Below are 72,089 nucleotides of genomic sequence, written 5' to 3'. Positions count from 1 at the left end.
CCTGCAGGGGATCTTCAGGTTCCTCTTTCAGAGCTTTCTCCATTACTGCGCGGATTTTAACAAAGACAAACAGAGGTAAAGGCTGTAAGAACTAGATGGATACCCATTGCTATGGATGTGTGAAAATGGAGATACAAAGACCAGCTTGGTGGTTCTGGGGAGTCTTGTATTTGTAGATGGGATTTTACCTTGGCCTGGACATACAGCAAGAACATCTATCGATGGGCACCTAAAGGAGCGTTTTTAGGGTGGAAAAGAACAGGTTCATATACACATAGGATCACACACATGACAGATACTCAAGAAACATAAATTCCAATGAGGAATCTGTTGGTCATGGGAGAGAAGACTCTACACTTTGTATAGAACAAAGGTCATAGGTAGAGAGATAAGTGTGTTCTGTTTCAAACAGATTGGGTGCTATTACAGGTTAAATTATATTCCCCCAAAAGAGGTCAAAGTCCTAACCCCTAGTATGTGTAAATGTAACTTTACATGGAAATAGAGTGTCTTTGCAGATGATCAAGTTAAAATGAAGCCATTCTGATGGGCCTTAAATCAACAGGACTGTGTCCTCACAAAATGAGTCCATTTAGATGTACAGATGGATATGCGTACATGGAGAAGGCCAAGTGAAGACAAAAGCTGAGATCAGGGTGGTGCATCTACAAACTAGGGAACACCAAAGATTGCCAGCAAGCTCCAGAAACTAGCAGAGACAGGGACCAGATCTTCCATCACCACCCACAGAAGGACGAACCCGACCAACACCTTTGATATTGTAATTTTAGACTCCAGAATTGGGAGAAAATAAATTTCACTTAAGCCAACCATTCGTGATGTTTTTTTTTTTATGGCAGCCCTAGAAAACTAACATAAATGCTTATGTTTCCTCTATTCATTTATTCTTTATTCTATCATTGAAGAAGTGTGACACCACTGAAACTCTCTCCACCTAAACCAGACAGACTGACACAGAGACAAAATGTAGGCTCCCCTTGGAGATGGTACAAATGTAGGAGTTTCCAGTAGGGTAAGGGCCAACTAGATCCCAAGTTTCCTTATCTCACTCTATCCTGATGGTCTGCACAGAGGTCTGCACAGTTTAGACGAGAAAAATGAAAGTGTCTCCACAATAAGGAGAGAAAGTCTGTGAGGAGTTTAGATAACATCCTTGATACTTCCTCTGTTCCCTGGGTCAGGAGCTGCCAGCGGGAAAGCAGGGCCTGTTCTTGGCATCCAGAGACCTGGGGAACTCAGAAGTGTTGCAATTCCTCTGCATTTCTCTACATTCAGTGCTCCCTCTTCTACCACCCCTTGGAGTCCAGGGTTTAATCTGCCCCACATGAATGGCCCTGTCCCCCGAGAGCTCAAGGTCTGAGGTCAACTTTTTTCAAAGCAGTCATTTTGTCATAGAAGTCCATGTCCCTAAGGCTATGGCAGGCTCATCCCTGTCTGTCTTTTCAAATTAGATCCCATCCAACTGAGTCTTTTACCTGGATTTCTGGAACAGTCTCCCCACCAGTCTCCCTGATACTGTCATTCATCTCATACAATCTGCTTTCATCACTGTTCACACCACCAGCAAGAATGATTTTTTTTTTGAAGCTCCCATTAATCTTGCCATTCCTCTGCTCAAATCCATGTCATTCAGTTTGAGTCAGTCTTTATCACGGTAGAGTTAGGTTCACCTTACACCTCCTTTCCTACTGCCTCATCCCCTCAGTCTAGCTCCTAGCCCTCCCCAACCCATACTGCTTGCCTTACGTGTTCCTTGATCACTCTGGTCAAAAATTCATCTTAAATCCATCCATTCCTTGAAAACTCAGCTCAAAATCACCTTCCCACACTGAGACCTAACCTGAAATCTATTTCAAATTGCAAAGCCCTTTACCAGGGCACACCATAGACACAGAGCCTTGTGGTGGGCTTTTTGTCTCTTAGTGCTATTGTTTCTTTGTTTTCATCTTTTCTCATACTGCATTTTTCTTTTGCTATTTGTTTATTTTCTCTCACTCACCCAGAATATAATCTTTTATAGATGCTTAATATTTATTGAATGTTCAGTAGGTGTTAATATAATTCTTTCCTCATAGCTATATGCTTTTATTCTTGTGAATTTAATCAAAATATTTTTTAAATTTCAAAACCCACTTTCTCCCATCCATTGGACCCTGTACTAGCCCCCTGAGTAAACAATATAAACCGGATATGAACCTTGTCTAGATGTAAGACACAGACCAGTGACTTCTGAAAAGTGAGAGGAAAGGAAAGTACACATCAAAATATGTAACATACAGATCAGGGACAAGGTGTTCCTGAGGCGAGATTAAGGTGGAGTTATTTCTGAGAAATTACCAACTCCTTTCCTTAGCTCTGTGCAGGGGAAATGCAGTAAGGAGTTGAGCTTAAAAAGCAATGGAAAGCTGTGTCTAAGATGATGGAGGACAAGTTCTGAATCAAGAGTAGACACCAGAGTGTCATGGGGTGCTGCTGAGGTGAGAGTAAGCCATGGGCACACTGAAAAGAGAACAAATTCCCTGTGGCTGGAGCTCCAGAGAGACAAGTGACCATGGGGGAGCTGCAGAGATGGACAAGCAGTCTGATCATCCAGCCTCTTTCATCAGGCTGGCCAAAAGTCTGGTGATTTATCAGGAAGATTCTGGACAGCTTCCCAGTAGTTACCAGGACAAAAAGAGTAAAAGGGTAAGTTTGAAGAGTGTCTTCTGCCCGGCACAGCCCCTAAGATCCCTTTCCCTCCCACAAGTCCAGATAAGGACTCTTTATCTCTACTGGCTCTGTCCAGGAGTTCGGACTTTTATGAAGAGGGAAAACAGAGCTCCATCTCATAGGCTTTGTTGGAGTAAAAGAGGAAGAGATTTTCTGTATGTGAAAAAAAAACACTTATTCTGGCTCTCGTTGGCAAGGTAGAAAAGTAGAAACTACAGAAGAGAAAGCAGATGAGAGTAATTCAGCCTGGAGAAATAATGATCCCTCCAAGAAACCAACAAGGCTCTCAGTGTTCTTAAGTCTCCCTTTTTCAGCGGTCATGCCACCCCCAGACTCAATGCACCTCTCTTCTGCATTAAACATACAAGCTGGCTCTTGGGTGAATTCAGAGCAGCTTCAGAAGCACAAATTAAACTCATCCAAACACATTCAATCTCTTCCTCCCAAACTTCCTGCCCTTTTCCTTCACAAACTGCCCCACAAACCTTTAGGCTGAAGTACAGAAGTCTTCATTCAGTGGAGATCAGATGCAGGTATGGGCAAGATTCACTCACCAAGCCAGAAAACTAGTCTTCACAAGGGAGTTTCCCTAGAGGAACTGGGTAGAAATGAAACTGAAAATCTGAGGAGGGGAAATGAAAGAAAGGAAATAGAATGGAAACTTACAAAGCAATAACAGTGGGAGGGCACCAAGTAAGGTGCCAGGAAAGGGTATGTTCTAGGACTTGCATCAGCTAGGCACCCAGTCACTACATTTTTATTCCTGCCCTGCCTTACTCTGGCAAGAATGTTTGTGTAAGAAAAAATGTGAAGTACAATGATACAGCCGGAATCCTCAGCATTTCAATTCAATCCTAGAATTATTTGTTGAGCTTATGCTATATTCAAGCCCCAGGCAAGCCACAAAGGATAAAATAATGATCTGGAAAGTCTTGGCACCTGAACCCTTGCAGACTGTGATGGGAAAGATAATCAGTTATAAAACTCTGTAAGTATGAGCAGACATAGTGACTATCAGCAGCCATCATTGTGAAAATAAAATTTAAATATTTCTTCAGTGTGAGCCTATGGAGAAAATTTTTCCCAAATGTCATTGAATCTTAGAAGTATACCACTTAATTACCAGTTTCTATTTCTTATGCAGGCAGGTAAGGAAGAAATTAACTATAGTAGAACAAAATCAGTGCCTTGTTACCCAACAGCTAGGAGGCAGGTGAGAAAATGGAGGTTAATACATGGTAGTATTCAAGCATAATCTTGTACTGAGTAACAAACACATCTCCATAATTTTTCGGGTTTTTTTTATTATTTATTTCAGAGAGAGAGAGAATGAGAGATAGAAAGCACGAGAGGGAAGAAGTTCAGAGGGAGAAGCAGACTCCCCGCTGAGCCGGAAGCCCGATGTGGGACTCGATCCCGGGACTCCAGGAACATGACCTGAGCCGAAGGCGGTCGTTCAACCAACTGAGCCACCCAGGCGCCCTCTCCATAATTTTTCTAACTTTCCCCACTTCCTTTGGGAAAAATTTGTCCTTTTTAATCTCAAAGGCAAGACTGAAACATCTTGTATTTCCTATACAGACTTTTGCGCTGTGTGTCTATCTTGTTCTGATGACATGTTCTAGATGGGGCAATTGCACGATGATGGAAGCTCCACCTTGGACCCCTGACTGGCAGAATTGCAGAGCATGGCAAACTTCACACATGAACTGATGGCAGACCCTGTCGGGTGACTGAGAAGCCAATGTTTGGTGAATTAAAGCACAGATATTTTGGTATTGTTTGTAACCCACAGAAATGTAATGTAATCATGGCTTAGAAACTCCTTTTGAATCACTTACATCTATGAGGCAGGAGCTGAAAATCATGCAGGCAACATCACTGAGCTATGGTGAAGTAAGTTTTTCATAACAATGAATAAACTTGTGATGCTTTTCAAGTGCAATCATAATCATCCAAATTTTGTACAAATTCCATTCTGAGATAGCAATTTTTTATCACCTTTTTATCATATAATACTATCATCGAGTATCCTTCCTCAAGCAGCTCTGCACCAAACAACGGTAAGTTTTATGAAGGCAGGAAGGGAACTTTTCTGTGTTGTTCCTTTTTGTCTCAGATCTATTACAAGGTGCTGCACATAGGGAACGATACTAGAATAGAAAGACACGCAGTTATACAACTCTCATATTTTAATTGCATTGAACATGCTAATGATAATCATGGTTCTGTTCCACTGTTGCAATTGCAGTCACCGTAATTGCTGTGGTGCATGTAAATTCTGGTATGAACATTGACACCACCTCCTTTGAAGAATGTTAAAGAACAATTTTTCCTGTCTTCTCTTGTTTTGTTTTTAAGGTTTACTCAGATACTTATCTCAATGCCTGTTTTTTTGTTCTGTACCAGCACAATCGAACCACATTACTTCCTGTGATCTGTGGTTTTTTTCAGACTGAAAACAGTTAAAATTCATGGGCCCAAAGTGGGAGATCTCTCATTTAGATTCCTCCCCAGCAGGACATACAGGAAATGGAGGGGGCACAAAGCCCTAAGGAGGACTTTTTATTCCCTGATTCCCGAGTGCATAGTAAGCTGGAATATGGATCACCGCGATATGCTGAGCTCCAGAGACAGACTTTGGTAGGAGAAGGAGCTAGGTTCATTCAGGTTTCCGACCAAAAGCCCATGTTCCCTTCTATTGACGAACTCTGATTTCTTCACTGATTTCTCCCACCTTAAATCTATGTCTCAGAGGTGGCTCCTGCGACATCAGCCAGCGCCCTCCTCCGACCCTACTACCCTCCCACACTCTCATCTCTCTTGGGCCTCTGATTCCCTCCCACATTTTCCAGATGAATTTTTTGTTATCTCTCCTCAGACAACCTCAAAAACATCAGGTCCTCTATGTAAGTGTAATTTTCAAATTATAGATTGATCCAAGGTTTTACAGCCCAAAAGTGCCCTATCTCAACTTACTCAGAAATGCATAAGGGGTACTGGGTGTTTGAGTTTGGGAAGTAAGGGAGTTCTTGAGGGCTAAATAGAAGGAATCCTGATTAAAAAGTCAGCTTTTACACCCTGTGCCGCCAAACATCTCTTTCTTCACATTCCAGAAGCTCTTGCCCTCGTACAAACTGCTCACATGAAGTCTGGAGGGAAACTTTAGGTGTCTGGGGCCCAGGATGTGAGGTCAAATCAGAGATTCAAAAGAGTACAAGGATGGGTATGGGATTTGTAGGAGGCATGAGAAAGGAGGAAGTATTAGGAACTCATCTCTTTTGGTCCTCATAATCAACTCCCCTCTCCTGCCCCTGTTCACACCCCATAAATACACACACACCTGGAGCCCTGCACTCCCCTCCAACTGTCAGCAAGATTTACAGAGCAAAAAAAGACTATCCAAAGTCACATCTACTGTACATCTCTACCTTCACCACCACACACCCTATCATCCCTCTTCTCCTTTCTGACCTGTGATAGTGAAAAAAGAGACAACCACTTTGAAAAACATCTGGTAATTTGTTATAACATAAACTATGCATTAATTCTAAAAACCAGTAAGTCAATTTACAGTATTCACTGAAAAGGAATTGATTGGTCTGGATTTTGAGAGGAGTAGACAGGGAGATCTCACCAAGGCCTGCATGAGGAACCACTACAGAAACAATTCTGGAAGAAAAGAGGGGAGAACTGGCTTTTCTTCATTCCTGAGGACTGTCAGAGTCCATCAGCTCACTGGGAAGAATGAGGCAAACCGGGAGAAACCAAAGTTTGGCCTAGCACATTGTTGAGAAATCCCACAAAGTACTCTGGACTCTTCCCATATTACCATGAATAATGATTGAGTAAAGACAGGCAAACAGAAGGAGATTTCCAATGAAATAGGATTCCTGCAGAAACAGGAGAGGATATTAACTTTCCATTAATATATTCAGTTAAAGAGGCCATGATAATTATAAATAAGACCGGGAAGCTATGAAGGTGAAAAGAAAAAACTCATAATGCTAAAATATTTATTTTACAATCAGATAAAATTCTTTTAGAAATCTGTAATTTTTTAAGCAAGTTATTCTGTTAATTAAAACCAAGCAAAGGCAATAATTTTGAAAGCAAACTAATATGTGTTTTTTAAATAATTTATTTCAAAGTCACAGGTGAAGGGAATCAGGAAAAGAACAGACATCATTCTAAATCACTGCTCATCTGTTAGGAAATAGTAGCAATTATTAAAAATATTCTGTTATTTAATTTTCACCGTAACTCATTAAGCAATTTTCATTACCTTTTTTTTTTTATAAATGAGAAAGTCTATCTCATAAAATGTAGTTTATTTGATAAGGGCCAGTATATGGCAACATCAGAATTACAATAAAAGTCCACCTGTGACACAGAAAGAGAAATCCTGCATTTATGTGCGGGCTCTGCAACAGTTACACTAGGAAGTAGAGATTAGAATTGTGGTTGTCAGGAGGTAGGAGTTGGAGGAAATGGGGAGACACATGCACACACATACACACCACACAATGGTAGCCATGTAGAGGTGATGCATGTTTATTAGCCTAATTGTGATCATTTCACAACATATACATATATTCAACCATTAAGTTGTACACCTTAAATATTTACAATTTTTATATGTCAGTGATATCTCAAAGCTGTTAAAAAACTGAAAACAAGTCTGCCTATGAGATCTGTGTGTGTGTGTGTGTGTGTGTGTGTGTGTGTGTGTGTGTGTGTGTGTGTATCAAAAGCAGAACTGGAATAGTCTTGACAGTGGTGGCAAGGATCTGAAAAATGGGGGAAATTGAGGAAAGTGCACAAGGCATTTCTCTTTATTATTTCTTACAAATGTATGTGAAGTTACAGTTATCTTTTATTTTTTAAAAATGTTGACAATTTTGGAAATTCTTCTTTAGGGTACAAGTTTTACTTTGGTTTTGCATCCTTGGCTGAAGTTTGCTTCCAGGTGGCAGACAGGGCCCAGGCCGACGCATGAGTATTCAGACACCTGTTGGTTTTTCCAAAGGACTGGGCAAGGGGCTCAAGAGAGACAGGTGAAGAGAGGAGAGGTTGCAGAACTGTGCAGGGGCTCCATCATCTAGCCTCCTTTACATAGGTAAAGGGAGCACTGGGAAGTTTTTCATAGGATCACAAACATATTTACAAGTAGAAGAAGCAAATGGATCAGCTTTCCTACATTCCTCTGGCTTTAAAATAATGGAGTCTCCTCATTCCCTTTTCTTTCCTGAAGCAGGGCAGACAGAGATATGATCTACTGTCCCCGACTACAGAAGTGACCCAGATGCTGGGCTATCAAAAGGAGCATTGCCTCATATACTTTGGACACCTATAATTTCATAATTTTGTACACTTTCATTATTATGATTCTATCGCATTTTCTGCTACTTCTAGAAGACATTTTTATATTCCTCAAATTTTTCATTGTGACAATGGGGTGACAGGAAGGCAGAGGTCAAAGGGAAAATTTAGAAGATCAATTTCCTCCAGTTTCCAGGGATGAGTGTTGAGTTATAGGTGTGTGTGTGTATGTGTGTGTGTGTGTGTGTGCACCTGTGTACACACATAGATTCCAGAAATATTCACCTTGGAATCCTTTGTGTCATCAAAGGTCATCCAAAGATGAGGCAGATGGGGTTCTGGGGATAAGCAAGAATGAGAGCAGATACTGTTTAACCAGACAGCCCACTTTTTTTCTCCTAGCTCTGAACATAGTTAAAGAAGAGTTGGGAATACAGGGCGCCTGGGTGGCTCAGTCGTTAGGTGTCTGCCTCCGGCTCGGGTCATGATCCCAGGGTCTTGGGATCAGGCCCGACGTCGGACTCCCTCCTCAGAAGGAAGCCTGCTTCTCCCTCTCCCGCTCCCCCTGTTTGTGTTCCCTCTCTCGCTGTCTCTCTGTCTCTGTCTCTGTGTCAAATAAATAAGTAAATAAATAAATCTTAAAAAAAAAAAGAGTTGGGAATAAAAATGCTAAAAGACACAGGGATCCCACCAAGCCCCAAATGAACGTCCATTGCAGAGATAACTCCCCTCCAATCTCACCGGAGAGCAGGATCTCCCTCTTCCTTCCTGAGAAGTTTCAAGTTGTTGCAAAAGGAAAGCCCATCAGACTAGCAAAACACTTACCTACACCATTGTCAAGAAATCCACAACTGTACTTCTCTTACTGTATCACTGTGAATAATAACTTTTTAAAGTGGGGCAAACAGCCCAAATCGAAATTCAATTTCAGTGAAATAGAATCACTGCAGAAAAATGAAAAAAAAAAAAAAAAAAAACTAGGCAGCTATACAGAAACATTTATTAGCTAAGATTTAAAGAAAGTTGTAATTCTTTAATCAAGTTATTTTATTTCTTAACACAAAACAAATGTACTAATGTTGAAAGTAAAACTAATATGTATTCTTAAAATCATTTATTTTAGTCCAAATGAGAGGGTCCAAAACATAAATAGATACCTACTAGATCCCTTCTTATGTGCTGGAAAACATTCTGTTGGTTAATTTTCACAATTCTGTATCAGGTACATTTCTTTTTTTTTGTTTTTACAAATGAGAAAACTGAATCCCATAGAATTTCATGAGACACTGACACAGCTTATATTTTTTAGGAGCAAATATTTATTAATAAATCAAGACACTCAGGGGCACATGGGTGGCTTAGTAGGTTAAGCATCTGCCTTCAGCTCAGGTCATGATCTCAGAGTCCTGGGATGGAGCCCCATGTCCGGCTCCCTGCTCAGTGGGAGTCTGCTTCTCTCTCTCTGTCCGTCATGCTGCTCTCTTTCATTATTTCTAAATTTAAAAAAATAAAAAAATAAATCAAAATACTTAGATGTTTATACTTAATGACATTTATTTTCTTACAGTGATCCTAAGCATGGTGCAGTTTTTACACCAAGATGATTTTAAGAAAATAAACACATCATTTATGTACATTATTCAAGGTTACACAAACCAAGGAGACAGCCCTGAAATCTCTTTGCCCTGAAGATTAGGGGAAGGACTGGGGACTATGGCGAGGTAGTGAAATGGTTAAGGAGAGTGTGCCCCAGACACCTGGCCACTTCCCATTAAATATGACCATATCATCAGCATGTGATGTCCTTTGTCTTCTCTCTCTGTACCTAGAAGTTGTGCCCTTTTCCCCATTTAGCCCCCGCCGTCACAAGACTCCCACAGCCAACCACTTGCTCCAGCACTCCTCACCTCCAAATGCTTCTATTATCACTTTCAGATCAGCAACTGGGGACACTTTCCTTTGTTCCTTGAGAAACATGTTTTGTTTCTTCAGGCTCAAGTTCTTACTCCTAAGGATGACAAAAATTGAACCCCACCCTTCTGAATTTTTGTCCTTTCAAAATGACTGACTTCCTATTCATCCCATTGAAGAGCTTGAGCCCTCCTCCCCAGAGACCCCGAGAAAGAGGAGAGCAGACTCCTGACCTTGGAGCCAGAAGAAATGTGTTCATGTCTACCTTCCCAGTTACCTTCTGTGTGACCTTGGGAAAGTCTTGACCTCTCAGAGGCAGTTTCTTCCTTCCAAAATTAAATCATCTACCTCTCCCTCTCTATCTCCTAGAAATTATATAAAATAATGGATATAACGAAACAAAACTTTGATACCTTGAAAAAAACTTAATGCGTGGAAAAGCCACTGCATGGATGCAGGTTCCCAGGCCAGATGTTCAGAAAATGAAGTTGCAGGACCTGGCTCCTGGATGTTTGGAACATATCAAGTGTGGGAATATTGTCTGGGGAGGACCAAGGTCTTTAAACTCCGCTCCCCAGCAGGGAAGCCCTCAGAATAACATCTGAGCTTTTAGGTTCTCTGGGAAAATTTGCAAACACTTAGAACAGAAGACACAAACACCAAACTAATGATGGCCTGAATTTCATGTGTTAGGAAAAAGCTTGATGCTGTCAGGTAGGTGTGCAAATTTATACACAAGGATGTCACCTTTCCATTCTGGCTTCTAAAGTTTGTGACGAAGATGGATCACTTGTGTGTATATTAGGGCCAAAATATTCCATGAGATTCAAGTTTGTTTTTGGAAATCTAAACAGAGCCATATAGAAGGTCTCTTCTATTCCCAGGGCAGAAGTTTAAATTTAAGGGAACTGTATCCAACTCCAGGTACTTGGCAGGAAAAGAAGACATGAACTTCCCATAGCCAAGCACCTATGAAATATAAGTACCTGAGTTAGTTACGGGCATGCAAGGTGAATAAAATTTATGAAGTCATAGGGGTCTGCCACCCCTTATCCACAGTACTGCTACTGACCCAAACTGTGTGACTTCCTACCACCCACATTCCCTCCCACAGAACCTGGTCCATTGTCAATAGTTACAGAACACTCAAACCACAATTTGTGAACAGAAATTTAACATATAACTACACCCAAATTGTTCTGCCCTGAGAGATGTTTTATTCTAATTGATCACCATAGAACTCTAATGACTTTAAACCTCTTTTTACTGCACAAAAGGACCCCACACATACCTTTCTATGATGTGATTCACATCCTAGGGAGAAAAGGGAAGACATGAGTCAAGAGGTGATAGACCCTTCTCATTTACAAAGCTTCATCACATCCCTACCAACCCCATGGTAGGAGTAAAGATGGTCTCAACGCGAGAGCAAATAAGTAAAAATAAGACCCAGGCCAATCATTCCAGAAGACATGTGAGGTTGTCAGATTTCCTAAAAGGTAGAAACAGCTTTGAGCCTTGTAGAATTATAGCATGAGGCTTCTAGTATCTGGAAATGAGACATATTTATGAGGAAAACAAGAGTCCCATAATTTTTTCCTAACTGCATGAGAAAGTTTGAATAATGCAATGGTTCTTTCATTTATTCAACAGGAACATAAAGCAATATGCTGTTATTTGCCAAACCTCGGGACAGGCTTTGGCGAATCAAAGATGAGTAAATTATCATAATATCCCTCAAGAAGTTTACATGACTTTGCAGGGGACACAGGCAAATATATTAAGTTAGGTATTTTTCAAATCTCTCCTCATTTTACACACTATCTATAATTGACCTTATCCACTCTCTCAAATTCGACACACACATATATGCACTTGATTTCCAACTCTTTGTGTTTACTCAGTTTTGTCTCTTAGATGCACGTTAACATATTCAGTAGTAAAGAAGCCACAGGAACTAATGGGTTAGGATGTTTAATATGTAACTTACCCTTCACCAACCAAATGGTCTCCTCTCTTATACTCCGTTGTTCATAATATTACAAATATCCACTCGGCCACTGTCCTAAAACTACAATTTTTACCTGCACTTCAGGTTCTACTGAGCAATTTAATCCACATTCTTGTTTTTGTTATTGTTTTTATTTTTTTAAGTTTTTATTTAGAATTCCAGTTAGTTAACATACAGTATAATATTAGTTCAGTTTAGTCCACATTCTTAACAGTTTTAGCCATCTGATTTTCTTTATCATCACAGGTATTGGTTTGGTTGTTTGAACAAATATCTACCAATATATTTGGTTTCCTTTACCTCAGCCTTCTTTCACGTCACCAAAAATTAGGCCAACAGGTGGGTCAACAAGGGCCAAAAAAAAAAGGTTTTGCTCTCTTTATTAGGCCTTTTATGTTGTATACGATAAAAAGCAAAACCAGGTTAAGTAGAGAAAAGGAATTGGGGGAGCAGTTATAACTTGAACCAAAGCTGAATTTTGAAGCTCAAACCCTATCATCAGGATCTGGTCTATGTCTTCCAAATTCTATTTATTCCCTCTATCTTGAATTTACTCTCAGTTCATGAAGGAAACATGAATCTCCTGATATAAACTCCAGAAGAAAAGAGAACTTCTCTTCCCAGTTAAAAACAACACCACCACCACCACCAACAACAACACCAACAACAAAACACAACCAGAAAACAAAAACAAAAAATTCTATGCCCGCGTGTCATTGCTCTGCATTGGATCAGGTGCCCATATTAAAGCATCCCTGTGTTGGAGCTGGAAGGAAATGAAGCAATGTTGGAGGCAAGTTTCTGTATCTTACTGGAATTAACTTAGTATTAATCTGAAGTAGACCATGATAGGGTAAGATGCATACTGTAACCACTAGAACAACCATTAGGGGGAAAAAAACTAAAACACAAACTACAACAACAACAACAAAAACCCCACAGAAATAGGAAAACTTAACATTTTATACTAGAAATATTTCTTTAACTCAAACAAAGCTAGTTAAGGAGAAAGGACAATGAAAACTACAGGCGACATATGGAAAAAAAACCCCAGTAATATGATAAATGTAAATACAGCTACATCAACATTAGCATAAAATGTTACTGTCTTAACACCTCCATTAAAAGGCAATGATCATTGGACCAGATAAAAAGCAAGATTCAACTATTGCTATCAACAAGAGACAAAGTTTGGATACAAAGACACAAATATGGCAAAAGTAAAAAGATAGAAAAATATATACCATGCAAGCAGTAATCATAAAATAGCTCATGTCTATACTAATATTAGACAAAATAGACTTTCAGACCATAAATATTATGAGAGAATGAGAGAGAAATTTCAGAATGATAAAAAGTTCAGTACATCAAGAAGGGATATAACAATTACAAATGTAAATGTACCCAACAGCAGAGTTTCAAAATACACAAAGCAAAATTGAAAGGATTAAAAAGAAAAATAGACAATTCAGTAGTTGTAGATTTTGACAGCTCACTCTAAATAATTGATAAAATAACGTGTATGTCATCAAAAATACAGAAGACATAGATGATACTATCAACCAACTTGACCTAACAGATATCTATGGACTATTTCATCTAATAAACGCAGAATGCACATTCTTCTCAAATTCACACAGAAAAATTTTCTGGACATACAATATTTTAGTCCATAAAACAAGTATCAGTACATTTAAATAGTGAAATAATAAAATATGTGTTTTCTGATTACAAAGAAATTATATTTGAAAACCACAGCAGAAAAAAAAGTAAGAAATCAAGTATTGTTAAATTAAGTTGCATACTTTCTAGGTATCTACCCAAAGAATACAAAAATATAATTCAAAGGGATACAAGCACCCCAGTGTTTTCAGCAGCATTATCTACAATGGCCAAATTATGGAAACAGCACAAGTGTCCATCAACTGATTACTGATAAATAAAACATGGTGTATATATATTATAATATATAATAATGTATTTATGTCTTTATATATATAAAGAATGTGTCATATATATATGTGTGTGGGGTGTAGATAGATGATAGATAGATAGATAGATGATAGATACTATGGAATATTACTCAGCCATAAAAAAGAATGAAATCTTGCCATTTGCAACAACGTGGTTGAGCTAGAGAGTATTACACCAAGTGAAATAAGTCAGTCAGAGAAAGACAAATACCATATGATTTCACTCATATGTAGAATTTAAGAAACACAACAAATGAGCAAAGGGAAAAGAGAGAGCGAGACAAACCAAGAAACAGACACTTAACTATAGAGAACAAACTGATAATTACCAGAGGGGTGGTGGGTAGGGGGGATGGGTGAAACAGGTGCTGGGGATTAAGGAGGGCACTTGTGACGAGCACCGAGTGATGTGTGGAAGTGCTGAATCACTGTATTGTACACCTGACACAGATATTACACTGTATGTTAACTGGAATTTAAATAAAAACTTAAATAAATAAATAAATAAATAATAAATAAATAAATAGCACAGTTTCAAATATCCCAAGGGTTAACCAAAAAATTCACAAAAGAAATTAGAAAATAAGTAGAACTAATGAAGATAACAACTAAAGAATCAAAATATGTGGATTAATATGTTGGCTAATTGAACATAATAATTAAATAAATAAATATAATAAATATATGGAATATACCTAAATCATTGCATTTATATGATTAAATACTGTATCAGAAATGATGGTCTCAAATAAGTAATCTAAGTTTTCACTTTAAAAAACTAGAAAAAGGGGCGCCTCGGTGGCTCAGTCGTCAAGCGTCTGCCTTTGGCTCAGGTCATGATCCCAGGGTCTTGGGATCGAGTCCCACATCGGGCTCCCTGCTTGGTGGGAAACCTGCTTCTCCCTCTCCCACTCCCCCTGCTTGTGTTCCTGCTCTCACTATCTCTTTCTCTGTCAAATAAATAAATAAAATCTTGTCAAAAAATTTTAAAAAAGAAACTAGAAAAAGAATGACAAACTAAACTCAGCACACACACATGTGTTCATGTATGCATACATGCACACACTTGTGTTCATGTGTGTACACACGCATGTTCATGCGTGCACACATATCAGTGTTCATGCATGCACACACACTCATGTTCATGCGTGCATATATACATACACACACAAAGGAAACAATAAAGAGGAGACCAGACACAAATGGCATAGAAATGTTAAAAAAAGCGGGGCACCTGGGTGGCTCAGTTGGTTAAGTGGCAGCCTTGGCTCAGGTGGTGATCTCAGGGTTCTGGGATCGAGCCCCTGTTGGTCTCCCTGCTCAGTGGGGAGTCTGTTTCTCCCTCTCCCTCTGCCCCTCACCCCTGCTCATGCTCTCTCTCTCTCCCTCTCAAATAAATAAAATCTTTAAGAAAAAAAAGGTTAAAAAAGTAAATGAAATAATAAAGTTTGTTCTTGAAGAAAATCAATAAAATTGACCAAAGACAACTAAACTGTCCAAGAAAAAAAAAAAAAGAAAAAGCACACCACCAAAATTAGGAATAAAAGAGGAAACATTACTGTGTGTGCTGTAGAAACCAGAGGGATTATAAGGGATTATTATGACTACCCTTTATGTCTACAAATCAGGCAACTTTAAAGTGGACAAATCCCTACAATGACATTTATCATCAAAATATGACTTAAGAATGGTAAAAAAATAAGCAAACCTAATACATATTTTTAAATATTATTTTAAGCCTTTTGAAAAAGAAAAGCCCAGAATGAGATGGCTTCACTCGTGAATTCTATTGAATATTTAAAGAATAAATAATACTAGTCCTTCACAATTTGTTTTTTGTTTATTTGTTTTTCAGGAAATAGAGAAAGAGGGAGAACAATCTTAGTTTATTCTATGAGGGAAAAAAAAGTCTTAGAATGTGATGTTCATTTGTCTGTGACCAAGCTGAATCATGAAGAGGTACCTGAGAAGTCCTTAGCACTAGATCACTGATCACAGAGGCCTCTAGACTATCACTGGATACAGTGCAAATTCTGCCACCATCAGATTTCTGCACTGCACTTGATAAATAAATATGAAATTGTCCCTTGTTATTTATTCCTATAATCTCTGACACACGTACAAGAAAGGGGATACTGCAAGGCCAAAGGAACCCTAGTGTCACTACCAGGAAGAGCAAAGCAACATGGGAGAGAAGGAAACTTGGTCTTCATTTTTGTCAAATCTCAGATGCTGGGGCTTCTTCCTGAGTCTTACCTGCAGCATGTCTGCTGTCGACCCCTGCAGCCGATGCTCCAGTTCCGAGACCAGGTCTCTCATCAGCTGGCCCTGCTGGACCAACTCAACCTCCGTTGCAGCCAGGGTGTCAAGAATAGCTTTCTCCTCGCTCTCCAGCTGCTGCACCATCCTCAGCTCCTCATTCTCCAGGATAGTCTTGAGTTTTTTAAACTGTGCTTGGACACACCTTTTCTCATTTTGTATTTGATTCTTCAGAAATGAGAAAGAGAGGTACTCAGGCTATCGGCAGAGACTAGGAGTCAGAAAGAGAACTATTTTCTTTGGAAAGTTCTCACTGGGAAATGAGAGAGAAGCAAAGGAAAAATTCTTGGGGAAACCAACTTTTCCTATTATTTTTTTGTCCATCACATTCCAAAATGATGGCCTCAAGTTTGCATTATTGAGGCCAACCCTGAGCCCAAATAGGATCCTTGGGTGTGGCCCTACTTTCACGCAGCTGTCCAGGACAACCAAGACTCCTTGCTTTACTGCTGACCCCCATCCCCTCACCCTTGGCTGAAAGTTGAACAATGAAGACAAAACCTTGAGTCATTGCTAACTGTCTTCCCCCAGGAGGGTCAAAGACTCAAAATCACAACAGGAATGTAACACAGAATTCACTAGCCATCTTCTATGTGAATACCTCCCTCTAAACATCTGTGTTCATTTATAACATGTTAACTTTTCAGCCCCAACTTTATCAGGGAAAGGATAAAGAAGAGGACTAACCAAAATACTTTTGGACATATCGACTATCAGGGAACAAAAATGAAGGGAGCTCCTTGTCACTAACACCCAAGATCCTGTCTATATTTTTGTCTAACTCTCTCAGGAAGTTTCTCCTCCTACCTTCAGGGAAGTTCTCTCTTCTTTGAGGGTAGCTTCCAACCTCTTCTCTTCCTGCTGCTCCTCCCTCAGCTTCTGCAGAGCTGTCTGGAGCTTCTCCTATGAGAGAGGAGTCACACCAGAGTCAAGCTGTCAGATTTCTCAGCATCAGCATAGAAGATAAATGGTGAAAATATCAGGTCAATCTCCAAAGGGATTAGAGTTTACAGAATCAGTGAGAATAGCAATTAGAATCTATGACTTGGAAGAAAACTTGACGTGGTGAATGTGTTCTTTAAGACCCAGGTGATGAGCAACAACTAATGAATTGTTGAACACTACATCAAAAACTAATTTTGTATTACATGTTGGCTAACTAAACATAATAATAAAAAAAATCTTTTCAGAATCTACAGAAATAATCACTTTTTTATATATAAATGTATCAATTATATTAACAAAATTGCATTCTATTCAGAAAACTATATTAAGAGATTTCCCAGTACTTAATTATACTTGCATTTAAAAAATAAACCAAAAATTAATCAAGAAAAAAAAGACCCAGGTGATAGACATCACCAGCAAAAAGAGGACTGTTTCTCTTTGTACTATTAGAACAAACCAAACCCTGCAGCAAGGAAAGAACTTACATCTCCATCTACCCTCCTGTTCAGCGGGGTGATGAGGACCTCTCTTGGGCACTAAATCTCCACCCACCTAGCACAAGGCACAAAAGTATCTACTTCTGACTAAATCTGTACTATAGGTTTATCCTTTCATAATTTAATGGAATGCACAAAAATGTCCTTCAGGCAAAAATTTTTTAAATGTTCTTTAGGCCTTGGAAGGTGAGAATAGAAAAAAAAGACATCACAGGCCTCAGGCCTATGATGACAAGGTAATTAAAGTTGGGTGCATACACCACACACAAAAATAGACTCAAAATGGATGAAAGACCTAAATGTGAGACAGGAATCCATCAAAATCCTAGAGGAGAACATAGGCAGCAACCTCTTTGACCTCAGCCACAGCAACTTTTTCCTAGAAACATCGCCAAAGGCAAGGGAAGCAAGGGCAAAAATGAACTATTGGGACTTCATCAAGATAAAAGCTTTTGCACAGCAAAGGAAACAGTCCACAAAACCAAAAGACAACCGACAGAATGGGAGAAGATATTTGCAAATGACATATCAGATAAAGGGCTAGTATCCAAAATCTATAAAGAACTTATCAAACTCAACACCCAAAGAACAAATGATCCAATCAAGAAATGGGCAGAAGACATGAACAGACCTTTTTCCAAAGAAGACATCCAAATGGCCAACAGACACATGAAAAAGTCCTCAACAACACTTGGCATCAGGGAAATCCAAATCAAAACCACATCGAGATACCACCTCACACCAGTGAGAATGGCTAAAATTAGTAAGTCAGGAAATGACAGATGTTGGCGGGGATGTGGAGAAAGGGGAACCCTCCTACACTGTTGGTGGGAATGCAAGCTGGGGCAGCCCCTCTGGAAAACAGTATGGAGGTTCCTCAAACAGTTGAAAATAGAGCTACCATACGATCCAGCAATTGCACTACTGGGTATTTACCCCAAAGATACAAATGTAGGGATCCGAAGGGGTACGTGCACCCCAATGTTTATAGCAGCAATGTCCACAATAGCCAAACTGTGGAAAAAGCCAAGATGTCCATCGACAGATGAATGGATAAAGAAGATGTGGTCCGTATATACAATGGAATATTATACAGCCATCAAAAGGAATGAAATCTTGCCATTTGCAACGATGTGGATGGAATTGGAGGGTATTTTGCTGAGCAAAATAAGTCAATCAGAGAAAGACATGTATCAGATGATCTCACTGATATGAGGAATTGTTAATCTCAGGAAACAAACTGAGGGTTGCTGGAGTGGTGGGGGGGTGGGAGGGATGGGGTGGCTGGGTGATAGACACCGGGGAGGGTATGTGCTATGGTGAGTGCTGTGAATTGTGTAAGACTGCTGAATCACAGACCTGTACCTCTGAAACAAATAATACATTACAGGCAGCACCTGGGTGGCTCAGTCTTTAAGCGTCTGCCTTCGGCTCAGGTCATGATCCCGGAGTCCTGGGATGGAGCCCCATATTGGGCTCCCCGCTCAGCAGGAAGCCTGCTTCTCCCTCCCCCACTCCCCCTGCTCGTGTTCCCTCTCTCACTGTCTCTCTCTCTCTCTCTGTCAAATAAATTAAAAAAAAAAAATCTTAAAAAAAAAGGTGTTGAGTAAATGCCAGGCATTCACTAGTGCTTGGTATGTACTTATTGGGATGCCTGGGTGGCTCAGCTGGTTATGCATCTGCCTTTGGCTTGGGTCATGGTCCCGGGGTCCTGGGATCGAGTTCCACATCAGGCTCCTTGCTCAGTGGTGAGCCTGCTTCTCCCTCTGCCTGCTGCTTTCCCTGCTTGTACTCTCTCTTTCTGACAAATAAATAAATAAAATCTTTTTATTTTTTTATTTTATTTTTACTTTTTATTTTTTAAAATAAAATCTTTTTAAACAAATACTACATTACATGTTAAAAAGAAGATAGTAGGAAGGGAAAAATGAAGGGGGGTAAATTGGAGGGGGAGACGAACCATGAGACTATCGACTCTGAGAAACAAACTGAGGGTTCTAGAGGGGAGGGGGGTGGGGGGATGGGTTAGCCTGGTGATGGCTATTAAAGAGGGCACGTACTGCATGGAGCACTGGGTGTTATATGCAAACAATGAATCATGGAACACTACATCAAAAACTAATGATGAAATGTATGGTGATTAACATAACATAATAAAATTAAATTAAAAAAATAAAAAATAAAGTTGAGTGCAAAGTGGCGATTTCTCAAATTCTATTTTCTGCCCTGTATTCCCTCCATCCTGGTCTCTTACCTGGTGCTCCTGGACAACCTCCTCCATGGGGACCGTTTGGTGACCACGGTGCTCCTGAGACCGCTCACAAACCCAGCAAATGACCTTCCCATCCTTCTTGCAGAAGAGCACAAGCTTCTCTTCATGGCGCTCACAGAGATTTCTCTTCTGCTCCTCTTCAGAGCTCACCTTGACCTCTTGGAGCCTCTCCACTATGTTGGCCACATGCCAGTTAGGCCGCAGTTCCCCAGAGCAGAAAGCGATTTGGCACACAGGGCAACTGCTGCTCTTCCTTCCTTGGCTTGTCACAGACTCCTTGTTCTCCTCAGTGATGCAGGCTTTGCAGAAGCTGTGGCCACAGTCCAGGCTCAAGGGTTCCTTCAGGAGGTCCAGGCAGATGGGGCAGGTCACCTCCTTCTCTATGTTTGTAAGGAGTTTAAAAGCCATAACAGCTGCTCCCTTGCTCCTATCTGTCCTGACCTCAGTGGCTCCTCTTGTTCACCGATCCTGTATGATTGGCAAGGTTAAAAGGGGGCAGAGTTGGAAAGAGTAAAATTATAATTGTGTAGAAATCAAGGACAAGCCCAAATCATAATATTGAAGGACAAGAAAGAAAAAGTGGAGAAGGTAGGAGTAGGGGACACCATTTCAACGGGACCCTTAAATTCAGCTGGATATCTATGAAGCCATTCTGAACACCCACAAAAATCAGCCTGACATGTTAAGAATATATATCGGGATCTCTACAAGCAGAAAAGCACTGCCTGTCTCAAGGTAGGAAGGGCAGTCTTGAATCTGCTGGGTGATATCTGAAGATAAACAGAAGGGGGCAGGAGCCACCATAAGCTGGCTCCTGGAAAGTGCTGTAACACCAGAGTGCCAAAGTGTCCTGTGTTGGGGACCCAGCAAAAACTCGCAGAGCAGTAGCGCCTGCGAAAGGGCTTTAGAGCAGTGCTCAGACATGACCCAGGAGCTGATGGTGTGGCGCGAGCCCAGGGCCGCTCGACGTTTTAGAAGCACAAAGGGCAGGGACAAGCCTGGGCCCCTGGGATGACCTCTGAGAGAGTCACTGTGGGTGTGCACCCTGGGAGGCTGAGGTTTTCAGCATCGCGTACAGAAACAGAGACTGTGTCCTGGCGGGTTTAATGAAGAGAGCAGACTGCAATTTCTCTGCTCTGGGCCAGAGGTTTGGGTGCGGCCATTCGTGCTCTGACCCTCTGAAGAGGTGCAGAAAGCTGCCAAGAGAACAAAAGCTCAAAAAAACGGTTTCCAATGAGCCCATTCCCCTAACAGGGGGCAAGGCAACTCCACCCAAGCAGGGTAGCCTGAGAAACAGCGTGGCAGGCTTCTCCCCTGGAAGACAGGCTGGAAGAACAAAAGGGCGACAACCCACGGACCTCATAAGACTGTACAATCTCAACACCAGGGGAAAATAGTATATTGAGCTCCAGGCATTGCCTCACGGCTTGTTTATTTTTCAGATACCACTCTCTTTTTCTTGTTATTCTTTATCTTATGTTTCTTCTCTGTTTTTTCTTTTTACCTTTTTCTCATTTCAACTAGATGTTTAATATATCAACTTATATTTCATAGTAGCTTTTTAACTTGTACTTTTTCACACCTATGTTTTTTTATAGGTACATTTTTCATTGTAGTCCTTTTTTCCCTATTCAATATTACCTTTTTACATATACAAGTTTTACTTTCCCTGTAATTTTGGGAAGTAGTTCTTCTAACAAACAGACCAAAATACACCCAAGAACAACTGAAACACCCTACTTTGTCCACACTGAGAGATTACAGTCCCCCTTCCCCTCACCCCAATTTTTTAAATTTTTATTTATTTTTATTTTTTCATTTTATAAATTTTATTCTTGTGTTTCATTTTGACTTTGTTTTTTTGAGGGTGGCTTCCAACTGCCCTGGATTTTCCTACGGCATGTCTTTCTTGGTCGTGATTGATATTTTGGACTCTGTACATGCCCTCAACCATCCCGCAACAGAATAACTAAGAGGAGGAACTCCCAGCAAAGAAAAGAACCAGAGACAATGTCCTCTGCCATGTTATCTAATGGAAATAAGCAAGATGTCAAAGACAGACTTCAGGGTAGCAATCATGAAGTCAATAGCTAAGCTTGAAAAAAGCATTAGTGACAATATAGAATCTCTAAATGCAGAAATGAGATCTAATCAGGCCCAACTTAAAAATGCTATGAATGAGATGCAGTCTAAACTCATTCTCTAACAACCAGGGTAAATGAGGCAGAAGAACGAGTTAGTGATCTAGAAGATAAGCTGATAGAAAGGAAAGAAGCTGAGGAGGATAGGGATAGGCAGCTGGAAGCCCATGAGAACAGACTTAGAGAGATCAGTGATGCCATGAAATGTCCCAATGTCAGAATTATTTGGATCCCTGAGGGGGTGAAGACAGAGAGAGAACTAGAAGGTATATTTGAGCAAATCATAGTTGAGAACTTTCCTAATCTGGGGAAGGAAACAAGCATTTGTGTCCAAGAGGCAGAGAGGACCCCTCCCAAGATCAATGAGAAAAGACTGACACCCTGACATATAATAGTACAATTCACAAATCTTAAATCCAAGGAAACAATCTTGAAACTGGCTAGGGGGAAAAGATTCCTTACATACAGAGGGAGGAACATCAGAATAACTTCAGACCTATCCACAGAGACCTGGCAAGCCAGAAAGGGCTGGCAAAACATATTCAGGGTACTAAATGAGAAGAACATGAAGCCAAGAATACTTTATCCAGCAAGACTGTCATTTAGAATGGATGGAGAGATGCAGAGCTTCCAAGACCGGCAGAAACTGAAAGAATATGTGACCACCAAGCTGGCTCTGCAAGAAATAGTCAGGGGGGTTCTATAAAAGAAGAAAGACCCCAAGAGTAATAGACCAGAAATTTATGAGACAATCTATAGAAACAAGGACTTCACAGGCAACGTGATAGCGATAAAATCATATTTTTCAATAATCACTCTCAATGTGAACCACCTAAATGCTCCCATGAAAGGCACAGGGTTGCAGATTGGATAAAAAGACATGACCCATCCATATGCTGTCTACAAGAGTCTCCTTTTGAACCTAAAGATACAACCAGACTGAAAGTGAGGGGATGGAGAAACATTTTTCATGCCAATGGACCTCATAAGAAAGCTGGGGTAGCAATTCTTGATAATAATACTTCAATAGTAGGAGACCTCAACACTCCACTCTCAGCAATAGACAGATCACCTAAGCAGAAGATCAATAAAGAAACATGAGCTTTGAATGACGCACTGGACCAGATGGACTTCATAGGTATATACAGAACATTCCACCCTAAAACAACAGAATACTCATTCTTCTTGAACACACATGGAACTTTCTCCAGAAAAGACCACACACTGGGTTGCAAATCAGGTCTCAACTGATACCAAAAGATTGAGATTATCCCCTGCATGTTATCAGACCACAGTGCTTTGAAACTAGAACTCAATCACAAGAAAAAACTTGGAAGGAATTCAAACACTTGGAAGCTAAAGAGCATCCTGCTAAAGAATGATTGGGTCAACCAGGAAATTAAAGAACTTAAACAATTCATGGAAACCAATGAGAATGAAAACACATCAGTCCAAAACCTATGGGATACTGCAAAGGCGGTCCTAAGGGGGAAATACATAGCCATCCAAGCCTCTCTCGTAAAATTAGAAAAATCCCAAATGCACAAGTTAACCTTACACTTAAAGGAAATGGAGAAAGAACAGCAAATAAAACCTAAACCAAGTAAGAGAAGAGAAATAGTAAAGATTAGAGCAGAGATAAATGAAATAGAAACCAGAAAAACAGTAGAACAGATCAATGAAACTAGAAGCTGGTTCTTTGAAAGAATTAATAAGATCAATAAACCTCTGACCAGACTTATCCAGAAGAAAAGAGAAAGGACCCAAATTAGTAAAATCATGAATGAAAGGGGAGAAATCATGACTAACACCAAGAAAATAAAAACAATTATTAGAAATTATTACCAGCAAGTATAGGCCAACAAATTAAGCAACCTGGAAGAAATAGATGCCTTCCCAGAAACCTATAAACTACCAAGACTGAAGCAGGAAAAAATTGGCAATCTGAATAGACCAATAACCAGTAACGAAATTGAAGCAGTGATCTAAACTCTCCCAAAAAACAAGAGTCCAGGGCCAGATGGATTCCCAGGGGAATTCTACCAAACATTTAAAGAAGAAATCATACCTATTCTACTAAAGCTGTTTCAAAAAATAGAAACAGAAGGAAAGCTTCCAGACTCATTCTATGAGGCCAGCATTACCCTGATCCCAAAACCAGACAAAGATCACATCAAAAAGGAGAATTATAGACCAATATCCCTGATAAACATGCATGCCAAAATACTCAACAAGATCTTAGCCATAAGATCCAACAGTACATTAAAAGAATTATTCACCACGGCCAAGTGGGATTCATTCCTGAGATGCGAGGGTGGTTCAACATTTGCAAATCAATCAACATGATAGAGCACATTAATAAAAGAAAAGATAAGAACCATGTGATCCTCTCAATTGATGCAGAAGAAGGATTTGACAAAATACAGCACCCTTTCCTGCTTCAAAGTGTAGGGACAGAGGGAACATTCCTCAATATCATAAAAATCATCTATGAAAAGCCCACAGCGAATATCATTATCAATGGGGAAAATCTGAGAGCTTCTCCCTTATGGGCAGGAGCTTGACAGGGATGCCCACTCTCACTATTATTTTTCAACATAGTAGTAGAAGTCCTAGCCTCAGCAATCAGACAACAAAAAGAAATAAAAGGCATTCAAATTGGCAAAGAAGAAGTCAAACTCTATCTTCGCAGATGACATGATACTTTATGTGGAAACAAAAGACTTCACCCCAAAATTACTAGAACTCATACAGCAATTCAGAAATGTGGCAAGATACAAAATCAATGCACAGAATACAGTTGTTTTTCTATACACTAATAATGTAACTGTAGAAAGAGAAGTTAAGGAATTGATTCCATTTACAATAGCACCAAAAACCATAAGATACCTCAGAATAAACCTAACCAAGAGGTAAAGGATCTATACTCTAGAAACTACAGAACACTTATGAAAGAAATTGAGGAAGACACAAAGAGATGGAAAGACATTCCATGCTCATGGATTGGAAGGATAAACATTGTGAAAATGTCTATGCTGCCCAGAGTAATCTATACTTTCAACGCCATCCCAATCAAAATACCAATAGCATTTTTCAAAGAGCTGGAACAAACAATCCTAATACTTGTTTGGAACTAGAAAAGACCCCGAATTGCCAAGGGGAAGTTGAAAAAGAAAAACAAAGCTGGGAGCATCACACTGCCTGACTTCAAGCTATATTACAAAGCTGTGATCACCAAGACAGCATGGTACTGGCACAAAAACAGACATATAGAGCAATGGAACAGAAGAGAGACTCCAGAAATGGACCCTCAATTCTATGGTCAACTAATTTTTGACAAATCAGGAAAAAATATCCAGTGGAAAAAGTCTCTTCAATAAATGATGCTGGGAAAATTGGACAGCTACGTACAGAAGAATGAAACTGGACCATTCTCTTACACCACACACAAAGATAAACTCAAAATGGATGAATGACCTCAATGAGAGACAGGAATCCATCAAAATCCTAGAGGAGAACATAGGCAGTAATCTCTTTGACACTGGCCACAGCAACTTCTTTCAAGACACATTCCCAAAGGCAAGGGAAACAAAAGCAAAAATGAACTTTTGGGACTTCATCAAGATAAAAAGCTTCTGCACAGCAAAGGAAATAGTCAACAAAACAAAGAGACAACCCACAGAATGGGAGAAGATACTTGCAAATGACATTACAGATAAAGGGCTGGTATCCAAGATCTATAAAGAACTTCTCAAACTCAACACTCAAAAACAAACAATCAAGTCAAAAAACGGGCAGAAGACATGAACAGACACTTCTCCAAAGACATACAAATGGCTAACAGACACATGAAAAAGTGTTCATCATCATTAGCCATCAGGGAAATTCAAATCAAAACCACATTGAGATACCACCTTACACCAGTTAGAATGGCAAAAACGGACAGGGAAAGAAACAACAAATGTTGGAGAGGTTGTGGAGAAAGGGGAACCCTCCTACACTGTTGGTGGGAATGCAAGCTGATACAGCCACTCTGGAAAACAGTATGGAGGTTCCTCAAGATGTTAAAAAGAGAGCTACCCTATGACCCAGCAATTGCACTACTAGATATTTACCCCAAAGATATAGATGTGGTGAAAAGAAGGATCACATGCACTTCACCTGTTCATAGCAGCAATGTCCACAATAGCCAAACTGTGGAAGGAGCTGAGATGCCCTTCAACAGACGAATGGATAAAGAAGATGTGGCCCATATATACAATGGACTATTACTCAGCCAGCAGAAAGGATGAATACCTACCATTTCCATCAACATGGATGGAACTGGAGGGGATTATGCTAAGTGAAATAAGTCAAGCAGGAAAAGACAATTATCAAATGGTTTCACTCACATGTAGAACATAAGAAATAGCATGCAGGACCATAGGGGAAGGGACAGAAAACTGAAGGGGGATAAATCAGAGAGGGAGACAAACCATGAGAGACTCTGGACTCTGGGAAACAAACTGAGGGTTACAGAAGGGAGGGGGGTGGGGGAATGGGGTAACTGGGTGGTGGGTATTAAGGAGGGCATGTGTTGTGATGAGCACTGGGTGTTATATGCAACTAATAAAACATTGAACACTGCATCAGAAATTACTGACGTACTATACAGTGGCTAACTGAACATAATAAAAAAAAGTTAAAAAAAAACACAAAAGTTAGAAAAGATACCACATTTGGAAAGTGCTCCCCTTGCTCCTGATCTCTCAGGTGGCCTCTGGCCTCTGTTTCTGGGTGGCAGATACGGCCCCGGGAGAGGGATGAGTAAGGTAAGTGATTCGGCCTTGCTGCTGTCACCCCGTTAAGCTCCTAAGCACAGACAGGCCAAGGTGATGAGAATTTATCTAGAGTCATGCAGAAATGCTACATTGTTACAGGATGGGCATTAAAATGTTAGGAATCAAAGATCCCTCTGCCTTTGCTCTTGCTGTGGAGAGAAGGAACCTTCTATCTCTGAAAAATAGAGGATTCTGGCTTGTCCTCAGCAAGGTGTAATTCAAAATTATAGAATGGGAAGGAGAATCTCCCGGGTAGATTCAGCCTGTAGAAATAAGGTCCTTCCATGAAAGAACAAAGCCTTTCAAGCCTTCAAACCTCCCTTCTTTGGGGACTGCTCCTCCCCCAACCTCCCCAGCCCATATCCCCCCCACCTCTCACTCTCAGCAGGAAGCTTGCAGCTGGGCGTTGCCCCCCTCCACCCTTCACAGCAGCTGCCTGAACACACGTTAAACTCACTCCAAAATTCAGGTCTTCTCCCCACCTCTGCCCTCCACTCCACACACCTTCAGACCCCAGGTAAGAAGTTGTGCCTCCTTGGAGAAGAGTGAAGGCAGGCCACGGAGGGAATATGGTCAGGATTCTCTCAGCAAACCAGGGGCCGATCTCCACCAAGATCCGGAGGTGCTAAGTGAAAATGAAAGTTAAATTCTCTGGTTTGGGCAGGAAAGGAAGAGAGAGGCTGCAGACCAATGGGAGACCCCTAGGAGGTGACAAGGCTTTGTGCCGGGGGCCAGATGAGCCAGTGGTTGCACTCATTCCTTTCCGTTCCACTCCTAGACGCTGCTCTCCTGACTTTTCAAGGTAATCAGTCCTTTGGAGCACTAGGCTTACCTGAGCAATATAATTTCACACAAATGTGCCTAGCCTTTTTTCCCTACAAATGAGCTGTCATGTAGAGGAAATAATACTCCTTCTTTACCACAAGGAGGGACCCACACTGAAGGCTGCCCTGAGGCAACCCTAGGAACGTGGTCTCTACTGTTCTGAATCCACCCGCTAGAGTAAGTGAATCTGGCCGGGGTGTACCCTATGAGGTGTGTGAGAGGGAAGGGCTGTGCAAATCTGCAAGTCCCTTAGTGGGACAGTCAGTGGCTATCATGGAGTGGCAGCACAGTGAGGCTGACCTTCAGAATTTGGATTCAGTATGGCCAAAATGACACTTCTGCTAAAGACGCTGGGAAGATGAAACTGTGGATGGTGTCATTTGTTGGGCAATGCCATCTAATATTATTTAACATATAATCCCTATAATCTTAGCATAATAAAAATGAAGCAGGAAAATCATTGTGAAGGTTAATTTTGTGTTATCAACTTGACTGGCCACGAGGTGCCCCCATTAAACATTTCTGGGTCTGGGAGGTGGTTGTTTCTAGATGAGATTAGCATTTGAGTCTGTGGACTCAGCAGATTGTTCTCCCCAGTGTTGTCGGGCATCATCTGATTTGTTGAGGGCCTGGGAGAAATGAGGAATTCATCCCTTTTGTTTCCTGTTTGCCTGCTTGAGCTGGGATATAGGTTCTCTCCTGTCCTTGGACTGGAATCTACACCATCACCTACTCTGGCTCTGCAGCCTTTGGTCTTGGACTGAATGACACCACCAGCTTTCCTGGGTCTGCACTTTGCAGGTGCCAGATCCTGGAACTTCTCAGCCCCCATAATCATGTGAGCCAGTGCCTTATAATAAATCCCCTTCATGTAGGTTCTGTTTCTCTGGAGAACCCTAACAATTCTAAAGATTTTTATTTATTTATTTAATTGACAGAGAGAGAGAGAGAGATAGCATGAGAGGGAACACAAGCAGGGGGAGTGGGAGAGAGAGAAGCAGGCTTCTGGCTGAGCAGGGAGCCTGATGCGGGGCTCGATCCCAGGACCCTGGGATCATGACCTGAGCCGAAGGCAGTTGCTTAACCAACTGAGCCACCCAGGCGCCCCGAACCCTAACAATTCTAAAGTTTTGTGTCAGATGGCACAGGTGAATCGTGGTAATGACAGTGACAATGAGACAGGTGAAATGTGTGGTTTCTAAGGACACATGCCAAAGAGTGATGCAGGAGAGGTAAGGGCACAAGGAGGATGTTGTAGAGGTAATAGTGTTTAAAAAGTCAACTATAATCCCATAAGACCTAGTCAGATAGGAGGGAGTCATGGGTTAAAAAAAAAAAACTTTGAGTGGGATCTGCCATCTGAGTCAGTCAATCTGGGGTGTGGCTGTCTTTCACAGGAAAAGAGGTAGTTGAATAAAGAAGTTCCCCTACTTTAACTCCCTATTCTCATAGGCCTTAGGATCTTGTTATCATGCCACTTCTTCTGATGTCTCTTCATATTATTAACAAGCATGCATCTTATTTTGTTGTTGTTGTTGTTGTTGTTGTTGTTGCTTGAACCCTGAGATCACGACCTGAGCTGAAATCAAGAGAAGGATGCTCAACCTACTGAGCCACCCAGGTGCCCCTCATTTTGTTCTATTAAAAGTTGTCAGGATGCCCCTTATGGAAATTCCTCCTACATGCTCTTCTAGCTGTCTCCCAGGTGAGCTCAGTTTCTGGGTGGCAGAAATGGCCCAAGAAGAAGGATGAGCAAGGTTAGTTTTTCTGTTGTTTGTTTGTGAACTGCAGTAGATCCCTGAGTTTGAACTTGCAAATCTTGTAAGACTAGAAAACACCAAAGAAACCGCAAAGCAGAGCAACCATCACCCCATTAAGCCTCTCAAACCTAGGGAGGACAGGGTGCTAGGAATTTCTATGGAGTGTCATGCAGAAATCCTATACTATTATACTGAAACATTAAATTGTTAAGCTTCAAAGAACTTTCTGACTTTCCTTTATTGTCTTCCTCAAAGTATCTTTTTCATCCCTGAGCAGAGCCAGGCCTAGTTCTCTTCTCTACTGCTCTCAGTGCGGAACTGGTCCAGAAGCCTGGGAGGTGGCCCACGAACACGTCATAGGCTCTTTGTCTAGGGCTTTCTTTGTAGAATTTTTCTGGAAGTCGTTTCTAAAACTGGGGTTACTCCTAGAGGTGAGGACTCAGTCACTATTCCTTGAATTGGAAAATGAAAATGCGTGAGTGGAAGGCAAGAGAGAGAAGTGCAATGGGAAACCTAATGTTATTACTGATCTTATCAGTGGTAATCACCCACCTCACATTGCACCCCCAACTGTAAGTTTCATGAAGTCAGTGAGGGACTTTCTCTATTCTGTTGCTTATTACCTCAAATCTATTAGAAGTTATTGCAAATAAGGACTGATAGATATGCAGATATATAACTATAAAAATATTTTTAATTGAATGGAACATCTTGATGATAAATCATACTTCTAGTCTACCATTCTTGCTGTGAACACAGTTGCTGTCATATCATATAATTCAGTTATTCTTGGGATGCCTGGGTGCCTCAGTCGGTTAAGCATCTGCCTTTGGCTCAGGTCATGGTCCCAGGGTCCCAGGATTGAGTCCTGCATTGGGCTCTCTGCTCACGGGGGAGCCTGCTTTTCCCTCTCCCACTCCCCCTGCCTGTGCTTGCTCTCTTTCTCTCTCTGTCAAGTAAATAAATCAAATCTTTAAAAATTTTCAGTTATTCTTCTGGTATCAATAACATATGTATGATTTCCCTTTGATAATTTTTTATTGAAGTGTAATTAACATACATTATATTAGTTTAGGTGTACAACATAATGATTCAACATTTGTATACATTGTGAAATATTCACCACAGTAAATCAAGTTACTATCTATCACCATAGGAAGTCATGAAAAAAAATGTTTTTCCTGTGATGAGAACATTCAAGATTTACTTTTGTAGCAACTTTCAAATTTGCAACACAATACTGTTTGCTATAGTCACCATGCTATACATTATACCCCCATGACTTATTTTATAACTGGAAGCCTTTACTTCTTGATCCCCTTCACCCATTTTGCCCACCCCCAAACCCTGGACTTTAGCAACCACCAATCTGATCCTCTGTATCAATGAGTTTTGTGTTGTTTGCTTGTTTTGTTTTTCAGATTACACATATGAGTGAAATCATTATGTTATTTGTCTTTCTCTGACTTATTTCACTTAGCATAATACCCTCAAGGTCCATCTGTGTTGTTGAATGGCAAGATCTCACTCTTTTAATGTCTGAGTAGTATTCTACTCTATTATTCCATTGATGGACTCTTGGGTTGTTTCCACTTTTTGACAAATACTAATCAACTTTTTTATCTCCTGTTTTTTTCCTAAGGTTTACTTGGATTGGTGTTTAATCTGTCTCCACCAACACACTTTAACTATGTTAACTCTTGCTTTACTCTATGGTTTTCTCAAATGGGAAAGTGTTTGAAAATCCATGGGTCAAAGCAGGGGATATTTCATTAGATTCCTCTCCAAGTAGGAGATGTAATGGCTGGAGGGAAAATACAGACCCCTAAGAAAGATTTATTTTTCCCTGTAACTCAGAATATACTGAACTGGAATATGGAACATACCAACATATTCAGCTCTGGTGAAAAAAATGTGCATGGTGAGAGAAGTGTAAATCCAAGTATTCTGCTTGCTCAAGTTTTCAGGTATCTTGATGAGACCTGATTTCCTCACTGATTTCTCTCAGCTCTCATAACACAGTCCCAAGATATTAACCAAGGATGTGGGGTCAGTTAAGCAATTCAGAGGAAGAGGAGTAAAACAATGGATCTAATATCCATTAGATGGGATTGGGAAAGGAAGAAGTACCAGACAGAGAAGAGGTCTTTGGCTAAGGAAGCTCTTTCCTTCTGAACACTGCAATCAATACCACTATGCTGTACTCATCACACAGTCAGACTCAGCTCTCCAATCCTCTTCAGTTTCAACCAAATGTACCAAAAAATACACCTATTCTTAATATCTCGGCATTGACCACCCAACCCTATACCATCATTGTTCCCTTTCTGAATTTGTGGGAATGCAAAATGGCATAATCACTTTGAATAAAATCTGGTGGTTTGTATAACAAAAAAGGGAAAAAAACCACTAAAATTCAGCGATTGAACTTATAGCTTAGACTATCCAGAGCAAGAAAAACTAAAGTTCTGTTTCTATAAATGGAGGTATATATTCTAACAAAGCAGCACCCATAACCTATATATCAATGCTATAAACTTTGAACAATTATAAAAACAAAGCAAAACAAACAAAAAAAATGAAGGCACTAGAGACTGATAAAACACTTAGAACCTAGAGTGTAATAGACAATTGGAGGAAGGTAATACTCTTGGAGGAGTTTTCTGGTTTTATGGCTTTTTATTTGAAAGCAAAACTCAATTGGTAGTGAGTGGAACAGTTAAAACTCAGCGGCATACAGACTTATTAGCTTGAAGAGCAAGAAGAATGATTTGGAGCTATCACAACAGCTGAAAAATGGTAGGACAATGTCTGTAAAAAAGAGATCCAGAGGATGAAATCTCAAATTGTACATACACACTGAGCAACTCTCTGAAATACACATGTTTGAGGCAGACACCAAGCAGCCCAAATAGAGCTAAAAGAACTGACCAGAGATTTCAGCTTCTGCAAATTCAGGGGACAATTTCAAATTTGAGTTCAACCAAATGCCTGAAAAAAAATATTCTTCAGAAAAATAAACAGAACCCAGAATCTTTACATCCCATTCACAATTCCCCCTGGGGAATTTTAGATACATGTTAAAATTGTTTAACATACAAAGAAACAAATGTGGTCCATACTCAAGGACAAAGGCAATCAGTGGAGATCAATTCCAAGATAATGCAGATGTCATATTTACAATAAGGACTTACAACAAGGAAGACAAGGACTTCACAGCAGCTATCATATCTAGGGTAAAGGCTATGAAAGAAAATATGCTTATAAAATGAGCAAATAGGAAATGTCAAAAAACAAAAATAGTTTTGTTAATTGAAATACTAAAACTAAAAGCTGCAATCACTCCAAATAATAATCTAGGACTGGCTTAAGAGAAATTCAGGATCACAAAAGAAAGACTAAGTGAACTTAAAAGTAGATTAACGTAAATTATCCAATATGAAAATAATGAACAGAACCTCAATAATCTGTGAAAAAAAATCAGGGTACTAACAACATAGGCATAAACCACAGAATAACTACGAAAATACAATAATAACAAAACTATAAAGGTAGTTGAATTAAATGAGAAACAAAAGGGCAAAAGTTGCATGTTCATTTCAATACATGCAGAAAGAATACATGCATTGTACAAAGACATTCTATAATAAAAGGAGAAGGGAAGGAAGAGGTGTTCGGAAGAGTGCAGGTAAGCTCAGGTGTAGATGAGCCCCAGGACAAGAGGTTCTACACAGAAGTGGGTTAGCGGCTAAGAAGGTTCAGGAACGTGGTGGGCACAGGATGATGGGGCCTGGACAGTTCCAAGGATTGAAGTATGGATAAGCAGTGTGAGAAAAGCAACATTTAGAAAATTTGTAGATGAGTGACCCGTGGTTTGTGACATTGAAAAATGAGACAATGCCTGCATCATAGTCTAGGAAAACCCCAACACGATGGGGAGGAACAGCCATGGAAATAGTCAAGACCCTGGGATGAGATGTAGAAGACTCCTCAAAGGCCTTATACTCAAATTTATTCTGTAACCCAATAACCCAGTAGCCACATTGAGGTCTGTATCTGGAGTAAACATTCTGATGCACTGTGCCTTGTCTAACGCCAAACTTTATATTACGGAAACGTGTTCTACAGTATACCCCCAGAATCCAGGCAGTCTTCTGGGACACATCGATTTCCCAGTAGTGTTTCCCTGAAGAGAAATATTGGGAGCCCAAGATACCATAATTAGTACACTTAACAGGCCAAATTGGCACAGACATCACTTTTCTCTGATCTTCTGAAAGGACAAGGCTTAAATTTAAGTTGATTGGATTCAGTGTGATGTCCACTGCAGAAAAAAAATAAAAATTGTAAGATCAGGTGAAAAATAGCGGATAGGTTTATCTGGTTACATTGTGAAGAGGGAAAGTGGGAAGTGACTAGGTAGAGCTTGTAGTGATGGATTGGGGAGGGGGTAAAACACTGGAGAAATGTATTTCATATATATATATTCTAAAATACATATAGAAATATATAATATTATATGTATAAACACATGGAGCTAAGGTCATGAAATCACACTGAAATCACAAGTTTATGAAAGGGTAGTAGAACACAGGGATTTAAAGAACCAGTAACTTCTTCTTACCCCAGTAGCACTGGACACGTGTTAGCTCTGAAACGATAAGAGATTCAGTGATGTTGATTGGAAGCAAATGATGAAGCACCAATACCTATCTCTTCTCTGGAGTAGGGCCAGCAAACGGGAGCCCTGTGAGGCTATGAATTGGTGAAAGAGATGATGAACTAGGCACCTTGCCATTCCCCCTTAGATATAACCACATCTCTCTCAGCACTATCCCTCCTTCTCTGAATACCCTCCTCCTTTCTCTCCTCTCTTTGAAACTACGCCAGCTCCCCAATTTAGTCGCTGACACCACAGGAGTCCCACATCCACCCTCCCGTTCTGGTTCTCCTCACCTCTATACGTGCGCAGCATTGTGCTCAGATCCGGAGCATGGAATACACTCTTCAGTCTTTTGGAAACAGTTTTTGGCTTCTTCAGTGTCCAGATCTCACTCCTAGGCATGACAAAAATGTTGACCCTACATCTCTTACCTTGTACCCTTCCAAAACAACTGCCTTTTTTTCTCCTTCCATGCCACTGATGCACTTGAACCCTTCTCCCTGAGAAGCCTGAGTTGGGAAGAAGGGAGAGTCCTGATGCTGAAGCCAGAAGAAATGTGCTCATGTCTACCTTCTCATTTACTATTTGTAACCTTGGGAATGTCTTCACCTTAAATAAACAGTTTATTCTTCGTAAAATGGAATAATTAACCTTTTTCTTGATACCTCATGGACATACTAGAAAATTTGATGAAATAACATGTAGAAAAAGCCTTTGCTACCTCTAAAAAAGGTATGCAATATGTGGTAAAGTCATCACAGTGGTCTTTCATGGAGGCCATAGATGTGTCTTTCCAGGCAGATAGATCAGTAAGTAGTGAGGCTGCAGATCCTAGCTATAATGTGAGAACCATAAGTCTCTTTTTGAGAACCTGTGAGCTTGTGCCCTCATCCAAAGCCTGAAACCCAGTGGTGTGACCCACAAATAACATTTGAAATTTCAGGTGCTCTGTTGAAAACACTTGGCAAAGGAGAAGTTATGACCGCTGAACTACAAATGGTTAGAATTTCCTGTGTTTGTAAGGAATTTAATTCTGTCAGGTCGGTTAGCAACTTAAGCCACAAGAACTACACTTTCCCATGTAACTTTCTAACATGTGTGACGAGGAAGAGATTAGTTATGGCACCAAGGTCAATGTCACTAACCCTGAGGCTCAGGTTTGTTTTTGAAAAACTAAACAGAACCTTGTAGAATGACCTGGTCTTTTATATTTCCGTGTAAGCAAAGTAAATATAAAGGGCTGCCCCTATAACCTATTTTAGGGCTTGATGAAGCCCTCCATGTGATAGGATAGGCACCTATGGAATACAGAAATGAGCGTAAGGACAAAGTGAAGTCACAAGAGTCTGATAGTGAAATCCGTGATCATTATTACCTTTACCATGCCTAATTCTGTGAACTCCAACCACTGAATTCACTACCGTAGAATCTGGTCTATTCTCCTTAGATGGGGAACACTTAAATCCTTGTCAATGATCAGCAATTTAAAATAATTCTACATCCAAATTTCCCTGATTTGGAATATTTTTCATTCTGATTGACCATCAGAACATTCTTATGGCTACAAACCTTTCTTCATAACACAAAAGCACCAGTCTTGGTCACCTATCATACATACCATTTCATGATTCCACTCATGTCCTAGGAAGAAGAGAGAAAACATGAGTCAAGGAGTATATAAAGATTAGAGCAGGATTAATGAAAGAAAGAAAAGAAAAACACTAGAGAAAATCAGAGAAATCAAAGGTGAACTATTTGAAAATACCGACAAAATTGACAAGTTTTTATGCAGACATACCATGAAAAAAACAGAGAGGACAAATTATTAAAATCAGAAATGAGGACACCTGGGTGCCTCAGTTGGTTAAGTGTCTGCCTTCGGCTCAGGTCATGATCCCGGGGTCCTGGGATCAAGTCCCGCCTCAGGCTCCTTGCTCAACGGGGAGTCTGATTCTGCTTCTCCCTCTGTCCCTCCCCCTGCTTGCGTGCTCTCTCTCTTTCTCCCTCTCTCTCAAAAATAAATTTTAAAAAATCTTAAAATCAGGAACGAAAGGGAAGACATTACTGCCGACTTTTACAAAAATTAATAGGAATATAAAGACTGTGAGCAATTGTATGCCAACAAATTAGATAATCCACATGAAATGGACAAATTCCTAGAAACACAGAAACTACCAATACTGATTCAAGAAGTAATAGAAAATCTGAATAGTCCTAAAACATGTAGTGATTAGATTGGAAATCAAGAACTTCCTGCTAAGAAGTCAGGCCTAGATGGCTTCACTGGTGAATTCTGCTAAAGGTTTAAAGAGGAAATAATAGAAACACTTTACAAATTCTTCCAAAAAATAGAAAAAGAGGTTACAATACCCGACTCATTCTATGAGACCAGTACTACTCTGATGCTAAAACTAGACAAAAGCATCACAAGAAAAGTGAACTACAGGCCAGTATTTCTTATGAATATAGATGTAAACTTCAACAAAATATTAAAAAACGGAATCCAACAAAATATGGAAGAATATATATACACCATGGTCAAATGGGATTTGGTTTAACATAAGAAAAGCAATTAATGTGATTCATTGTTATTAATAAAGGTAAAAACGACGTGATGATTTTAATAGACACGGGAAAAATTTGACAAAATTCTGCATCCCTTCATGATAAAAACAACAAAAAAGGAATAATAACAACCCACTAGGGATAGAGGGGAACTTCCTCAGTCTGATAAAGGGCATCTATGAAAAACTCGTAACATCATCCCTATGATGAAAAACCTAATGATTTTTCCCTGAGCTTAGGTACAAAACAAGAATGTCTACTCCTACTACTTCTATTTAAAGTGGTACTAGAGGGCGCCTGGGTGGCTCAGTTGGTTAAGCGACTGCCTTCGGCTCAGGTCATGATCCCAGGGTCCTGGGATCGAGTCCCACATCAGGCTCCCCCTGCTCTGCGGGGAGCCTGCTTCTCCCTCTGCCTCTGCCTGCCACTCCCCCTGCTTGTGCTCTCTCTCTTTCTCTCTCTGTCGAATAAATAAATAAAATCTTTAAAAAAAATAAATAAGTGGTACTAGAGGTTCTAGTCAAGGCAATTAGGCAAGAAAAAGAAATAAAAAGCATTTATATTGGAAAGAAGTAAAACTCTCTTTATTTGCAGAATACATAGTTTATATATAGCAAAGTTCTGCTCCATACACTGCCTTTATGGAACCTCTTCCACTTCTTAAATTTCAGCTCACATGCAGGTGCTGTTGCTCCCAAACTTTATATAATCTAATCATGGTCTATTGTCTCTAATCACGTATACAGGCTAATATAATACACAATGAAGAAACACTAACCAAAAGCCCAGAATATCTAAAATATAACCTACTATTCACCCACTATATTGTGTCCTCTCTTATGTCCACTTGTCAAATACGGTAACAATATTCACTTAGTCCCTGTCTCAAACACTAAAACACCCTACCAAGCCAGTCCATTCCACATCCTTAACTTCTTTTGGCTAATCTGCATTTCCACATCATCACGACTATGGATTTATTTGTTTTCAACAATATATAAATATATTTGGCCTTACTCTTAAATGCCACCAGCTGGGTTAACCAAAACAAAGGAATGGTTTTGCATCCCTGGATTAGTATAGTTTGGTTGTATATGACAAAGAAGCCACCTAACATTGCCTTAAACTACCCCCCACTTGCCACCCCCCCCAAAAATAACATGTGGACAGAGAAATATTATTTCAGTCACAGGTGGATCTGGAAGCTCAAATGCTATCATATATGTGGCTTTTCTGTGTCTCATAATTCTCTTTTCTTCCCTGTCTGTTGACTTTATTCTCAGACTTTAATTGATAGCAACTTGAAATCTCCTGGTTTAAATTATTTTCACTGATATAATTCACAGGCAAAAGGACAATTTTCTTCAATGTAGTGACAATACAATTCTGATGCCTCGAGCCACTGACCAAAATTGGGTCATATGCCCAACTTCTAATGCCCAACTGTGTAGTCTGTGGAAATACAGGAATTAGATAAACTAATTTACATAAGATTAACCTATGCATCCTCCTTGATGCTGATTATCTTAGCCCCAAACAAGTACATGGATAAAAATAGACATGCTGTGTTTCATCAGAAAGAAATCCCAGGTGTTGCTGGTAACAACAACAAAATACTGGAACAGTTTTCCAGTATCCGTCTGGATACTGAACAGATAAAAATGATAGGTGCCATGTTCACTCCATCATTTAACTCCCTATTGTCATTCACTCATGTGTCATGCTACAAAATTTGAAAAACAAAAATGGCCCAATGTAATAATACTATTACAAAAACATTAAGAACAGAAGTGCCTCCTTTCTATATCTCATCTAAATTTTCATCCATTTTCAGGTTTGGCACTTCTCTGTTAGCTCATTCTTCCCAGTCAGTTTTGAGTGTAGCCCTCATGCAAACAACAGTCCCTCTAGCAAACAATAGGCATATAATAAAATGACCCATCCAAATCACTATAATGAAGATCCAGACAAAAGAAAAGCTGTTTAAGAGTTTCAGGAAACAGGGTTATGAAGGGATAGCACCACAATCAATAGCATATATCTCAACATGTTGGAAAGGAACATCCAAACTCCCTAATCTAGTAAAAGAGTAAATTCCTTGGTTAGCCCATTTGTCATTCTTTGAAGCTGTTATCTAAATGTGGGAAGTTAATCCCACAAAATGTATAACATTTATCTACTGAGCACCGTTTTTATTACAAGTAACCAGGTACCAACTTAAGCTGGCTTAAGCAGAACAGATGCCTGGCAAAGTGACATAAACACGAGTCTTTGTGAAGTTGGCAATAGAAAGAGTTGTGAAGAGCTTGTGGATGAACTATAAACAAGGGAAAAGGAATAAGCCTGCAAAGTTTTTGTTTTTACTCAGATATAACAAAATACCAAAAAAAAAAAAAAATCACCTTTTATAGTGCACAATTTAGTAGGTTTTAGTATATTTACTATGTATATTTACCATCACCACTATTTAATTCCAGAACATTTTCATTATTGCAAAAAGAAACCTTACTCTCAGTAGCAACCATTTCCTGCCTCCTCTACAGTCCCTGGCAACTACTAACCTAATGTCTGTGTCTATGGATTTATCAATTAGACTTCATATAAATGGAATCATATAATAAGGGCCTTTTGGGTCTGTCTTCTTTCACTTATATTTTCAAGGTTCATCCATGTGGTAGCATCTATTAGTGCTAATTTCTTTTTAGAGCCTAATAATATTACATTGTTTGGGTATAACACATTTTGTTTATTCCTTCTTCAGTTAATGGAGAATTGGGTTGTTTCCACTTTTGAGCTATTATGAACAATGCTGCCATGAGCTTTTGTATACAAGTTTAGCTGTGGACATGTTTTCATTTCCAGGAATGGAATTTCTGGGCCATATGGTAACTCTATCTTCAACTTTTTGAGGAACTGCCAAGCAGTTTTCCAAAATAGCTTCACCATTTTACAACTTCACTAGCAATATATGAAAGTTCCAATTTCTGCACATCTTTGTCAACTCTTGGTATTGTCCATTTTTTTTGGTTTTGGTTTTACATTTCCCTGATGGCTAATGATATCAGTCATCTTTTCATGTGCTTATTTACTATTTATATATCTTCTCTGGAAAAATATCTATTTAAGTCCCTTTCTAAAAAAGATTTATTTATTTATTTGAGACAGAGAGAGCAACTGAGTGGGGAGAGAATCCCAAGCAGAATCCACACTGAGTGTGGAGCCTGACTCAGGGCTTAATCTTCTGACCCATGAGATCATGACCTGAGCCGAAATTACAAGTGGATGCTTAACCGACTGAGCCACCCAGGCACCCCTCAAGTTCTTTATCCATTTTTAAATTAGGTTGTCTTTTTTTGTTTTTTTTAAAGATGTATTTATTTATTTGATAAAGAGAATGCACACATAAGCCAGGAGGAGGGGGGGGGGCAGAGCAGAGGGAGAGGGACAAGCCAACTCTGCGCTGAGCACAGAGTCAGATGAGGGGCTGGATCCCAGGACCCTGAGATCATCACCTTAGCTGAAATCAAGAGTCAGATGCTTAACTGACTGAGCCACCAGGTGCCCCAGGTTGTCTTCTTATTGTTGAGTTGTAAAAGGTTTTCCCTATATCATGAATACTAAACCTTATCATATATATGATTTGAAAATATTTTCTCGCATTCTGTGAGATGTTTTTTCACTTGTACATAGTGTCCTTTGAAGCACAACAGTTTCCAATTTTGATGAGCTCCAATTTATTTTATTTTTGGTTGCTTCTGTTTTTGGTGCCGTATCTGTGAAGCTATTGCCTAATCCCAAGTCACAAAGATTTATACCTATGCTTTCTCCTAAGAGTCTTATAATTTTTGCCTTTTTACTTACATTTAGATTTTTGATCTACTTTGAGTTAATTTTTGTATATGGTGTGAAGTAGGAGTCTACCTTCATTTTTTGGCATGTGGATATTCTGTTTTCCCAGCCTAATTTGTTGAAAAGACCTATTGTAGATTTTATTAAAATTTGTTTAGTGTTATAATCACTTAGAGATCCTAATGCAAAATGCATTAAAAAATGCAAAATCTACATTACTACAATGGGTCTGAGGACCTAAGGTTTTTATAGCACTCCAGGTGATTCCGATACAAAAAAAAGATTTTGTGACCTCTGCCCCAGAGTAATCTGAAATCAAAAAAGAAGAAAAAAAGTCAAGGGAACTGAAAAAAAGAAAAAAGGAGAAAACTAAGATACAAGCATCAGAGACAAAGGAAACAAGCCAACATGTGAAAATCAATTATCCTTCTGCTTGACATCAAGAATTTAAAAAAAAAAAAAAGTGTTTGGAAATCCAGAAAAGAAAAGGAAAAAGATAGGGAATCAGGTAAAAACTATGAAAAGTCTGGAATTCCCTGAATGACCATCATACATCATGGCTCAGAATCACAGTCACAGTATTAAAGCTTCAAAAAAAAAAACTTTAAATTTTAATTAATTGTTGCCTCAAGTGTCTATAGATTTGTACCAGCATGCTTTCCTGACACCAGCAACCTTTCTGGCACACACACAACTCACATACACACTTGCACACAGACTCTCACCACTCAAGTATAATACTTCCTATCCATATATTTGCCCATCCTCCTAAGAAAAGGCTCAATGTTCTATCTCTTCATGTTTAAAAAAAAAAATCTAACAAGAGAAGTTTGTAATAATAAATACAGATTTTTTTAATTAAAAAAAAGGGATAAATTTCTTATACCTGAAAATTCATGTATTTGCCTATGGCTAAGATGAATGAAAAGAACTTGAAAATTATCCAACACTGGATCACAGATAATAGGGGTCTAGAGAATATCACTGGATACCATGGATCTTCTCTCCAAGGTCAAATGTATTTCCTTACTTCATAAAATAATAAAGTAGGACACTCCCCTGGAATGCTTATATTCGATGGTCCATGATATCTTGAATGGATGACAAAGAATGGCTCCACAAAGCCAAAGGAACCTCTTAGTGTCAACACCAAGATCAGAGCCCAAGGACACAGAAAAGAAGGTAGCTTAGACTGTGTTTCAAGAATTCCAGAGTGCGGCATTCCTCTTACCTGCAGCAGGTCCACTGTTGACCATTTACAGCGATGCTCCAGATCTGAGATGAGCTCTTTCACCAACTGGTTCTGCTGAGCCAGCTCAGCCTCAGCCTCAGCCAAGCTATCCAGGATCCTCTTCTCCTCTCCCTCCAATTCTTGCAGTTCTCTCTGCTCCTCACTGTCCAGGATGTTTCTAAGCTGATCGAATTCTGTCCATATCCTTTGTCTCTCAGTCTGTATCTGGAACTGCAAGGTTGGACAAACAAGAGAGGTAAAGAGTCTATCTGCCTGAAAACCTAGTGTATAAGGGATTAGGAGCCAAGAAAAGACATAGTTTTTCACTGAGTTCTACCCAAGAGGGAAATGGAGGCACAGGGGCAATTTTTGGGAAAGCTGGGTATTTTTCCTACTATTTTCCCTTTAGTAAACAGGCCTCAGACTGTCTTATCTAGGCCAACCCTGGGATGAAATGTAAAACCTAAGTGAGGTTTAGGTTGCAGATGGCTGTATTGGACACTCACACCTCCCCGCATTACCATACTTCCAAGTTTGAACCTTGGGGAAAATCTTGGTCTTTTGCCCAGTGTCTTTCACTGGAAGTGTCAGAGTCTCATTGGAAAAGAGGAATGGAAGACAGAATTTTCCATCCTTCCTCACCGAAGAGTCTGTCTTTATTCTCAATTCCAGATACCTGTGTGTACTTGTAACATGTCCACTCTCCAGCCCTCAACGTAACAGAGACAGGACAAAGAGGAGAACTAATCAAATGGCTTCTGGATGCATTCTGTGTCAGGGAACAAAGAGGAAGGGGCTTCCTTGTGATTTGGACTGAAGGTCCTGCCAAGATTCCTGTGTCAAAAACCCCTTAGAAAGTCTCTTCCTACCTTCCAGGAAGTCCGCTCTTCTCTGATGTCAGCTTCCAACTTCTCAGCTTTCTGTTGCTCCTTCCTCAGCCTCTCCAGAGCTGCCTGGAGCTTCTCCTGTGAAAGAGAAGTCACATCAGATGACTCACATCAGGACTCATCAACAATCTATGAGCTTTCACAGCAAAGAATAAATGGGGAAGAAATCAGGCTGATCCCTGAAGAGACCAGTTTACAGAAATTGTGATTAGAATCTATGATACAGAAGAAAACCTAAGGAGAATACATCCTTTGTTCCTGGGTGTCACCATCCCTCACCAAGAGTAGCCTAATTCTCTCTTTTCATAGAGGATTGATTCTGCAGTCCCAAGAAAAATCCTATACTCTTACTGACACTCTTTCCACATCCAATCCGCAATGTTGAAGAGCAACCATTCTGCTGAGGGGAACAACGAGAGCCAAGCTCTCCACTCATATAACAAAAGGGGAAAAAAAAAAAGGAAAACCTCTCACTCTTGGCCAAGAGTCTAGGCTCTAGACTCTAGGCTCATTCCCTCCCTTTATTAGGATTTATTTATTTGAGAGAGAGTGGGGAGAAGGGGCAGAGGAAGAGAGAAAGGGGAAGCAGACTCCCCATTGAGCCTGGAGCCCCATGTGGGGCTGGATCTCATGACCCTGAGATCACAAGCCAAGCTGAAACCAAGAGTCAGAGGCTTAACTGACTGAGCCATACAGGCACCCCAAGGCTCATTCTTTATGTAAGTGGAAGGAATACACAGAAATGTCCTTCAGGCATTGGAAGCTGAGCATAGTGTAAGAGACATACATGAAAGGAGATTACAGGGCTCAGTACCATGGTGCCAAGCTGTGTACAGAAGGATGGAAAGGTGAGATTTCCCACCAAGTACCATCTTCCTCCTCTCTCCCTCCATCCTGGGCCCTACCTGACATTCCTTGACTACTTCCTCCGCGGGGAATGTGTGGTGACCATGGTGCTCCTGAGACCGCTCACAAAGCCAACAAATGACCTTCCTATCCTCCTTACAGAAGAGCAGGAGTTTCTCTTCATGGTGCACACAGAGGTTTCTCTTCAGCTCCTTCTCTGGGTTCAACTTGGACTCTGTGATTTTCTCCATTATGTTGACCAGATGCTGATTAGGACATAGGTTTCCAAGTGAGTATCTGATGCCACACACAGGACAGCTGCTTTCCTCTCCTGGGCTGATCTCTGACTCCTTGGTGTCCACAGTGATGCAGGCTTGACAGAAGCTGTGGCCACAGTCTAGAGTCAGGGATTCTGTCAAAAGCTTCAGGCAGATGGGACAGGACACCTCATCTTGTATATTCAGGATTTTTAAAGCCTTAGTACATCTCCCCTGGCTTCTTCCTGTCCTAACTCCTGGAGCTCTTCTTGCTTAAAGGTTCCTGGATGGCTGGGCAGATTGAAAGGGGATGAGGTAAGAATGGCAGTAGTAAAAAGGTTTTTAATTGTGCAGATATTAAGGATTGGCCAAAACTGAAATGTTGAAGGACAAAAAAGAAGAGAAAAAAAAAAAACAGAAATAAAATTCAGTGGCCTGGGTAAACTGCTAATGCCTCAGGCTTCCGCATTTGGTCTTCTTTAAGCCTGGAATGATCCACCCCTGGATATTTGTATGACTTCCTCTTATACTTCATCCAACTCTCTCCTTAAATATCATTTCATCAGAAGGACCCAATGGGAAAAAAAAAAAAAGAAGGACCCAATGATTACTTTATCTATAGCACAATTACCAATACATCATTCACTACACATTAGTCATCCTTTTCTTATTATCACGATATATATGATATCTTTTCCTTAAATACCCTACTCCTAAAATACAATCCACACATAGATTAGGCACTTTGTTTTTATTCACTCCTGTATCCCTAGTGCTAGAATGCACAGGAACACAACCTTTGATGAATATATAAAGAACTTCCTCATTTCTCCATAGGTGATTAGACCTCTTTTTTATCAGCATTTCATCTTCTTGTTCCATTAATTATCTGTTTTCCAATAGGTAAACATTGGGACCACAGATATAGTTTCAACATAAGAAATGCTTACCTCCACATATACCTGTCCCATACAGAACCCTTCCATTCTCTCATATTCACTCCCAGAGACACTCACAGAAACAAATGCCACAGTAGGGAAGGAATTTACCACTAAGAATTGTAGAACTAGTTACAATTTATAAATCACTTTGACCTATTTATTCTTTACACAAAAGTCCTTGGGAAATAGAGTACTTTATTGAAGTGTGTAAATTGAATGAAGTAGCTCATAAAGATTATTTCATTCAGTAAGTTGAATTAGGGTGAATACAATGTCCTCAGGATCCTTTTTCAGAGGTCTGGTAGGTGTGAGAAACACTACCACCCAGGGGTGCCTGTTTTGGAGGAACTAGTAATTTGCCAAAAAGGAGAATATCCGAGATATTCCCCTTGGATAAGTAAGGATTGAACTAAAAGTTGTGAGAAGGGGTATGGAATGAGAAAGAGGAAAAACATATTTTAGAGAGAAGAAGTCACATGTATGAATGCCTTGTTGATGGAAGACACAACATCTTCTACAGGTCTTAAAATACCCGTATGGCCGGTATGCAGATAGTTGCTAGGCTTTTGGCGTTAATATGCCAGCAGGGACCAAAAATGTGGCCCTTCCTAAATGATGTAAAAGAGACAGCCTCTCTCCAAAGAGCAGGGATCGGTGTTGGGAGCTTGTAGGACAAGCTGCTGGAGGGACTGAGAAACAGACAAGGCTGAGAGAGACGGTCAGATAAAAGTGACAGAACTGGGAGTTAGGTTGGATGTACGGGTCATCATCAGGCTTCAGTCCTTTCTTGCCGTAAAAAGGACATGAACATTACCTTCTCCTAGCACTCTGTTTTATTTTTATTGTTTTCGGTAAGCACAGACCTCCACTTCCACAAGTGGGTTGTGACTCGTGTAATGAAATCTTTGCCGGCAGGGGGCTGGAAGCTATGTTCATGGCTCTTACGAGGTAATCCGTCTATCGGCCCAAGACTACCTAAGCTATGTTAGTTTCATACATACCACGTGGTCTTGTTCTCTTACAAATGACCGGATGAAGGACATACAGTCCCTCCTATGCCTCTGTATGGACCCTCACTGAGAGCTCACGTGAGGCAGCCATGCTGCTGTGCGGCATCTCCTGTCCCGTAGGTTAGCTTAGCCCCAGCTAAGCTACGTGAACCTGACTGGTTTCCGTCCTGCTAAGTCACATGAGTGGGAATGACAAACCAAACCTAAAATTATTCCTGGTGGTCAGTCAGAAAGCATATCACAGGGTGGCAGCATGGAGACGCTGCTGATCCTCGGAACCCGGACTCATTATGATGGACAAGGAACTGTGAGGCAAAAACCAAACAAACAAAAAAACCAAAAAAGGAAGATCTCAGTAGATATTAATCATGATACTTGTTTTAAACGATTGAACTCTATCCCCCACATCGGCATCGCCTGTGTAAATGTGACCTTGTTTGGAAATAAGGTCTTTGCAGATGTAATCAAGTTAAGACGAGGTAATACTGGAACAGGTGGGCTCTCAATCCAATGACCAGTGTCCTTTAAGAAGAGGAGAGGGTGCACCGCATACAGGGGAGAAGGCCACGTGGCAATGGTGGCAGAGACTGGAGCAGTGCAGCAACCAGGCAAGGAATGCCAAGGACTGATGGAAACCACCAGAAGCTAGGAGAGAAACATGGAACAGATTTTCCCTCAGTCCCTACGGGAGAAACCAATTCTGCTAACACCTTGACTTTTGACTTCTGGTCTCCTGAACTGTGGGAGAATAAATTCCTGTGGTTTGAAGCCATAATTGATTATAAAACCTTAGGAAAGTAACACAGTTGAAAAGGTCTGATAAAGAAAGAACTGAGGTTCGTAACAAACCATAATCTCCCCTTTGCTCTAAAAAGAGAAAATAGGGGCATGATGAAAGCTGTATGGAGATAAATTTAGGTTTAGAAATATGTTCACTTCTCCAATCATCCAGTAAGTGAACCTGGTGAAAGATAAAGCTGAATGTGGACTGGTCAATGTGATCTATGGTAGCCAATGGTACAGATATTGAAAATTGTCCTATGGTCAGATCAGGCTTTAATGACTGGCCACACCAGGGGTTTACAGGACATGATAACATCCACCCCTGCTCACAGCTGAAGCTATAAGCCAACCATAGGCATGGGGTGCTCTGTTATCTTTCATTCTATTCAGTATCCAACCAATGCTGAGAAACATCTCAAGTCTATGGGGAAGTGGACCCTGCATCCTACTATGGGGTTATAAACCTCATGTTCACAGTGGGGCTACAAGAAGTTGATGCTGAAGCAGCTGCCACCACACTGGTCACAGAAGGAGAAAGGTACAAAGGAGGCAGAGCCCCCACACATGGGCAGTGACCCCACCGGTGCCCAAGAGTGCCCCGAGAACCCAGCAGTGATCAGGAAGATAGGGAGGGAATACAAGCAGTATCTGCCTGATGGGAGTCCCAGGTCAACTGGCGGCCACACATAACCTACACTTGAGTTTTCTCCTAACATCAGGACCCATGAAAATGCAACTCTATGCCTCTCTGCAGGTCACACAGTAAAATAAAAGTGTCTCCAGGAAGTGGCGTGCAGGGAAGGATGTTCTTTGAAGTTTTAGACAGCATCCTAGACATTTCTCTTGGTTTCCTGGGCCAGGAATTGCCCCTAGGGAAAGTCAGACCTATTCTTGACATGGAGAGACCTGGGGAACTCAGAAATATTGCAATGCTCCCTCCCCATAACTCTATATTGAGAGTTCCTGCTTCAGCAACTCCTTAGAATCCAGGGCTAAATCTGTGCCTGCCCCCACCCAAAAAAAACGCCCCATTCATGACCCTCTCTCCAAGAGCTCTAGCTCTCTGGTAAATATGTTTCTAGAAAGTAATATTTTTAAAAAGTCGTTTAAAAAAAAGTCATTTTGTAACATAGGACCACTTTTATTAAATTGCTCCTAGTCTCATTAGTTCATCAGAAGACACTAAGAGTGTTTTCTTTTCTTTTCTTTTTTTTTTAAAACAGAGAAAATGTTCATTTAATTGCCATTTTGAAAGCTCACTTACAAATTTTGCATATTTCAAATTTAGTAAAAGTTTTATTTAGTGTATCTTGTGATGAGAATGGGAAGTGTATTACTCACATGACTCAGCCATTATACTTTAAATACAGAATAGTTTGTGAGTAGAGAAAGGTTTGTTTCTTTAGTTTCTCCAAATGATTTGGGGCTGGGCTTAAAGGTATAGCTGCAATTTACACAACTTAATAAAGCTTTCAACTCCACAATTTTCATACAAGATCTTCCTAAGGATCATCAGGGCATAAAATTTATAGATGTTTTGACTAAGAGTGTTTTCTTCAAATTAGTCCCAACCATTTCCACTGCCATCCCCCTGGCAGGAGCCACCTGCGTCTCCTGCGTGGATTCTGGGTAATGGTTCTCCCTGAAACTATCACTGCCCTTCCTCAGTGTGCTGCCATCGCTGTTCTCATGTCGCTGACTAGAGTTCTCCTCAGAGCAGACACCAGTCCTGTCACCCTTGTGCTCAGATACGTGTCGTCCTGTGTGAGCGGGTCGTCATCACCACCAGTCAGGCCACATGACACACCTCCTCCCTCCAGCCTTTAACCCCTGAGGCCACCTCCTTCTCCTCTCTGCCTACTCCGCCCCAGCCCACACTGGCCTCTTTTCAATCCGGGAGGAAACCCATGCTAAAGCCTTTGAATCCCTCATATTCTTAAGATTCTACTCAAATATCTCCTCACAAGGAGGCCTTCAGGAAAACTACTTAATAGTTGCAAGGCCTTTACGAGGTCACTACCTTTGACACTTAAAAACTGTTACCTCATGCTATTAGTCACCTTCTTGTATACATATCAATTATTTGTTTGTTTACAATCTCTCCCCAGCTCAACTGTAAGCTCTTCTATGTATTTAACATTTACTCCATGTTGAATGCATATTCATTGCACTTTTTTTTTTTTTACACAAGCAGCTTTAGTTCCAATGAATCAATTGTTTAAATAAATAAATAAATCTATTTCATCCTATGGGTTTGGGCTTTGTTTTGGACCCTGGGGGACAATCAGTATCTGGGCAGAAATGGACCCCATCCAGGAGTAAAGCATAGATCCCCCCAGGAAGACAGGAACAGTGACTTCTGAAAAGTAGGCGTACAGGATGTACATGTGTCAGGAGGCATGTAACAAACCCATCAACGTGAAAACTGCTCACAAGTGAGCTTAAGACGGGACATCATCACTGTCAGTCATGGAGCAAATGTCTTAGCAAGACCACTGGATCTCTGGGCTCCTTCATTTTTTTTTTTTCTTAAAGATTTTTATTTATTTATTTGACAGAGAGAGACAGCGAGAAAGGGAACACAAGCAGGGGGAGTGAGAAGCAGGCTTCCTGCTGAGCAGGGAGCCCGATGTGGGGCTCGATCCCAGGACCCTAGGATCGTGACCTGAGCCGAAGGCAGACGCTTAGCGACTGAGCCACCCAGGGGCCCCCTCTGGACTCCCTCTGAGCAATAATCAGCTCCTGTTAATTAGCTCTGAACGAAGAAAAATATTAAGGAATTGAGATAACCATGCAAAGAGGTGTCTACGGAGGAGGAATGATGGAGAAAGAGCCCTAAGGCAGGTGAAGAGGACAGCGGCCTATGCAGGGCAGTGCAAAGAGACCCCTGGGACTGGCACTCGGAAGGACACAGGGCGTAAGGGGGCCAGGGAGGCAGGTGGCAGGCACATCACCCCCCAGGCCAGCAGGAGAGGAAGGCCCGAGACGGCCCCTCGGTTGGTTCCCCCCGGCAGGAATGAGAGAATCAGCTCCAATATGAGCCCGGGCATGCCCCCCAAACTCCAATTTGTCTTGTGCTCTGCTCTAGGAGCCTGGGCTTTCAAACCTCTGGAACACAGGGACCTCTTCTGCCAGCTTTTCTTCAAGCAGGTAGAGGTGGGCAGAAGAGAAGATACTTTCTGTTCATCTTTGAGAAAGAGAGAGAGTGAGAGAGGGAAAGGATTCCAGTTCTCAGCGAGGCAGGCAATTCAAACTCCAGAACAGTAAGGGGATGAGGGTGGACGCAGCCTGGAGAAAGAAGGGCCCCTCCAGGAAAGGAACAATGCTCCCCACCTCTTTGGCGCTCCTTTCTCTCCAGGCCACCCGTCACCAGATTCAAGGCTGCCTTCTGTCTGTACTCAGAGCAGGAAGTCTGCAAACTGGCTTTTCCTCCCTTCAGGGCACTTCTGGGCCACACACTAAACTCACATCCCTTCCTGTCGTACCTTCCTTCTGGCGTCTCCCACCGTCTGCCCCCCACTAACTTCCCCAAGCACCCTGAAGCCCCAGCAGGGAGTCTTGGCTCCTGATTTAAGTGGTGAAGAAAAGCCAGGGCAGGCGTGGTCAGCATTTCCTCACCAAACAGGCGCTGGGTCGGCCAGAAGCCACTCCTCCTGAGCAGATGGCTGGGAAATGAAAGTGAAATCTTCAGGGCTGGCAGGAAGATGAAAGGGGAAGAAGCTTCTGGGCCCAACGGGCAGTGGTCCTGTAGGGCCACTGGAAGAGAAATGCTTCAACTCAGTGCTTCGAAAGGCGGGGAGGGAGGGCTGCCCCAAGGGACTTTTGGCGAAGTCTGAGGACAGATTTGGTTGCCCAACCTGGGGGACGCCACTGCCATCTAGTGGGTAGAGGCCAGGGGTACGGCTCACCGCTCCGCAGCGCACAGGACAGCTCCCGCGGCAAAGAAGGATCCAGTCCAAAATGTCCAGAGTGCTGAGACTGAGATGCTGTTTTAACCGCCTCTGCTTCCTGGGCCAGCTAGGCACGGAGAGTCTCCTCCCATCTTATGGTTGTGCACAGGCCGTCAGTTCGGCCTACCAATTTGAATTATCCCCTCAGGTCCCGCCTTCCATTTACCCCCAAAGAACACACCACCACCTCCTAGGAAACAGCCAGGAGTTGGGCAGACGAGGGATGGAGGGTGCTGGAAGAGTTGGCGACAAAGGACCACGACAACTTTTTGGAGTATGATTTTCTAAATCCTATTTGCGCAGTAGTCACACAGATGTAAAACTCCGGCTTTTTAAGTTTTTATTTGAATTCCAGTCAGTTAGCATGGAGCATATCAGTGTCAGGTGTACGATGTAGTGACTGAACACTTCCACACATCACTCGGTGCTCGTCACAAGCGCCCTCCTTAATCCCCGGCACCTGTTTCACCCATCCCCCCCCACCCCCCCTCTGGTGACCTTCAGTTTGATCTCTATACTTAGGTGTCTGTTTTTTGGTTTGACCCCTCCCCGTTTTTTCTTTGCTCATTTGTTTTGCTTCTTAAATTCCACGTGAGTGAAATCATACAGTATTTGTCTTTCTCTGACTGACTTATTTTGCTTAGCATAATACCCTCTAGCTCCATCCGCATCGTTGCATATGGCAAAATTGTATTATTTTTATGGCTGAGTAATATTCCATTGTAGATAGATACTACCTCTTCTTTATCCATTCATCAGTTGATGGACACTTCATAATTTGGCTATTGTAAATACTGTCACTGTACACATAGGAGCGCGTGTATCCCTTTGAATTAGCATTTTTGTATTCATTGGGTAAATATCCAATAATGAGATTCCATGATCATAAGGTAGTTCTATTTTTAACTTTTTGAGGAAACTCCGTATTGTTTTCCAGAGTGGCTGCACCAGTTTGCATTCCCACCAACAATGCACGAGTGTTCCTTTTTCTCCACATCCTCACCAACATCTGTTGTTTCTTGTTGATTTTAGCCATTCTGACAGGTGTGAGGTGACACCTCATTGTAGTTGTGATCTGCATTTCCTTGACAGTGAGTGATGATGAACATCTTTCCATGTGTCTTTTGGCCATTTGTAGGTCTTCTTTGGAGAAATGTCCACTCATGTCTCCTGCCCATTTTTTAGTTGGATATCTGTTTTTTGGGTGTTGAGTTTTATAAGTTCTTTACAGATTTTGAATAGTGACCCTTTATCAGATATGTCATTTGCAAATATTTTCTCCCATTCCCTATGCCTTTTAGTTTTGTTGATTGTTTCCTTCTCTGTGCAGAAGCTTTTTATTTTGATGTAGTCTCTCCAAGTGATTCTTACGTGAGTCTGAGCTTGAGAACCACTGGCCTCAAGTGGTGAACTGGGCCTTTGGGGCCTTGGGCAGAAAGGACTGCTTTGAAATTGAGATAACCTTGACACCACATCTGATAGGAAGTCCTCTTGAACAGGAGTGTCCCTATCAGGAGTCACCACCCTTTCTGGGCACAGGATGATCTCAGCACATGGTGCCTCCATGAAGAGCACATGAGGAGAATAAATGGATGGATTAATTTTCTGTGTTGTATTCATCAAGGAAATCCTAGTCTCCTGGGCTCCTGGAGAGCACATTCCATAACAAGTGCCACTTCTGGAAGTGCTTTCCAAGGTACCATTGTTCTTTCTGCCCTCCCTCATCATCTGACTCGTGTCTGGGGCCCAAGGATAAGCCCCAAGCGGAAATACAATTAAAACATGGTTTGAGGGACGCCTGGGTGGCTCAGTCGGTTAAGCGACTGCCTTCAGCTCAGGGCGTGATCCCAGGGCTCTGGGATCAAGTCCCGCATCAGGCTCCCTGCTCAGCGGGGAGCCTACTTCTCCCTCTGCCTGCCGCTCCCCCTGCTTGTGCTCGCTCTCTCTGACAAATAAATAAAATTTTAAAAATCTTTAAAAAAATTGCTTGAAATTTTAACAACTTTCCCATAAAAATATCTGTATCTATTACATTTAGGTTTTTGCTTTGACCGCTTTTAAGGAGTCAATAATTACCCATTTAGGCTTGTTTATCCTTAATTCAATATTGGTAATTTACGTCATTCAGATAACAAATCATTAGACAGACTTGTTAGTTTAGGTGTGTAAATCATTAGTTTAGGTGTGTGAATTACCTCAGCACTGCCCATCACTTCTGTGTGAATAACGTCCAATTTTCATCACGAATTTTATGCACTTGGGTTTTTTTCCCTCTATTTTTCTTAAAACCTGATTTCTCTGAATTCAATGGGCTTGCAAGCATGCTATGACTTTGCCATATTTTTATTATTTCCCTAACCATCTACCACCATATAATATATTAAAGATAGAACAAAACGGCATTTTTGGAAACTCCTTTTAGGGCATCAGGAGTTTCTCTGGCATGTCACTGTCAGCTGACCTATGCTTCCAGAAGACAGGAATGGCCTGGACGGAAGGATAAGCAAGTTCGGTGCATTCAGGAATCTGCACATAGTGCCATGGCACTGTACTTGGAGCTCTAGGTAAACAGAAGAGGCCACAAGAGGTGGACAAGTGTCAGCATCATCAAGACTCATTTACAAAGGCAGGGAGAGAGCTAGGGAGTTATCTGCAGGAGGATGACAACCACCACAAACATACCAGGGCAGGAGTAAAGTGACAGTTTTCCCAGATCCCCTGACTGAACTCCCGTCATCTGCATGCGACCCACACTTTTCCCTGGCGGGGCCCAGCTGGGCTCTCTGCTCTGAGAGCCTCCACTTGTAGAAGTAACTCGGAAGCCTGGGTCTCTGCAAATATCAGTGTGCATAAGGCCCTCTGAACATGGAGGATAATTGTGTACATCTCTTCATTTTTATTTCATTGTGAAGCTTTCCTGGTTGTTTTTTGAATATTGGACTTTTTAAAATTTTTCGCAGAATTCTAGAGCTTATTAGCATTGAATTGTGTAATTCTTTTGACTATTTTTAATTATCTGTAATGAACTACTTTCATTCACAATTTCGCTAGTTTGTGCTACCTTTTGCCTTATTTGTTTGTATAATTTAGCTTTCTTACCGCACAATAAGAATGCACTCATATCCCACATTAAATATAAATATTCTAAAATCGTATGAGTGTGTTAAAGATGAGCACTTGGCATAATAGCATTTCTGGTAGAAAGGTAATTAACACTTACTTAGGGACCAGGAGGTGCCCTCCGCCCACCACCAAAACAACTTGAAGACAATTATGACCTGCGTTCTTAAGTCTCCAATATTCTCAAGAATAACTGAAAGCACTTGGGAAATAGCACTTTGCCTGTAGGGTCTCTGTGGCAAAGCAATCCTGAGGAGAAAAGCAATTCCTCTCCTCCCACCCTTAGGAGACTAGATGAACCACCTGCGCTGGGTAGGTACACAGCCTGGGAGAGGCACAGCAGAGGGGGAAAGGTTGAGGGTCCTGAGATTAACAAAAACAAAACAGATCTGGGGTGCGGTCGGGATCAAGAGATTGTCCAGCATCGTCCTCAGACAAGAGGGAAGATCAGTAGAATTTCACACAAATGAGCGCAGATCCTATGTCTATTTCAGGCGAGGAGCTCAGTTCCCACGGTTGAGAAAGTTCTGATCGCCCTCTGGTGATGGCTCTAGTTACTGCAGCTTGCTCACTGTCCGTAGACAGTCCTGCAGACTGAAGGCTCCTTACGCCCTGAGATTCTCCCGAGCACCCCCCCCCCAGACTTCCACGGTGGACACGTCATCTCTAATTATGGCCCAGCGCAGTCCTAAGGCCCCACAAGTACCAGGGGGCATTACTGCCACATACACTTTCAGAGATGATGGGAAGGAGAAAGTCCTAGAACTGATTCCTGGGTGGTGAGAATCCACACTTGGCACCCACAGGATTTTTTTTTTTATTTGAAATTCAGATCCCTTCTCTGGTCTTTCCCTGAAAACGGAAAAACTGGAAGCAGCCCGCAGGCTTCGTGGTCTTGTCAGCAGACGGCGCCATTTCTAGGGCCACGGGGCTCTGTGGAAAAGATCATGACCGGTAGCTTGTAGATCTTTTTGTTCTGGTTTGCTATCTCAAGTCTTTTTTTTTTTTTTCTTTTCTTTCTCTGTAACCACTTTCTCATCTTAACTGGGGACTGGGAATTTCAGAGAATGAAAGACCTGAATATCTCTGGAGAGTTATCTGTCAATAATTCAAGAGCCAGCACCGCATTGTAGTAATGAACTGGTAAATTATCTGTGATTTTTAAATCAACTTATTCTATTTCTTGAAATAAGACCAAGGTAACCACGTTTAAGGTACACTAAAATGTATTCTAAAAATGGTTCATTCAAATCATAAAGATCAGAAGCCAGGATAAAAATCAATGGACAGCTCGTTATAGATTTAGATAAATTTATTTAGATTAGTTATAGATTTAGATAAATAGGTCACCAGGAATGAGCTGTTTCACACTGACACGTGCCTTTCTTCATATCCATATGACAATTAGCCCTCGCACAAACTGCATAGCCAGGAAGGACCTTACTGGAAGCCTAGATTGGGGTCAATTTGGACATTCAAGAAGAGATAAGATTAAAAATGAATATGAGCTCTGTGGGTGGGCTGGAGAGCCCGTGCACCATTCTCCCTCCACTCAGGCCCCTCAACGCAAACCCACATAAATACACGGGGCCATCAGATGCCATCAGAAGATAAGTTCTCTTCATTATATATATCTAAAATTCCATCTACTTATTCTCTCTCAGATTCCAACATCATTTTCCACACCAGCATCACCTCTTTTCTGCTCTATGGCTTCTTTATTATTCTCCTGGTTAACACATTCTACCCAACATATATTCTTCACAGAATAACCAAAATTTTCTTTTACAATGGAAATATGATCATGCCATCGTTGAAAGTAAAACATTTCATTGGGTATCTATTGCTTTTAGGATTGAAACTTAATTTATTAACAATGTCGACCCGGCACTCAGTGAAGGGGTGACAGAGACCTCTGGTCTTATTTTAAGCCACTCACTGTATTCCATTCCCGCTGCCCCTCTTATAGTACCTCACCAGAGCCAAGCTCCTTCTCCTGTTGTGTGTTTTTTTCTCCAGAAGTCTCTGCCCCTCCTACTTCACTCAACCAAATCTAACCAATCCTTCATATCTCTCATTAAAGGCTTCTCCTTCAGGTAAGTATCTTTGACCATAGGTCCTAACAATGTCCTCCATTATCACAAGTGTAATTCAAATGCTTTCTTATATCTTTATTTTTAACATCTGTCTTCTCCTCGAGTCTGTAAACTTTGAGTTTCTTAGCATATCCCCCTCATATATTACAAAATATGTGGAGATTGAGATGAGAAAATACCATTTTTAACTATACCAAAAGAAAAAAAAGTACTTAGGTATAAAATTAGCAAAATATATATCGGATCTATATGCTGAACACTAGATTGCTGACGAAGTAAGTCAAAGGACATAAGCTCAGTAAATGGAGAGGCATACTAGGTTCATGAATTGGAAGACTCAACATATAAAGAGATCGGATATCGATCTTTCCAAATGTGATCTATTATTTAATGAAATTCCTATCAAAACCCCAGCAAAGTTTTCTGTAGACATAGACCCACTTATTCTAAAATCTATAAGGAAAGCAAAGGACCTGAAATATATAAGACGATTTTGAAAAAGAATGGTGTGTGAGGAATCACTCTACTTGATGTTAAAGCTTACTATTTAGCCACAATAATCAACATAGTGTGTCATTGGCAGATGAATAGATGCAGAGATCAATGGAACAGAATAGAAAACCACAAAACAGACCTACATAAATATGCCCAGCTGATTTTGGACAGTGGCACAAAAGGAACTGAATGGAGGAAGAACAGCTTTTGTCAACAAATAATGCTGGAGCAATGAACATCCATAGGCCAAAAAGGAAAAAAAGAAAAGAAAATTAGCTCAAAGTCAAAGTAAAGATAAAATAAATACTCTTAAAATATTTAGAAGAAACAAAAGAAAATCCCGAAGATCTAAGGCAGGACAAAGAGTTTTAAGATGACCCTGAAGCACAACCTCCAAAAATGAAAAATCAATAAATTGGAGTTCTTATCCACTTAAAAACTTTAAAAAGTTTTAAAAATTAAAATTTTATTCTGAGAAAGTTCCATTAAGAGGATGAAAAGACAAGCTACACACTGGGAAAATTGATTTGCAAACCATACATTTGACAATGGCTTTGTATTTAGAATATATGAAGAACTCCCAAGCTTAACAGTAAAAACACAAAGAATCCAATTAGAAAACAGGCAAATTACACAAACTGGTATTTCCCTGAGGAGAAATATGACAAGCAAACACATGGAAACAGGATCACTCCGCATCCTCGTGGGGATGGAAACTGATAAAGTCACTCAGGAATACAGACTGGTGGTTTCTTATAAAACTAAATATGCACTTATCATGGGACCCAGAATTGCACACTTGAGCATTAATCTCACAGACATGAAAACTTACATTTACACAAACACCTGTGCACAAGCGGTCATAGCAGCTTTATTCATAGCCCCAAACTGGAAAGAACATAAATGTCATTTAACATATGAATGCTTAAAAGCGCTCTGGTACATCCTTTATACATCCATGGTAGAATACCACGGAATTCCACTCAACAATAAAAAGAAATAAACTACTGATATACACAACTATGTGGATGAATTCAAAGCAAATTATGTTGAGTGACTTAAACCCAGTCTCTAAAGGTTATGTGCTGTGTGATTCCATTTACATAACATTCATGAAATAACAAAATTGTAGAATGGAGGAACAATTAGTGGTTCCCAGGGGCTAGGTAAGGAGGGAGAAGGTGTGGGTGAAGCTACCAAAGGGTATCATACGTAGTGATTGAACAACTCTGCATCTTAATTGTGGTGGAGGTTCTGTGAATCTATAATGTGATATAATTATTTAAAACTATACACACACACAAAGAATTATACACACACAGACACAGAACACACAAGTAGTGCATGTAAAACTGATGAAATCTAGTGAGTTCTATGGTTTTGTACCAATGTCAACCTTACAGTTCGGATAATTGTAGTACAGTTACACAGGATGTTACCGCAGGGGACAACTGGTTGAAAGATAAGCATGACCTTCCAGTACATAGTTATTTTGCACCTTCCTGTGAATATTTAATTATTTCAAAATGAAAAGAGGTTTTGCACCTGTTAAATGTGAAAAAAGATATCGGAAGTCAAAGGAAAATAAAAAGTAATAATTATAATAGCAAATACATATAACTCTACATGCTTGATGCCATTCTAAGCACATTACATACAGTAAGCCATTTAATCCTTATAAGAATTCTATAAGGTTTACAAAATAATCCTAATTTAGAGATGAGAAAGTGAAAATAGAGAAATGTGTATGAAAAATACTCATATCCTAGCTTAGGGTGAATTTTCTACGATTAAGCAAAGGGAAAAGACAGAAGTGACATATATACAGCTATTAATATACTTAAATACGTTAAATATTTAAATCAGTTTATAAAAAGGTTAAAAATAAAAGACAGACATACTGGATAAATATTTAAATATGAGAATGAAAACATATTATTAGGATACTTTTTAAAAATCATGAAAAGAGATATGGACAACACAGAGTTTTCAGGAGTTAAACGGGCAAAAGCAAAGACAGCTAAAATCATCTGGGTGATTTAGTAGTCAAGCGCACAAACTCGACAAATGAAAAAGAAACAGATTTGTTTTTGCCTCTGACATTTTCCTCTGTAAAGTTTCCATTTCCTCATTTGTAAGACCTATTTTACGAAGTGCGAGTGAAGGTGATGTGAGGTAATGTACATAAAATGTTTAGCATGGGAGCTGGAACATAAGTACTCAAGAAATGGTAGTTATTATTACATTGTAAGATGAGATATGGCTATCTAATATGTATTTAACCTCAAAACAAGTAAACATAATTAAACAATTTAACCTCAAAACAATTAAAAGTAAAAATTGCAAAATGTTTTTGTCCTTTAAATGGCAAAAAAAAAAATTAAAGAAAAATATTCAACTCCATTGTTAGTGCAGAGAGATATATTGTGCATCCTTTCTGAGTGCATTTCTATAGGATTCATCAAAAAATTCTATAAAATATGCAGTAGCATTTCTAGGACTCCATCCTTAAAATAAAAATTGAAACACAAGATTTATGTTTGGAGAAGTCTGTTTATATAGTTAAAAACTGTCCAAATGTCTAAAAATATTTAAAATGTCTGAAAAAAATATATGCAAAGAACAACTAATATAAGTCAGTATACCAAAAAGTTACCAGTAGTTTTCTCCTCACTAGGGATTTTCTTTATACTTTTGTTGTTTTCCAGTTGCCTTACATTGAGTATTTGCATCTTATATTGAAAGACAATACTTACAAAAAATGTATCTAAACATATCTGGACTGTATACATAAACATCAAATAGAATTGAGCCTTAAATTTGTAAATATATAGTCATAATGCCTTGCAAAAAGGGCCTAAATGAATAATATTTTGTTAAATGAAGTATAATAAAACCCTGCAGTAAAATACTATGCAGGCACAGTAATTGATTATATAAACGCATATGTACTAGAAACAATGTCAACAAGTACTACCAGAAAAGTAGTTACAAGCCCTCTACATACTGTATGGTGACTACATAACATAATAAAATAAAATACAATTTGAAAAAAAAAAAAACCCTATACATAGTACAATCAATATTTTATATATGTATCATGTGATAATATTTTCCAGGTAGATAAAGGAGTAGATCAAGCTGTAGATACAGATGGAGGAAAAAATACAGACACAGATCTAGATACAGAGGCGGCTGTGGATAGGTTAAGTGTACAGACGCGGATCTAGATACAGAGGCGGCTGTGGATAGGTTAAGGGTACAGACGCGGCTCTAGACACAGAGGCGGCTGTGGATAGGTTAAGTGTACAGACGCGGCTCTAGACACAGAGGCGGCTGTGGATAGGTTAAGTGTACAGACGCGGATCTAGACACAGAGGCGGCTGTGGATAGGTTAAGTGTACAGACGCGGATCTAGATACAGAGGCGGCTGTGGATAGGTTAAGTGTACAGACGCGGATCTAGATACAGAGGCGGCTGTGGATAGGTAAGTGTAGAGACACAGATCTAGACATATAACCATAGGACTTGGGGCTGTACGTTTACGGGTTTATGAGTTCCATTTCAGGTTTGCCTTTTTTCATAATTTCTAATATTTTCTAAAGGGACATAGATTTTTAATTAAATACATATTTAGAAAAGAAACATGGACAACACACCATCTTCCTCCAAGAGGAAGTATCAACTAAAGGGCACACTGGGAAGGAGCTGTGGATGGAGAGAGTCACAGAGGAGAAGAGATGAGAAGTGGGTGTGGAAGGAGGAATAGGAGTTTTCCACAAGCTGATGGAGGTTATCCCGAGGCAGAGCAGGGACGTGGAGAACACGGCATGGCCTGGGAAAGGGGAGGCATAAATGGCCTGGTGAGTCTGATGCTCCAGTCACTTGGAGGTGACGTGGGCAGTGCTGCAGTAAAGGAGGTGAGCAGTCGGGTCGTTAAAGGCCTCGACTACCCCACTGAAGAGCGGATCACTGAAGAACATGGCCTGACATTGAGACTGGAGGAGCCCTTCCTCAGCATCCCCCCAGCACACAACAGCCCTCAGAAACCACAGGAGGGACCAGTCTCCATTCCCTCAGTCTCCTCAGGGGTTGTTCTGCCGAATGCAAAACACACAATTCATTTATATTCTCTTATTACAGACATTCATGTTGACAAGATATAAATATAATATAATAGGAATAACTACAAAACATAGGAATCACTGATTCTGAGAATGTCATTAACCAGAAGGAAGGGCATTAAGGAATCTCTGATTGTCTAGAGACCTCACAAGATGTCTCAGAGCTTGAGAAACTCACTGAGGAATAGCCGAACAAAATCCCAGGCCAGAGCACTGCTCTTACTTCATCTCTTCTAAAGATCATGCTAGAGTCATTAAGGATGTATGACTTCTGAAAATCAGTGCATCCTGTCCCAGGGTCTTGGAGGGAGCGGGCTTGCTCAGTCCAATGGGGTGCTGTGCTCAGGTTGTTTTGATGACAAAGGAGTAAGTCCTGCAACCTCCCTGGTGAACTTGCCCCAGACACAGACCTCACTGAGCCATTTCCGAGTGTTTCAGTGGATCCCCCCCCCGCCACCCACCACTTCCAGAGACCACCTCATAGATGGCCAGGGATTCTGAAAACTCAGTTCTTAAACCAAAGTGATTTCTGCTTTGTAAACAACACGTGAACCACCTGCGCCCGGATTTGCTTGGTCTTGATCCCATAACTGACGGGATTCAGCACAGGTGGGGCAAGCAGGCAAAGATTAGCCAACAAGAGGTGGGCATGAGGAGGAATGTGGCATCCAAACCGTTGAGTAAGGATTGTCAAGATTCCAGGCCCATAAAAGAGGACAATGACACAGACGTGGGAGCCACATGTGTTGAGAACTTTGTGGCGAGCGTCCTGAGAAGGGACGTAGAAGACAGCACAGAGAATCAGCAAATAGGAAACAAAAATTAGCACAGCATCTAAAACCACGCTTAACAATAGGATGCAAAATCCCTACCAGATGTGCACTCGAACGTCATTACAAGCGTATTTGGCCAAGCCAATGTGTTCACAAAAGGTGTGTGGAATGACATTGTTGTGGCAGAAAGTCAATCTTTTCAAAAGAAATATTATGGGGAAAAGGGTACAGAAACTTCTCAGAAAGACAGTCACACCGATTTTCCCAATCAGAGCACGTGTAAGAATAGTGGTGTACCTCAGGGGTAGCACATGGCAATGTAGCGGTCAAACGCCATCACCAGCAAGATCCCTGACTCAGAGATGAAGGTGGTACGGATGAAGAACAGCTGAGTGATGCAGCGATCCAGGGAGATCTCCCCAGCGTGGAACCAGAAGATGACCAAGGCCCGAGGTACTGTGCACGTGGAGAGGACAATGTCCGCTCCGGCCAGCATGCAGAGGACGAGGTACATGGGTTCACGGAGGCTGTGTTTTGTGAGGATAATGCAGATGAGCAGGCTGTTCCTGAGCAGGGCGATGGCATAGGAAATGAAGAAGGGGATGGAAATCCACCTGTGCAGGTCCTCAAGGCTGGGGGTGCCCAGGAAGTGGAAGACCATGTGGCTAATAGCAGTGTGGTTTAAGGCAGTCATGCCTGGAGAAGATGACCTGGGATCCTACTTTCTGTTTACAAAGAGATAAAAATACATATTCTTAAAAAAATAAAAGTATTTTATTTATTTATTTGAGAGAGAGAGAGTGAGGGAGCACAAGCAGGGGGAGGGGCAAAGAGAGAGGGAGAAGCAGATTGGGGCTGAACAGGGAGCCCGACATGGGGCTCAATCCCGGGACCCTGAGATCACCACCTGAGCTGAAGGCAGATGCTTAACCCCGAAAATACATATTCTTTTTAATATGTTCTTAAGGGGAATTATTCTAATATTCTTTGTGAATATTACAGCTTTTGGCATATCTCACACTCTTCATCTTCTCAGAACATGCAAATGGGAAATACGCAAAGATGAAGGATATGGTCTGTGCCTCAGTGAATGACAGCCACTTATACTCACCTCCAACTAATCAAAGTCAGAAACATTATTGTATGTATTTCACTTTCAGAGGATTATACAAAAACAGAAAAACCCATTATGCATGACTAGGAAGAGTGTAAAAGATACTTGAAATTGACTAATTTATCAGAAGGGAGGCAGCATAAGAAAAGGTGAATATATTGATCAACACACAAGATGTTCATGAAGCATTTCCTGCCTAGGGTGACAGGTGCATAGGGAATGCTTGGGAGGCAGGGAGGGGTGCACAGGCAATGAAGTGCCTTGATCACAACTTCATACTTAGACCTCACCCTTTACACAGGGGGCAGCCATCACATGTCTTGAAGATTTCCTGGAATTGACTGAGAAACTGGATGCTAAAAGGTAAGTTGAGTTCTAGGAATAGAGTGGGTCTGAATGTAATACAGTCACAGAGGAATTAAACTAATATTTACTGGGGTGCCTGGGTGGCTCAGTCCTTAACTGTCTGCCTTGGCCTCAGGTCATGATCCCAGGGTCCTGAGAACAAGCCCTGCGCTGGGCTCCCTGCTCTGCAGGAAGCCTGCTTCTCCCTCTACCACTCCCCCTGCCTGTGTTCCCTCTCTCGCTTTCTCTCTGTGTCAAATAAATAAATGAAATCACTAAAAAAAAAAAAAAAAAAAAAAAAAAAAAAAAAAAAAAAAAAAACACTAATATTTACTACTCATTGTTTTAGGCCAGGGATGGCAGTATCCACGTTGCATGTGGCATTTTGTATACTCCTCCTGTAGGGAGCAGACCTCCACTCTAGTAAGTGGATATTTTCATTGTCTCCACTTCACACCTAAAGAGAGATTCAAAGAATATGAATTACTTGCCAAGTTTCACAACAATAATTGATGGAATGAGTTTGAAATCTCTCTAACTTCACTACATACAGTTTGCTCACTTGTGAAGACAAGAGAACTTTAAGAGGTAACAGTCGGGGCTTGTGTCTTGTGTCCACACCTTGGGGAGCTAAGCTTAGAAATGACTGAAATTGGGGTGCCAGGCTGGCTCAGTCGGTGGATCGTTCAAGACTTTTGATCTTGAGGTTGTAGGTTTGAGCCCCGTGTTGGGGGTCGATGTCACTTAAAAATTAAAAAAGAATCAAAAAATAAAAAGAAATGACTGAAAGTTGGAGGAAAAAAGGCATTATTTCTGGGGAAGGGTGTGCAGTACTTGGTATTTGGAAAATTCTTCTGATAGAAACTGACATGTAATTTTACCGTTTGCTTCCTAGCAGACTTCCCTTCATTCATTAGCTTAATCATTCCGCAAGCTTATTTGAAGCATGCGCTATTTTTCGGGCATCCGTCCTAACTGGGCTTATGGATTGGGAGAGTGGTGGGTATGTAAGCAGATGGGTTCAGCAAAATGTTCCAGGTGTAGCTCAGAAGGCACCTCCTGAAAAGATAGCCATATCTAATCCTGTTTTCTCCAGAATGAAGAAGAAATGGAGCCGATAATAAAATACCTTCTTCACAGGGTTTCTGAAGATATTAAATGAAGGGGTATTTTAAAATGTCTAGCTCAGGGGCTAAGATAAATCTTACACTTCCACTCCAGCTCCCTCTCGTGGCGCCTTGATTTTTCTTTCTGGAAGGAAAGTAGGCTCCTAGTTCTCACACCTGCCAAGACGCCCCGGCTCCTTCCCCCAAATCCCCCCAATATCTGGCTTGGGGCAGGTGACCAATTCGCTGCCATTCTCAGGGCTCCTTTCATGGTTTTCCAGGAGGAGTCTGTAGTCTAAGTAAATGCATTTTCTGTTTTCTCATCTCTAGTCTATAATTATTAGGGCATCTGCCACTGATAGGATTGCTTCTTCTGATTTGCCACTCTTCAGGAACTTCCATCCAGCCCATATATCCTCAGCTCCCCTCCCAGACCTCACCTCCCACACCGGCTAGAACCAATCAGATTTGCACCTCTGGTCTTTACCACTTTGTCCATAGGTATCAATAGCCTCCAAGAGTCCTGTCACCTCTGGCCTGTTGGGGACAGAACACCAGCCCTGTCCTTACCTTGATCTGGAAACCTTCCCACCCCCAGATGTCTAATTCACTCACCAGCCTTAGACTGAGTCTCCAGGAGCAGATGACATGAGATCCATAATAAAATTCAGCTTGTGGGTCAGGAGTTGAGCTGCTTATCTTCTTTTGTGGAACCCTGGAGGGAGCACTTACCCTAGGGCTCCAGGGACAGAGCCAGTCTCCACCAACCTCGCCTTCTTCTCAAATGGGCTGTGTCTCTCAAACCATTACCCATCTCCCCCCCCACCCTTCCTCCTGATCATCTTCTCTCTTGCTTCTTTCTCTGATAGGAAAGCCTTTCCCACCTAATCGAGCTAGAGGCCTATTTAATGAATGTTAACTCATTTTCGAAGGGAATATAAATATAAATAATATGTACCAATGATTTCTATTTGTAAAGTTCTGTTCCTCATAAAAAGACTTAAGTTGAAGTTCTATTCATCCTCTGGATTTTAGTAAGTTGCAAATTTTAGAATCATGAATAATGATGGTTTTTTTTTTTTAAAGATTTTATTTATTTATTTGTCAGAGAGAGAGAGCACAAGCAGGGGGAGCGGCAGGCTGAGAGAGAAGCAGGCTCCCTGTTGAGCAAGAAGCCCAATGCAGGACTCAATCCCAGGACCCTGAGATCATGATCTGGGCCAAAGGCAGATGCTTAACTGACTGAGCCACCCAGGCATCTCTGTTGTCAAGCTTTGGAACATTCATCACTGTGATAGTTTATCAAGTGTGGCTGGCCACTCTGCAAAAAATGGCTGCCAATAATTCTTTCCTCTGCTGCACACATAAGCCAATTCCCGCCATCACAAGGTACAGTCTGTTCTCCAGGCCCTTGAATCTGGGATGGCCTTATGATTTGTTTTGACCAATAAAACAGGGTTGAGATGATCTGTGAATTAGAGGGCATATGGACCTTGCAACTTCCATTTTGCCCTCTTGGAAACTAGCAGCCATTTAAAAAGCTCAGGCTGGGCAAAGGAGTAAGAGACCAGGTGGAGAGAGATCACATTGAGGTGTGATGCTTCAACAGAAGCATCCCAGCTGACACAAAGGCAAGGGTTCTGCTTTCGGTCCTTCTTCATAGCATAAACCTGAGCTGTTCTTAGCATACTGTAGGCACACAATACTTATCGAATGAAATATGACTGAATGAATAACCTTTATTCAAATGAGAGAAATATAGGACTTCAGTTGCTGGGTGTAACTTTTAAGGTAGTTGGATACCCTGAAGCCAGGTGATCCCCCAATCAGGGACAATTTGGTAGAGTTTTAGAATGTTTGGTGTCAGATGATGCCAGGGAATGGGATTTGGAAACCTCTCACTCTTCAGTTCATAGGGAAGTTTCTCAAGAATTCCCACCTCAGGTCGTTAGGCATTTCGCTGCAGGCTACTTTTCCAGCAATATTTCTCACTTCCTCTTTCATAACTGTTCATCAGACACAGCGCATAATTCATCCTTCACTCCCCCTTAGTCACACCATGGGTTCTACTACTTCTGTGTCCTTATCCTCATTGATTTTTTTCTGCCAGGAATATCCTCCTTCTTTGACTGATTGATGAACCTGTACTCAGATCCCAACCATCTGAAATCTTAGCTCCTTCGTAGAGCATGTTATAAATCATCTTCCCAACTAAGCATTTTAAAATCATACTGTCTTGATGTTCACATTCCTCTTTTTTAAAAGTATGTTTTTTAGTAAAGCAGGTAAATGTAGAACAATTTGACAAGAGAGTCAAAATAAAATGTTTATAGAAATCATTGTTTTTTCAAAGTAGAGATATACACTACTATCATTTCAGAAAATATTGATAAATATTTTCTATGTTATATGTGTTCTATCCAAATACATATTTGCCTTAAAAATGTACCATATACTGTTAACTGATCTGGAACACATTTTCCTCACTTAACAAGATAGAGTGGACATATTACCATGGCAAACATACGGACTTGCGCAGACATTTATAACTTACCCATGTATAATTTAGCCAAGTACACTCTTTTAAAAACCATTTCTCACACGTCATTGCAATTAGTTATTTAGTGTTGTGTCTGTAGTCAACAAGGGCAGGCTGCCCCAAGATGGGACACTGTGGCATGAACATTATTTTGAGGAAAAAGCAACCAAAACCCAGCAGATTCAGCAAAAGCTCTATGCCTGCCCTTCAACTGCCAGCTTGTACTAGGAGAGCCATTCACAGAGATTCCTCTTTACCTAAAAGCCTTATCTGCATAAAGGGCAACCTCTGTTTCCCAGACTTCTCCTTTCACCTTCTTCTAATGGTCTTTCTCTCCTTTGTATCCTCAGACCCTTACCCTGTTCCTTAGTTCATAGAAGCTCCATGTTGCCTCACTGTCTGGGATTTCCATGTCTGTGTGGATTCCTTGTATCTCTGCTATTGCTATTAAGTTCCATTTTGTTCTGTTACTCTCTCTCACGTCGACTGGATTCTTAGTCCAGCTAGGACCTTGAAGGGTAGAGGAAATTCTTCCTCCCCAACATGTCCAATCGACAGCAGGTTCAGAATTCCACATGTATTGCTCCACTAGAGTCTATTAGATCATCTGACAGAGTAGGTATTACATTAAGTTGCTTATAATATTTTTCTTTTTAAATCATAAAAAGTCATGAAATTTTCACTTTAAAATAATAAGAAATAATGAAATGCATAAAAAGGACAGCTGTTGTTAGTGTAGTTTATTTTTTCTTTGTTTTCTTATATATATTTTTACATTCATAACCAAACTATATCTTTTACAGAGATTTATAATAGTTATTATATTTCAAACATATTTTCTGGATGCAAAATATGGCAATTTATGATAAAATCATATTTTACCTACCCGTTTCATAATTATTGTTTTTACATTTTTAATAGTTATTAATTGTGGTAAATTTATATAACATAAGGGGTGCCTGGGTGGCTCAGTTGGTTAAACATTCAACTCTTGATTTTGGCTCGGGTCATGATCTCAGGGTTGTGAGATCTAGGCCCGAACTGAGCTCTTCACTCGGCATGGAGCCTGCTTGGGATTCTCTCTGTCTATCTCCCTCTGCTCCTCACCCTGCACCCCTAGCTCTCTCTCCCTCTCTTAAAAAAAAAAAATATATATATATATATGTACGCACACACACACACACACACGTGTGTATAGGTATGTATATATATTTATATAAACATAAATTTGTATAAAATATATAAATATATAATATATTTATATAAATATTATTATAATTTATAACTAAATATATTTATATAAATAAATTTTTATAAAAATTTATATATTTATATAAGTATATATACACATATATAATCCTAAAAATTACCATTTTGAACATTTGCAAAACTGAAACTCTATACTCATAAAACAACTATCAAATTCCCCCCTTCCGCCAGCCACCAACAAACAGAATTCTACTCTTTGTCTCTATCTTTGACTACTCTAAATGTCTCATATAAGTGGAATCATACACTCTTTGTCTTGTGACTGACTTATTTCACTTATCATAATGTCCTCAAGATTCATCCATGTTGTAGCATGGTATCAGAATTTCCTTCCTTTTGAAGGCTGAATCGTCTAATATATGTATATACCACTCATTTAAGGGTTCCCAGACCCAGTTCCAACATGGGGGAGGTCCTCCCCACAACACCAAGCAATTCTAGGCAACCACCAGGGTGTCTAAGGAGTCAATTCAATTCTGACACTACCTTCCCACAGATAGCATCAGATTCCACAGAGTAAGTGTTCGGTCCTACAAGACTGCCCCGCCCCCATTTCAGATGCCAGGTGCAAGCCCCAGGCTGTTGTTACCTGGGCTTCTGACTTGCACAGCCTCCTCCTTACGTTCTTTTAATTTGCTAGGGTGGCTTATAAAACTCAGGAAAACAGTTATATTTACCAGCTTAAGATCAAATCAACAGCCAGATGGAAAAGATACATAGGGTGAGGTATGGCGAAAGGGTGAAGAGCATCCACGCTCTCTGAGTGCACCCCTCAGCCCGAATCTCTACATGTTCACCAACCTGGAAGCTCGAAGGATGCAGTCATTTTGGGTTTTTATGGAGGCTTCATTCATAGCCAGGACTGACTTCATGGCTATTGGCTGATTCAACCTCCAGTCCTTCTTGCCTCCTAAACTGAAAGTTCCAGCCCTTTTATTTTATTTTTTTAAAGATTTTATTTATTTATTTGAGAGAGAGAATGAGATAGAGAGAGAGCATGAGAGGGGAAAGGGTCAGAGGGAGAAGCAGACTCCCTACTGAGCAGGGAGCCCTATTCAGGGCCGGATCCCAGGACCCCAGGATCACGACCTGAGCCAAAGGCAGCCGTTTAGCCAACTGAGCCACCTAGGTGCCCCTCAAACCACTATTTTTATATCCTTTGGATAAATACCTAGTAGTGCAATTGCTGGGTTGTAGGATAATTCTAGTTGTAACTTTTTGAGGAACCTCCATGCTGTTTTCCAGAGTGGCTGCATCAGTTTGCGTTCCCACCAACAGTGTAAGAGGGTTCCCCTTTCTCCGCATCCTCGCCAACACTGTTGTTTCCTGAGTTGTTAATTTTAGCCATCCTGACCATTGTGAGGTGGTATCTCATTGTGGTTTTGATTTGTATTTCCCTGATGATGAGTGATGAGCATTTTTTCCCACATGTCTGTTGGCCATTTGTATGTCTTCTTTGGAGAAATGTCCATTCATGTCTTCTGCCCATTTCTTAACTGGATTTTTTAAAAATTTTGGGGAGGTGTTGATTTTGATAAGTTCTTTATAGATTTTGGATACTAGCCCTTCATCTGATAGGTCATTTGCAAATATCTTTTCCCAACCCATAGGTTAACTTTTAGTTTCCCTGATTGTTTCCTTTGTGGTGCAAAAGTTTTTATCCTGATGAAATCCCAATCGTTCACTTTGCTTTTGTTTTCCTTGCCTCTGGAGACATGTCTAGCAAGAAGTTGGGGCAGCCGAGGTCACAGAGGTTGTGTTCTTCTCTAGGATTTTGATGGATTCCTGTCTCCATTTAAGTCTTTCATCCATTTTGAACTTATTTTTTGTATGGTGTAAGAAAGTGGTCCAGTTTCATTTCCCTGCATTTGGCTGTCCAGTTTTCCCAACACCATTTGTTGAAGAGATTGTCTTTTTTCCATTGGATAGTCTTTCCTGCTTTGTTGAAGATTAGTTGCCCATAGAGTTGAAGGTCCATTTCTGGGTTCTCTATTCTGTTCTATTGATCTATGTCTCTGTTTCTGTGCCAGTACCATGCTGTCTTGATGATTACAGATTTGTAATACAGCTTGAAGTCTGGAATTGTGATGCCTTCAGCTTTAGTTTTCTTTTTCAATGTTACCTTGGCTATTTGGGGTTTTTTTCTGGTTCCATACAAATTTTAGGATTGTTTGTTCTAGCTCTATGAAGAATGCTGGTGCTACTTTGATAGGGATTGCATTGAATGTGTAGATTGTTTTAGGTAGTATAGACATTTTAACAATATTTTTTTCTTCCAATCCATGAGCATGGGATGATTTTCCATTTCTTTGTCTCTTCCTCAATTTATTTCATAAGTGTTCCATAGTTTTCGGAGTACAGATCTTTTATGTCTTGGGTTAGGTTTATTCCTAGGTATCTTATGGTTTTTGGTGCAATTAAAAATGGGATGGATGCCTTGATTTCTCTTTCTGCTGTTTCATTATTGATGTATACAAATACAACAGACTGCTGTGCACTGATTTTATATCCTGCCACTTTGCTGAATTCCTGAATCAGTCCCAGCAATTTTTTGGTGGAGTCTTTTGGGTTTTCCCCATACATTTTCATGTCATCTGTGAAGAGTAAAAGTTTGACTTCTTCTTTGCTGATTTGGGTACCTTTTATTTCTTTTTGTTGTCTGATTGCTGAGCCTGGCACTTCCAGTACTATGTTGAATAGCAGTGGTGAGAGTGGACATCCCTGTTGTGTTCTTGACCTTAGGGGAAAAGCTCTGTTTTTCCCCATTGAGGATGATATTAGCTGTGGGTCTTTCATATATGGCCTTTATAAACATATATGGATGTTCAAATTATTTGTCCTTATTTAAAATGGGATTAATAGGGACGCCTGGGTGGTTCAGTCGGTTAAACGTTTGCCTTCGGCTCAGGTCATGATCCCAGGGTCCTGGGATCAAGTCCTGTAACAGGCTCCCCACTCAGGGAGGAGTCTGCTTCTCCCTCGGCCTGTCATTCCCCCTGCTTGTCTCTCTCTGTCTCTCTCTGACAAATAAATAATAAAATCTTTTAAAAAATGGGATTAATATTTACTAATTCCCATTCAAGTGGAAACAAGACTATTTGGTGCACTAATGCTAACAGTTCATTTATTGGACATAACACATGTGTAAACCTAATTTAGGGATGGTATTATGGAGGAAAGGATGTGCAGGTTTGAAAAGCCATAAATATGTGGCCTGTGTATGTGGGCCAGAGGGAGAGATATTAAAAAGGTGGCTCTCCTTCTGGGCTTCCTGGGGTTATAGCTGCCCCTGAGGCCTTCAGACCATTACATTTTCATCTCAAGAACATCTCTTGGTATTATCTTCTACAACAGTTTTACTAATGTTGTAAGTTTGTCCTCCTATCAACCATTTTACTGTTATTGGTGAATAGAGGCCTTACCTCTTATGATATGGAATTATCACAGCACATCACATCACAACCAGAACTTAATTTCTCTCAGTAAACATTTCAATAGTTTATTGATATTCAACTCTTTGTAATTATTGAACATCTATTTCTTTCCCCTTTAACTTAATTATTCAGCAACTAAATGAACATCTATTTCTTATTTAAGTAAGTTACTCTGTCCATCCATGTTTGTGCCTCTAGTTCCTTTTGAATATTTCACGTCTTTATATAGGTCCATAGGCCCAACCCCCTCGGCTCAGCTCTCATTAGTACTTCAATCTCTGCAGAGGTCTTTCCTGGAAATGAGAAGGTGAGAGACAGAACCCATTTGCAATCTCTTCAGTAGTCCATCCAATCAGATCAGAGCATACATTCTAGATTTGGTTGTCCCCAGCCTCCTGAAAATCCTGATACACTCTCCACCAGTTCCATTCCTTTTGTTCTGTCTCCTTTAACTTATTTACCATTTGATCTTAGCTTGGCCTTTAACTTAAAAAGATGGTTGTTACTTAGCCCACACCCATGTGTATGACAGCAAAACTTCTCATCTCTTCCCCTTTATCAATCTTAGGCTACAGGATGGAATAAACACAGTTCCAGAAAAAAAAGCTAAGGTCCTGGGTCTTCTATAATGAGAAAGAGGAATTGTCTAAGGTTCTAGGCACTCCTTGTACCCCATGGAACAGACTAATAGGTCTCGACAAAAATCTGTGCTTTCCTTCCCTTAAAACTTGTTGTACATAATACAGTTTTACAGTTTTCCTTGCAGTTAGGTGCGGCCCCATGGCTATTCTCAGCAAGAGAAAGTGAGCAGAAATTATGAATCCCATATTTAAGTGAGGAATTTAAGAAGCAAATTGCCTCCCCAAGTTTTTTTACCCTTCTGCTGGCTGGATGCTTAGGGCAATACTGTCTTTGGGGATGGCAGACTCAGACAGAAGAAAGCTTGGTGCATGAAACCCACATGGAAGAAGGCCATGTAGCACTAATCACACTCATGTTTGATTTTTAAAAGAAATTAACTTCTTTAGTATTTGATCCATTATGTTTTTGGATTTACTTTTCATAGCAGGTTAGTCTACCGTATTATGCCAACATGTCAAGGCCAGTAGGCCCCTGCCCAGACCCCCCAGGAGAGTCAGGGCTGCAAATTCATTCCTCCAAAT

The 72,089-nt window shown here is 40.7% G+C and overlaps 2 protein-coding genes and 1 pseudogene across 3 annotated transcripts in view; all 3 read right to left on the bottom strand.

The window, feature by feature from the left end:
- LOC113914829 (E3 ubiquitin-protein ligase TRIM22) overlaps window positions 1-3,350 on the bottom strand; it is a 12,517-nt gene extending 9,167 nt beyond the window's left edge. The window contains exons 1-2 of the mRNA XM_027580389.2: window positions 3,216-3,350; window positions 1-45 (exon numbers count right to left, since the gene is read on the bottom strand). The exon at window positions 1-45 is cut by the window's left edge and continues 470 nt beyond it. Coding sequence (XP_027436190.2) covers window positions 1-45; window positions 3,216-3,243 — 73 coding nt within the window. The 5' untranslated portion in view covers window positions 3,244-3,350. The remainder of the gene's footprint in view (window positions 46-3,215) is intronic.
- A 27,148-nt stretch (window positions 3,351-30,498) lies between these two features.
- Window positions 30,499-50,336, bottom strand: LOC113914832 (tripartite motif-containing protein 34-like). 2 transcript variants are annotated; one of them, XM_035722655.1, is made up of 8 exons: window positions 50,180-50,336; window positions 43,630-44,118; window positions 42,707-42,802; window positions 41,838-42,068; window positions 35,811-35,833; window positions 34,486-34,586; window positions 34,154-34,180; window positions 30,499-33,853 (listed from the first exon to the last, which is right to left on the bottom strand). In XM_035722655.1, the coding sequence occupies exons 2-8, from the start codon at window positions 43,819-43,821 to the stop codon at window positions 33,288-33,290; spliced, it is 1,236 nt and encodes a 411-aa protein (XP_035578548.1). In that variant the 5' UTR covers window positions 43,822-44,118; window positions 50,180-50,336; the 3' UTR covers window positions 30,499-33,287. The 2 variants fall into 2 exon arrangements, with proteins under 2 accessions (XP_035578548.1, XP_027436196.1); XM_027580395.2 differs by lacking the exon at window positions 50,180-50,336 and adding an exon at window positions 49,895-50,085.
- Window positions 50,337-60,851: 10,515 nt separating this feature from the next.
- LOC113913646 lies at window positions 60,852-61,813 on the bottom strand (annotated as a pseudogene).
- Between the last annotated feature and the right edge of the window lie 10,276 nt (window positions 61,814-72,089).

This window comes from Zalophus californianus, chromosome 11 (genome assembly GCF_009762305.2).
Source record: "Zalophus californianus isolate mZalCal1 chromosome 11, mZalCal1.pri.v2, whole genome shotgun sequence".
NCBI lineage: Eukaryota > Metazoa > Chordata > Mammalia > Carnivora > Otariidae > Zalophus > Zalophus californianus.
Note: the sequence above shows the minus strand (reverse complement) of the source record. Positions and strands in the feature narration are given on the sequence as shown.

Excerpts from the sequence above, each read along its gene's own strand:
- LOC113914832 (XM_035722655.1), bottom strand. The coding sequence starts at position 43,821 with ATGGAGAAAATCACAGAGTCCAAGTTGAACCCAGAGAAGGAGCTGAAG. Across the intron at positions 42,803-43,629 it reads AAGTAGTCAAGGAATGTCAG|GAGAAGCTCCAGGCAGCTCT; the intron begins GTAGGGCCCAGG and ends TCTCTTTCACAG. Across the intron at positions 42,069-42,706 it reads AAGAGCGGACTTCCTGGAAG|TTCCAGATACAGACTGAGAG; the intron begins GTAGGAAGAGAC and ends CCAACCTTGCAG.